At 39.2% G+C, this 51029-nt stretch overlaps 1 protein-coding gene across 2 annotated transcripts; it reads left to right on the top strand.

Annotated features, from left to right (window-relative positions):
* Positions 1 to 254: 254 nt before the first annotated feature.
* Positions 255 to 48208, top strand: ncoa3 (nuclear receptor coactivator 3). 2 transcript variants are annotated; one of them, XM_065241484.1, is made up of 23 exons: positions 255 to 405; positions 30439 to 30543; positions 30625 to 30785; positions 31502 to 31602; positions 31746 to 31920; positions 32761 to 32946; positions 33039 to 33125; positions 35021 to 35164; positions 35567 to 35714; positions 36136 to 36623; positions 37720 to 38735; positions 38883 to 39009; positions 39667 to 39825; positions 39988 to 40215; positions 40322 to 40436; positions 42814 to 42985; positions 43114 to 43476; positions 43569 to 43670; positions 43761 to 43826; positions 44158 to 44326; positions 44690 to 44870; positions 45384 to 45564; positions 46324 to 48208. In XM_065241484.1, exons 2-23 carry the CDS (start codon positions 30458 to 30460, stop codon positions 46333 to 46335), a joined length of 4467 nt encoding a protein of 1488 aa, XP_065097556.1. In that variant the 5' UTR covers positions 255 to 405; positions 30439 to 30457; the 3' UTR covers positions 46336 to 48208. The 2 variants fall into 2 exon arrangements, with proteins under 2 accessions (XP_065097556.1, XP_073667981.1); XM_073811880.1 differs by lacking the exon at positions 255 to 405 and adding an exon at positions 19789 to 19808.
* Positions 48209 to 51029: the final 2821 nt, after the last annotated feature.

Raw genomic sequence — 51029 nt, 5'->3', positions numbered from 1 at the left:
GGATCACAATACTAATCTATGTAAATACAGGCGTACGTCAGCCTAGTCATCAGGGATACGTGACGGTTATCTCTACGTGGTCCTTGGTTGAGCTAAAAATACATGCACTGTATTTTTTTCTACGATATTGCTACTACTGCCCATCTCCTACTGGATGTCTATTTTTCGATCTGCAGGGGTTCATGTACTTGTAGTTTATTTATTCTCTAGCTCTGTTTGGAATGCGCGGATCGCCCAGGTGAAAGAACTACGGTACCCACAATGCCTTGCGCTCACGGTTCAGGCTGGCTTCTTTAGGCTTTGGGAGTGTTTCCCATTTAAACAAACATAGCTAATGCTGAAGATGGCGGATGCGTAGAAGTGGCTTAAAGAAACTGGAGTGTTTCACTGGATACATTTACACCGGTAAGTGAACGGAATCGCCTCGTGCTGAAATACGGTCTTACGTGGAAACATTGAAGTAATTATTGTGTTCGTGAAACAATGTTACGTGCTGCCGGTTATTCAGAAGTGTTACAATATTCTCTACGGTGGGGATATTGCCACCTAGTTATTCTGCCTATGAGACAATAATCGTAGTAACACAGTGTCGCCACAGACAATATTGTTTTGCATGTTTGTTTACTCTGACGGGCTTTTATAACAAATATGGTTTCTTTACGTTTCCTCACTCGCATTTATTATGGGATTTTGCCGTTAAGCAAATACAATACAAGACTGCTTCCGTACAAAGTTAATAAACATTTGTGTAGATTTGCTTTGAACTTAACTTACCTGCCAGTCGAAAATGTTTTCTAACTGATTTCCGCCTTTACGTTTGAAAAAACAAAATAATATTTGTATTAGTTTTATATTGCACTTGTGTTTATTTACTCGATTAAAACATGCGACGTTCAGTGTTTTCGTAGTTGATCAGCAGCAACTTTGTTTACCAGTCTATGGTCAGTTACTAGAAAGCCTCACGTAATCGTAAGTTTTGGGCAAATATTACTCTTGCTAATACAAAGTTGATCATGTAGTGCACAGAAATCATAAGATCAGCCGCCAAAAGGGCACCGTACTAACTCATATCTGTCCCTTTATTCCATTTGAAGCTTAGTTATGCTAAAAAGTTTCTTGCACAGAAAGGTTAATTGAAAATGGACTGTATATGATGCTACGATTATGGCTCTGTCTTAAACCTTAACGAGATACGGCGGCATTAGTGCGCGTTTGGAACGAGCAGACTCTCGAAGTTGGAACGTCAGATTTGTTATCAGACTCATCAGACACTATTTTTAAACTCTCCCATTCTTTGCCGTAGCTATGCCAAATGAAATGACTGAGCTCGAGAAATTAAGTGCACTGCAGTGCTTCTGGAAAGTTTGAGGAAGTTTTTGCAGTATGCACATTAGTATGGTTTTTAAATCCAGTCTGAGTTGGAGAGTTTGTCTGCTGTTTGGCCAATGGCCACATCCCATCATTTTTTAAATATTCACTGCCCATTTATAGAAACTTCACAGAACCGAAGCAAAGTTTTTAACCAAATGCACGTACACACATATATAATGCACATATAAATGCATTGAGATGTATTTCCTTAAGTTATCTGTCATTATTTTGAAACTGGGGCACATGTTAATAATAAGAATGCTGTTTGTAAATAACAGTGTTGAAAGGAGATCCTGTTTAATTTGTTGCCTCTACAATGTAATAAGAAGCTGCTAATAATTGCAAGATTAAGTTTTAAATCTGTTTCCTAATCAGGCATTTGAATGATCGTCTTATTTTCAAGTACACTGAGATTTGATCATATAGGCAATATGCAAATGAAGATGTTTGCTATACCGACTTTATTTTTAAAGCATTCATGTTTGTTCTTGTTTATCAGCACCACCTTTGTTAGCGGTAGGTGTCGACAGACAATTGAATGCATCAGAATAGAGCACGTGTTTTGCACCCTTTCCGTCCCAACGCTACATATCGGTGCTTACACGCAATGGGAACCACGGATGCCCTGACTGCGTGTGGGAAAAGACCCTCTGAACTCTTCCTCACACTGGTCGCAGGCTGAGCCCCCCCCCCCCCCCTTCCCCCTTTATCTCTTCCTTTCTCCCCAGATCCCCCTCTCTCACACGCCAAGCGTCAGGCTGAATTAACTATGAATCAATCTTGTGTTGAACGCTTTGACTGCAGATGGGGTTAAGAATTAAAGGATGCATAGATTCTCTGTCCTCGTCCATTTGTTAGCTTGAGCTCTATAACTCATTAACTCGGGCGCTCTCAGGGGAAGGCACAAGATAAAAATGGTTGTTGCAAAACATTGTTTTTCTTTGATAGAGGTTTGCATGACTTCATATTAAAACAACATGCATTTTGCTTCATTTTGTGTCCATTGTCTTTTAAGAATATGTCTCTTTTTGTGTTTTTTTATCATCTCGATCGCAGGAGGTTGTGACTGGAGGCAGTGAAATGACTAATGTGTTTCTCGTCACCTTTCTGACACTTATCTGATGATTGTCTCAGCTCATTTTACATTTGTCAGACCACGTTTTCTGCAGATTATTTTAAAGAAGTTGAATCAATGCCATTCTCAGAGGGATCGTGTGAGAGTGAAAGAAGGGAAACAGTGTGGTCGTGAATGACGGTTATTTTCAGAAAAGGGAAAATGGTCCAGTTATATCGTGTATCTTGTGTGTTTGTTTCGAATGTAAGATTAATGGTGGGGGGTGGATTGTGTTGCTCTAAGGCAGTTGCGTTGACGGCCACGGCTTGAAACAAAAGCTTGATTGTTGCACTAATTGAAATGTGATACCTGTTCCTTGTGATGGCTTTTTGCTTGGAGTAGGTAAAGGTGTCAGCAGGCATTTTTTTTTAGCCGTGTAAACTTTGTTGACTCATACCTAGGTGACTCGTGTCGTGTGCAGAACGAGTCAAAAAAATGAAACGTTAATAACTGACAGGACGTTAATGATTTATTGTACTCGTTCATATTCTTAACCAAAACGTTTCATATTTGAGTTTCTTTTAGGAGTTTGCACTGTAATTTACTGCACTAATTTGTAGCCCTAAAACCCTGCTGTAACTTTCCATTCTGTTAACCGGAGAGACAGACAGAAAACTAATGTTAGTGCTCCTCGATGAAGTCCAAAGTGAGTAATAAATTTAATTCCCGTTGCCTCATTCACTATTCCATTCCTGTACACCTTTAGGCAGCTCGAATAGATGCCAGATGAACTGTGTTGCGTTGTTTATAAACCTACTTAGACAACATTTCCAGTTTTAATTTCTCTCGATATGTTTACTTGCTTTATAAACAACAAGTCTGTTGAACTTTCTCCCATTGGATCCGCTCATTAGACCGACATCCCCATCAAGAGCACCGCTGTTCGTCTTTAATAACTTAAAATTTTTTGTGCAAATGATTTGGAAACTTATGAGTCATAATTAAGACTGCGTGTCTTTGCATGGCATCCATGTGTGAGCTTTACTCTATGTTTTACAGCTCCCTTTAGTGTCCTATAGCACGAGTCGAATTTAAGAGGAATGTGTAAGTTGCATCCAGCTGTGGCTGCTTGTGTAAAGCTGTGTTGCCATGACGACACTCCTGCACGACTGGCTCAAGGTCGTTCGGGCGGTGACGACGAGCTGGATGTGCCTGCCGATGATGGTGTGTGCACGATATGCACACATATGCGGAAGGAAGCTCTCTGCTATACTGTGGCTTTGAAAGTGAAACTTGGAAATATCTGCATGCAGCGGGTTTAACAATTTGTGTGTCGATGCATAAAAAAATTACTCTTGGTGAAAGGGTTTGTTGAGAAACACTGTGTGTTTGTTTTCGGGGGTTTTCTATATTTACTCAAATCTGTTGCATTTTCCAGTCCAGTTACTAATGGTTAAAGTTGCTCCATGATGCATGGACGTTTTCCAGAACGCATGCAGGAAAAATTACAGGTATTGCTGTGAAAAGAGGAGGAAAGGGGATGAAATGTCTAACAAGAAAGAAAGACTGAAAAGTGTTTTTTCCCTCTTAAATTTTTTGGCTTTCTCACCCTCTGCTGAAGAATGCTCGTAAAACGGGTTCACCTGAATAAGCCCACGGGAGGGTAAGGCCCGGGTCTGGTCTTGTTACCATTGCAAAAAGTTAGCAAGACTTTGTGTGTTTGTGTTGTGTTTAGGACCCTGTTGTATAATAGTAGAGAAAAGTTTTAAGTCACGCGGTAAACGTTACCAGATGCGTTATATGGCAGTCAGGCCTAGAGGAGAGAGAGAACAGGGGGATAAGTAGATGGAAAGAGAGAAAGTCAACTTTGGATGAACTTCTCAACTGCTTAGCGGCCACCTTGTTTTCATTTTGCCATCATCCCCACCCCCCAATTTGACGAAAGGTTTGTGGAGTTACTCAAAAAAAACTCCACGCTTACAAAACCCCACTGTAGCAGAGGATTTATACTGCCACATATGAACTAAACAATTGTAGGATTAACTGTTGACTTCTTGAACCCCAGTCTCTTAAAAATAAAGGTGCTTCACGATAAAATAACCTTTTTGTTCAGATGGTTCTATTAAAAAACCTTTAACATCCAAAGAACCTTTCTGTTTTACATTAAATAAAGGTGCTTCAGATTATGAAATGGTAAGAAGCAAATGGTTCTTTAAAGAACCTTTGACGAACCAAAAACCTTCTACACTCTCAGAAAAAAGGTACAAAAGTTGTTTCTGGGGCTGTACCTTTTTTAAAAATTACACTTAAAAATTAAGCTGCATATTGGTACCTCAAGGTTCATATCTGTACCAAAATGGTACATATGGATACCATCCCAGTGACACCATTTGTACCTTTTTTCAAGGAGTGTATGGCGTTGCTGTGAAGAACCTTTAAAGCACTTTCATTTTTAAGTGTGCAGATGATAGCTCTTTGTGCAAGTTTAAGGTTATTTTGGGTCAAGTGGAAAAAAACATCTCATGTACATGAAAAGTTTACACTCTTAAAAATAAACGTTTCTAAAAGGTTCTATGGTTCCATAAAGAACCTTTAGCTTCCATAGTACCTTTCTGATTGACAAAAGGTCCTTTGTAATGGGAAAAGGTTCTACAGACTTAAAAAAATCAATGGTTCTTTCATAAAGCTTTGACTAAACTGTTCTGTGGAATTGTGGTCGACTAACATTAAGAAAGCAGTATTGCCAATATTAGGCAGATATAACATATACATGTGATTACAGTAAAAATAAAAAAATTGAGAAAATTTGTGAAATAAATTAAACATTTGTTATGCATAATATTTATAAATATAATTTTTTAAAAGTACTTTATAATTATAAATATTTATAAGATCTAGTTAATGTGGATCTGACAAATCTCTTAAATATCAAGGTGCTACAAAGGGTTCTTCACAGCGATGCCATCAAAAAACACTGGCTGTTTCTCAATATGCGTTCTTCAGCGATCTTGCGTCCTCGCTCTACGTCATCATTAACAGTCGAAGTTCAATTCCAATTCTCAAGAACACAAGTACAGAGGACGCATTAAAATACCCGGATGAGTTCTTGATATCGAGGATGCATCGAGTGCAGACTTGCGCGCTGATATCTGGAGAGGTCACGTGACCAGCAGGAAGATCGCACACATCTCAATTCTCACAAGTGCGTTCTGTGTTCTCGCGACGTTCTGAGTTCGTTCTTCCGAGGTCGCCTCGCAAGAGCAGTCTCCACGAGAACACAAGTCCGTTCTTTGCGTTCTTGGAATTGAGAAACAGCCACTGTTGGTGCTCCAAAGAAGCGATAGACCAATTTATTGTAGTGACCGATATTTGGATTTTGCAAAAATTTAATTCTTTCAAACGACCAGTAAATTTTTCTGATATTTACATTTGTTGTTTGTAATAAAAAGACACTCAGATGTAAAGCCAAAGTAAAAAAGACAGTAAAATGATCAATCATTATTCACATTTTAACATGACATTAGGTTGTGCTACACACAACAACACTCTGGTGTGCAGCAAAGTCCTATTCAAAGTACAGTACTATTCCCACCAAAATATTTGTTTCACAGTGCCTAGAAGAACCATTTTTGTCTGAATGGTTCCATAAAGAACCTTTAAAGGAATAGTTCACCCAAAAATTATAATTCTATCATCATTTAAGGGTTCATTATAGTTGTGCATAGGTCCTACGGCGTTGACGCGATAGCATAGGTATCGCGTCGGTTTTAATATATATACTTCAGCGTCGTTGACCGTGTCGACGTGCAAACACACATGCAGACCGCGCGTGTAACCACAGTAGCAGCGCGACCGTCAATGAAGAAGCAGCTTGGCCAGTTTAACCCACAAATGAAGGATAAACAGCAAGTTTGTGTATTTTTTGAGAAGGCCAGCAGTGATGGAAGTAAATAAACAGCGACTTATGTTGCAATTTGAATTAAATCAACTTGGCTCATCTTTGTTCTCAGCATTGCAAATGGAAATTACACAGTTTTTTTACCTGACGGGAGGGGTTCTAGCGGATCAATCACAGCGCTTGCAGTCCACATAGAACTGACGCGTTGTTAAAAATTTGGCGAGGTGCACTTACATAACCTACGGCGTAGGCCTTACGCACGACTATAACATGGGCTTTACTCATTCTCATATTGTTGTAAACTTAGGGCTGCACATTTTCAAGTTTTTCATTAACCGTTAACCGACACCCTTAGCGGTTAATACTCGGTTAACCATATTATGCGCGCCGTAACCCAGAGATACAGACACACGACAAAGGGGTAGTTAATTTTTAACACCTTTAATAACTGGTTGGACCACATTTAAAACGAAATTAATTTATAGAAATAAAACGCAGTGGTAAGGACAGAGCAGTTTAAGTATGTCACTGACTTTTGCGTTCGCGGTGATGGTAGGCTGGGCGAAGGTACTCGCAGGCTCCGCGGCCGCCTCTCTATGATGTCCGGGTGTTGGCTGGGTTTGTCGCGATAGTCCGTGAAACGGTGATTACCAGTGCTTCAGCCTCTTACCGGTTAGATCACTTGCCCACCCCGACACAGTCTTTCACCGTCGTTTTGATATTTTCTTGTAATTAAATCATCTAGTTTCGTTAGAGAGAGCAAACACTTACAACTGAATGTGTCTGATGCCTGAAGCGGAGCTGAACGCGCGTCACATCACAGAGCAGCCGCAGGTGTCAGATTTCATTTATTTCTGTCAGAGTTTGCGAGGCGAGCTGAATGACCAGACGATAGCAGAAGCCGCGTGCTTACTCGTTTTTGTTATAATGTACATATATGATGTTTAATATAAGCGAGATCGTTTGTTGTATTTTTTATCAAGAAAAATAATAAACTTATCATTTAAGCAGCGCTTTATGGAGGAGTAGCCGGTCGCACTGCTTGGAACTGGCGAGTTCTGCGAGAATTACCTGCCCACATTGACTCAAGCACTTAATTATACCAGCTGTTGCACTCGCATTGCACGCAAATTCATACGCCATTTAACGCAGCTTACGCAAGCGCTGCATTTAAACAGTTGCGTAATTCAAAAGTAAAAGTAAAATGCGCACGTCTGCATGCATTAACAGGTGGGAAAATTCTGTCACCTGATGCCACTTAACCGAGCAAAATGTTTCACTCGGTTAAACAATTTTTAACGGTTAATCGGTTAACCATGGACACCCCTAATGTATGAGTTTCTTTTTTCTTTCAAACACAAAAAAAGATATTATGATGATGAATAATAGCAGTCACAACAGTTAATGGTACCCATTGACTTCCATAGCAGGAAAAGCAAATACTGTCAATGGGTACTTTTAAATGTGTTGAAAGGTTCTTAAGATCATAAAAATTTAAGAAATAATTGGTTCTTTAAAGAACCTTTGACTGAAAAGTTCTTTGTGGAACCAAAAACGTGTCCTTCTATTGCATTGCATTGCACTGCAATGAAGACCTTTTAATCACCTTTATTTGTAAGAGTGCACACTTCAAAAAAAGAGAAATTTTAAAGATTAATCACACTGTTCCATATAAACCAAAGCATACAGTGGGAATTTTCAAGATCAAAACAATTCAATTTTATTTTTTATTTATTTTACGAAATGTGAGGAACAACAGAAAAAAATACTCAATTTAAATACTTCTGTGTTTATGGCTTTCAGATATTACATGCCTTTGTGTGTTTATTCCATTTTTCTATAAGATGAGTCGTGACAGGTTTGAGGTCAGCTGCTTTAGAAATCTAGGAGTATTGCTCATAAGTGCCAGAGTAGTTCAAGTTTTTATTATTATTATTGTTTTGGAGATTGACATCCCATGGTTGCTATATCCTTTATTGAATCCTTCATCAAAATTCCCCTTTTTGTGTGCAATATAAAAAGTGGTCCAATTTGAGGACAACATGAGGGCGAGTAACTGATTTTTGGACCGTTCTTTCATTCTAGAACCCCAAGCGAGATGTTTTGCATTGCGGCAAGAACAGTTTGGGTCAAATGCATTTTCCAGTAAATAGCGTTCAGTCTTTGATTTGTGCTACTGACAGATGCATGTGATTTTGTGCCTCTCCTCTTCCCCCTTGTATGTTCACTGTACCTTTTTATTTAGTGTTTAGTAACCCCACTTCACCCCCTGACCTGTCCTCTCAGCTCACTCTTTCACTTTGCACCGCTCGTCTTTTCTCACTGTAATATGTCTATATTGGCTTCAGATTTCTTTGTTCCGGAGGAGACTTGATAATCTTACTGTCTCCGCCTGATAATCTGGAGATGTCAAAGGGACAGAGCACAATAGGATTTCAGGGTTGCCGTGTTTTAAAGGTAGATTATGTGAAAGCGACGATGCCGCAGCATTGCAGTGGAGCAGATGCACCTTATGCATAAGCCTTGAAAAAAGATTGCACCAGGTGGGGGGGAAGTAACAGTCTGTCCCTTTAATCACATCATTTATGCTTTAATTAACCACTGTCATTTACAACCCCAAGCGTTGAGTCCTGTTGGACTGGTCACACACCTCATCAAAGAGCATAACCGTCCAACTAGACACTAAAATCATAACCAACTCTATGTCTCCAAACTATATAGTATGCAAAAAGAATAGTATGCATAGAAGAAATACTCAGATGGTCCACTGCTTCCTCCGGGATTTCTCAGTATGCATTGGATGGACGCTTTTCTATCCCATGAGAGCTGAGGGGCCACCAAATTCAACTTTGAGGCGGGCAGCTCGGTTCAAGTTTAAGTCCTAAAATGTATACCTGGTGTTAAGCAACACCTGAATACATTATTTTCACATCTGTTGTTAATAATTTGTCACAGAGGTGAATAAGGGTCACATGACAATAAAGCATGTATGCATACTAAAAATATATATATATATATTACATACTTCATCTAATACAATATGTACACAGAATGCAATTTCAGATTTTAGACTCCGTTTATTTGCTCATTTCTAAGGTAGACCTATATGGCTGAAATACATCATAATGTGTTAAGTATGCAAATGAGATGTTTACCCTTAAATGTGGGAGGGTCTTATGGCTTTTGGTTCAGAAAGCATTTCACACTGCTGGTTTGAATCCAAGACCTTGTGGTAAAACAGATTATATCCTGTGCCGTCTGCCTGCTTGTCGCCATGGCTTCACTCATGTTTGTGGCCTGTTGTCAAGGTGACGAGGCCGGCGGTGGGCGGGGACAGCTCTCATGTCTGTGAAAAAGATGATGGGCATCCTCTTGCCTGTAGGAGGTCCATCTATCCAGTGTGCTATTAATAGAGCTTGTGATTACATGAGCCTTTTGTCATTATTACATTTTAATTGAACTTGCCTGTGTGTGTATACTCGCACTACCAAGGTTATGCCATTGGGTCCCATCATAACAGTGTGCGAGCTATTTTGCACTCTTTGTGGTTTATACCAACAAAAATGAAACGCAACCATGACGTTATGAAAGCAGCGTAACAGTCCACTGTTGTTTTTGTTTTCAAGTGTTTGCTTCGAACACTTCAGACTTTGTCTTTCTCTACGTAGCTGTGTGGGTTGATCGAATGCCTTTAGCTTGAGTGTGCATTTCAAACTAGCTTTGTTATGCAGTGATGCTTTAGCTGTGCAATAGAAAATATTCAAATATATACAAAAGCCCTTTCAGATGAAAACACGCATGCACAATGCAAAATCGATTGAGTGTGTTGTCTTTTTTATTACATGAGCTTGAAATCATACTGACATGTATTCTTGAAGAGCCTCAGTTAGTAAGTCTGGCACACAAGTAAGAAAATGTACAAAAATCATACCCTTTTAAAGGGGACATAAACTTTTTCCATGTTTAAGTGCTTTAATTTGGTCCCCAGTGCTTGTATCAACCTAGAAAATGTGAAAAAGAGCAACCCACTAACTTAGTTTTGCTAAACCATTCTCTGCAAACATGTGAAAAAATAGCTCATTGAAAATTGGCTCCCCCTGTGATGTCAGAAGGGGATAATACCGCCCCTTAATCTGCACTTTCTGACCACGGCACTGCCATTTAGGGCAGAGATCAGCTCATTTGGATTTAAAAGGACACACCCAAAAATGCCACATTTTTGCTCACACCAACAATGTGGCAATTTCAACGTGCTATAATAAATATATACATACTCTGGGGACACAGATTTATTTGACATCTTAAAAAGGTCTTGTGAAATGTCTGCTTTAAAAGCACACTTTTGTACCTAAAGAGTGCATATTAGTACCTCAAATGTACATATTTGTACCTCAAAGGCCAAGGGCGTGGAAATCAAAGGGGCGTATGCGTCATGATGAAAATTAAAATATTTTTAATTAAAACACACAAATAAAGCTTAATTTTGAAGAAACTATGACAGAAAATGATTACATACTAGATTATTAATAAATTAAATGTTTTTACCTCTAATGGGAATTGGGAATAGCTGCGTGACGAAGTGAAACTAAAGGGTTAATAAACACAAACTAAAGCAGATGTTGTAGAACATCTGGCGAACGATGATAGATAGCGCAAAAATGGTAAAAACTGATTATTTCCCACTTTTAATTACATTATCTTAAAGGAGTTTAACTACTGTAGTATGTAAATAATACACATAAATAAAGTGAGCAAGAGCGCTCAACAATTATATCTAATCAACAGTCAGGCACTTGAATCAAATCAAATCAAATCAAAAGGTAAAATTTGAAATAGTAGGTTGAATTGACTGATAAAACCACGTTATTTTAACTTCATACTGCATTTTTTGTATTATACAGTGTAGGATCATTTTAGGATGCAGTCCAAGAGAAGGCTTAGTGTAGATCCATGCCTATCGTAAATCTTTCTTTTAAGGTTTTGTATGTTTTGATTTATGAATTGTAATAAATGTGATTTTTCTGAAACCCTACTTTTGCATTTTAAAGACAGTCTAAAATGTATCAGATGATTATCCACAGATTTATTGACATTTAGTATATTAACTTCTAAAACATACTTCATAAGAATGTGAACACTTCTGTTTCACAGAGTTATTTTTCATTTGCATTTATGCATTTGGTAGACACTTAAATTTTTTTTTTTGCATTTATTTGTCGATGAAATGCACCACATAACTTATCAACAGGTAATCTGTTCCTTTTTCTAATGCTCAAATCACTTGTTTAAAAGGTTGATGTATCATTTTATGCCCAAAGAAAGTGTCAGGATGTTCGCACAATGCACCCTGACAGTTTGACTCATCACCTGAGCTTGTCTCCAATCACCATCTAACCAAACAGTGTTCAGGATCAGTGCGTAGTGACCGTTCTCTCACTCAGCACCCGGTCAAACACCATCCGCAGTTGCAACCGAGCCTTGTTGACCTCAGAGCAGGTCAGAGGTTATCTGAAAGAAAAGAACAAGCCAACAAAAGCAACTAGCCTTTATCCCTGCTCATTTTGCTCTTTAGAGAGTGTCGAGAGCTAGATGCCACTTTGCAGATCTGCAGATCTCTAAATACGCTGGTACAGGAAGTTTTCAGGTTTATTTATAGGTTACGTTTTTTGTTTTGGTGTAATTCAGGTGAGGGAGGTCACTGCAGAATGTTTGTTTTGAACTATGATGCCTTACCTGCGACCTTTGTGAATGCGCATGTAATAGTGCCATTGACTTATGCTTTTTGAGGTAAGCTATATCTCAGGGTTTTGAGAGTGAAACATAAGATCATTGGTTTACTTCTCTATCGGCATTCAAAGTGAAAGAAAAAATGTCAACGATCAAATCTTGAAACTGTTACCATTTTACGGCATTCAAACCCTCGATTGTTTAAGTTCAGTTCGTTTTCATGAAATAACTTGACAGTCAGCCAACGGTTTTCTGCCAAAGCCACTAAAAGTGTTACCTTGAAATATTCACAGAGGCCTTTTGATCCCTCGCAGGCTTTATCGAACGTATTGGCAGTTTTAACTCGATTAGTTGATTTTTATCTGCAATATTGGAGCCACTTTGAAACGTTCTCCAGGCTTCAGTCTTTCTCACGTACTCCCTGGTTGCTCGGCCCGTTCGACCTCTCTGTTGTCTCAGTGCTCATAAGTCATTTAAACACGCTTTTAATAGTGTTAGCCTGCGTCGAGCTGACGTTTAGCCTGTGCCGGGGCAGCATGTGGTGAAGGAGAACCTTGACAACAGAAGAGGTCATAGACTGGGGTCAGCATGGGGCATTTAGCTCACTTTGCAATGAAAACTATATAATTTGATTTGTGAATGAGCATGATGAAGGAGAGAAAAGCAGATAACCAGCTGTTTAAGGGAAAGAAAAAAACACTGGTGAGGGCGAGCCAAACGCTACTAAAATTTATTGCACAAAGTTAAGTTTAAGTTTATCAGTATTAGCATGAACTGCAGAACATGACAATTCTGAATAGGAAATTGACACTTTTGTAAATGCATAAACAACAGCAAAAGTATGATTCAGAAAACACTTGTTTTAATGTTAGCCTTACTAACACAATAAAGTGATAAATGAGGTGACAGCAAAATACCATCAAATTTGATTGGAAGTATACAGTGCCTTGCAAAAGTATTCATACCCACTGAACATTTCCACATTTTTGTTACAACCACAAACAAAAAATGTATAAATAAAAGTATTTTAGTGGGATTTTATATAATAGGCCAACACAAAGTGGCAAATAATTGTGAAGTTGTAGGAAAATTGTGTCCAAATCTACAAAGAAATATCTGAAATGTGTGGCGTGCATTTGTATTCAACCCCTCTGATTCAATACCACCTTTTGCTGCAATTACATACATATAAAAAGCAAATGGTGGTAAAATATAAAAAATGTATACATTGCTTCTTTAGATGTGTTTTGACTGTCTGTATATGTCTCGTAGGGCTGCACGATATTAAATGGAAAATGTGATCACTTGTTTGATCATGAGCTGCACAATATAGTAATACTTTAGGTTTGTAAAAATTATATTAGAATACATTTAACAACAACTGACCTAAAATTTTGATTATACGTAAATGAAGTATTACAATCATTAAGTTATTGCATACCATTGCGATATAAACAGTTCTGCTATTCCTATTATTTCAATAAATCTCGCAGCCCTACAGTTTAGTTTCATCTTTAGTTGTTTTTTTCTTCAACTTTATGAATTCCCCAAGAAAGATACTTGTTCAAATCAATCATACCAATGACAATTTTCTCTTTGTCTCAAAAGACTTTATGTAAAGTACTTATATGTTAGCATTAACTCGTCCGAGTCACCCTGTCTTTAACGTTGTTTGAAAACTCCTGTTCTGCCAATTTCAAAACAAATCCAACTAGTGTGAAAGAATCCGAATAATAAAAGCGAGGATCAAGGGGGACACAGAGGTGAAACAGAGAAGCGGTCCTCTTGCAAGTGGAGTCCTTTTGTAGGGGTCAGAGTTCAGCTGCTGTGCTGCTATTGGCTGAGGAAAGGTGAAATTAAAACCACTGTAAACTTTTGACCCTGCCGGAGCTGCGCAGGAACGCCCAGAACCGGTTTGGAATGGAGCCTACGCTCTTCCTCTGTTTACTCGGAGAGAGGGAGAGAGAGGGTGGGAGGGAAGTGGGACGAGCGAGCAAGGGCGAGAGAGAGAGAAAGCGAAGGCTTGAAAAAGGAATCGACAGAGTCGCAGTCTGGAATGAATAAGTTTTTCAGCAGTCAACATGCGTTCAAGAAAAAATAAAAAATAAAAATGCAGTCTCGCTCTCTCTCTCGCTCACTCGTGCTCTCTCTCTCTCTCTCTCTCTCTCTCTCTCCCCCACTCCCCCTTCTTCTGAGTTCAAAAATCCATGGATGCTTTTCAGAGTAAAGCTGCGCTCTTTAAATGGGCTTTTTATGAGGAAAATGAGGCCCACCCTCTGCTTTTTCCATTTGCCCTCCGAGGTCTGTGTTTTTATGTGTGTAAAAGAGTCAATGCTACATTAGCTCACTGCCTAAAACTGAGGCTGGACAACCAAGCATGATACCCCAACAGCCCCTGTTCTTCTTTCTTTGCCATTTCTTTCCATCGCTTGCCGTCTTTTTCTTTCTTTACGTTGCTTTTTTTCCCCGTCAGGCTTCTGAAAGCCCTCTCTGTCATAGATTAATGAATGCATTTGCATAGTATGGACTTTTGTGTTCAAATACATTTTTTACCCCCATGCTTGCTTTCTCTCCCTCTCTGTACTGCGCTATGCGAGGGCGATTCTGCCAGCGTTTGTTGAGTTTTTCCTGAACTCTGCATTTTTTGTTGAACATTGTCTGTAGGAGTGAAGGTGCGAGTACCAATTTCTCAAAGGAGATTAAAGACCCTAATCTGTTGCTTGAGAATGTGTTTTGTAAATTTGTTAGTCTGGCACAGCAGGAGTGGCTTATTATCTGTAGGTTTGCTTTTAATGAAGCGTATAAACATGGGCAGAATGAAAGGGTACGGCTAGCTGGCTGTGAGGTCTGTATGACAGGTGTTTGGAAAAATATGAGGGCTTAATGACATCAGCCGAAAAGTAAACTTATTGCAGAGGCGGAGCTGTTGAATTTTTTTCCACAATAACATCACCACTATTGTGCACAATAATAACATAAACGTTTATTAAAGAGGACAGAATAACATTAAATGTACCTCTGTTTTACAGTGGGTAGAGGACTGTGTTAGCAGTGCAAAAGGTCATGGGTTCTAACCCAGAGAAAACGCATGCTGATTAAAAGAATGTGTTTTTATATATACTTAAAAATTAAGGTGCTTAAAGGGATAGTTCACCCCTCAATTTATCTGCTTATTTTTACATTTGCAATGTTTTTTGTTGTCTGCAAATTAAAAACCCGCTCACGTGGATTTTTGTGACTTCATCTGTGGCTCATTTTGGAGGTTGCGTCCACTGGAGGTCACAATTATGAGCCATTGCCGCCTTATTTAAGTTACCGATATAACTGGCAAACAAGCTAACAAAATACACTATTGGGTTAATCGGCAATGGGCAGGATCACACAGACCAAAACAAACAGACATTTTGGACCGGATTTTAAAAAGACAATAACTGGCCACAGCATTGTTTTATAGCTAATGTACATGGGCGCGGGAAGTGGGGGTGCTGCAGGTGCTGCAGCACCCCCTGGTGGCAAAGATTTAAAACTGCAATGACCATAAAATGATAGCTTATAAATATCTCTGATTGTTGTTTGTTACTGTTCCAAGACATTTTGTATGTCATGTTTGGGCTGTGTGATGAAGAGAGAATTATTAATTTAGTAATTTTAAAATTATTTAATTTATTTCAGTGTGTATTAGCCAATCAGATTTGTTTTGACTACGTGATTGCGATTCAGCCGATAGGCTACGTATAAGCATAACACACAAGCACGCACACTCACAGCCACATAGAACGAATTACTAGGCTATCTGTAGCCTATCAGCTTTGCAATGTCTCAGAAGAGAATTTTTGATTTTTTTTCAATCACACAGCCCAAAAGTCCCGAGGACTAGCGTTATTTCTCCAAATAACTCCTTATCCTGCATATCAGAAAAAGGTAATCTATTTAATGCACATGTAAATGTAACAGAACATTTAAAGTAAACATTTAAAGTAAAAAAGATTGAATTAAATTATTAAAACGACATGAAAGGAACTAAATTGTAAAGCCTCGATGTACAATAAGGAACCTGCGCATTTAAGAGTGGTGGGCATTTCAAAAATTAATGTAAATTATTCCCATGCATCGATTTTAATGTTAAACATCTATAAATCCAAATTAATACATGTGGAATATATTCCGACAATTTAGGATATGATGTTTGAATTTTAAAGTCGAAAAATATCTTATTTTTACACCGCCGTGCAGGAGGCATTGCAAACTGAAACAAAACTTAAGAAAAAAATATTACATTTACGTTTAAAAATATAATTAAATGAAACCCGTGAATTGAAAGGTCCACTAATCGCCTTAACTCGAGTGATGTCAATAAAGTTTCCATGTTAGAAATTAAAAACTTAAAAAAGCAAAGGAAAACAAAGCCGGCGTAGGCTACTGTCACGAGTGAGAATGTATAACTGGTTCCATACCTCCGACTTTCCTCCAAACTTGCTTAAAGTTAATTCTCCTGTTTTTCTTTTTTTCTTTACATCTTCAAACTCCGTGTTGCACTTAAGCTACATCATACAGAACAGCAGACCCGGTGCGTGATGGGTGCCAGAGGAGACTCCGCACATGACTCGCGTTGCATTTTGTAACTTTTACAAATCATTTTGTAATTTGTGTAACTTTTTGGACACATTTGTTACTTTGGCCTAAATATAGTCTATATATAATATTTCTGATTATATGGCATAGTTTTCTCCCCACCCAATGAGGATAATAAAGTAGTGATAAAAAAATATGCTTAATCAACGGTCCGGCCCGGCCAGAGAATGGTAGCAGAAAATAACGACCCTGGCTGCAGAGAATCTAACTACTATGTTGCAATAGGCTATATAGTTTGTATGCGCCGTCAGCTCAGCTGTACATTATGGATGGGAGGTGCGAGTGAGTTTTTAAAAGAAAAGTGGTCTGCAGAATAAAAAGCTTGTGAACAACTTTAGAATTCTATAACTCTATACACCCCCCCCCCCACCGCCGCATCCGCACCCCAGCACCCCCTACCGAAAATATCTTCCCGCGCCTCTGCTAATGTATATAAGCATTTCCCTTAATATCTACAAATATGTACAAATATATTAGTGCTTTATTTAGTACAGTCCAAACCTACATACAGCTCCTTTTAAACATTTTTTTATGGAACCATTTAGCAAAAAATGGTTCTGCCATGGCATCGGGTAGCACCTTTATTTTTTAAGAATGTACAATACATTTTATTTTGTGTTGCTAAGTATTAGGCTTAAGGGCGATTTATAGTTGTGCGTAGGTGCTATCCGTAGCCTGTGCGTAGCTCTGCGTAGCCTGACGCGCACCTCACAAAATTCCTAACAGCGCGTCGGCTCTACGCGGACCGCAAGCTCTGTGATTGGTCCACCAGAACCCCTCCCGTCAGGTAAAACAACTGCGTCATAGGTATTTCCGGTTGAGACGGTGAAAACAAAGATGAGCCAAGTTGAGGAGTGATTTAACTCAAACTGAAACATAAGTCGCTGTTTATTTACTTCCATCATTGCTGGTCTTCTCAAATTATACACAACAAGTTGCTATTTCTTCTTCGTTTGTGGGTTAACTTGCTTAGCTTTTTCTTCTGTGACGACTTCTGCTGCTACTGTGGTTACACGCGTGATTACTTCCAACCAGTGGTTTAAATATAGTAAAACAAGTATAAATGAAAACCGACGCGGAACCTACGCCGTCGCTGCTACGCCGTAGGACCTACGCACGACTATAAATCGCCCTTTAACGTTTCAGTTAGCAGCAGTTGGGTAGAATTACATTTTTGGAAACTGAAAGACACTGCTTGATGGTTTATAGGTTTATCACAATTGAACGTAGTTTAGGGCGTCATAACGATTAATCACGATTTATCCTTTGCAAAATAAAAGTTTTTGTTTACATCATGTATGTGTCTGAACTGTGTATAATAATTTTGTATGTATAAATACACACACATGTATATATTTAAGAAATATTTACTAGGGATGCACCGATAGGATTTGTTTGGGCCGATACCGATTTAAACAGACAACTTCTGGCCGATACCGATGCCGATACCGATATTAAACACTTGTATACAATACTATACAGTTGGTCTATTTGCTAGTTTATTTCTGCATCAAATTATTTTTACTGAACATGGATTTGATCTAATTAACATTCAACTGACCAACATAATAAGAGAGACACAAATTAAGCTATAACAAATATAATAAGACAGCATGACAACCTTCAAAGGTGGTTTTTGCTGTTCAGCATTTATTTTATTAACAACATTAACTCGTTTTTTTTTTTACATATAATGGATTTCTTTATGCAGTTAATTAATAGGCCGATACCGATTGTTTTTCTCGTGCTATTGCCGATATGCCGATGGTTTCAAATTCATCAAAAATCGGCCGATAAATATCGGCGGCCGATACATCGGTGCATCACTAATATTTACATATGTGTATATTAGGGCTGTGCTAAAATATTGATACAGCTAACTATCATGATACATTTTTTCCACGATAGTGTATCGATATTTCAATCTCTACTTTGTGGATATTAAAAAAAAATCTAATCCCTCTGAGTGCGTCAAACGACCTCCCCCGCCGCTGCTGTAGTTGTCGCTGTCCATTTGTCTGTCATATACGACCATTCGGCCAATGTCTCAGAAGTAAGCGGGAGTGAGAAAATGGCAGAAAATTTAAACACATTTGCAACCCAGCCAACGATGTCGTTTAGTAGACACGCACCTTACTGCTGATTGGCTACAAGTGAGTTTTGGTCGGCCTGACTCCTTTTTCCAAAGCGCTTTTCAGAAATCATGCACTTTATTAAAATTTATTGCAGTTTTATTCAAAATAATCATAATATAAAATTAAATCATGCAACACTTTTTTAAAACATGTGACCCTGTCTGTAAAAAATCCATGATAAGTCTTATAATCTAATTATGAGTTTATGAGCATTGATTCAATCGTTGATTACATTAATTTTATTGACTTAGTCAATATTAAAGAGATTAAAGTATTTTCCCAGAATGCTCTTTGCATTATCAAGGTTAAAGTTTGTGTAAAAAACAGTAAATTACGCAAAACATTTACTTTAGCTGGAATGGATTTTCACAGACTGGTCACATATGGTAGTGGTGTGGCCAGACACTTATACATCATATTACTGTGAAAAAATGTAAAGATATAAAAGCAGCAAGATTGTCACTCATTCAAATGAAAAGCAATTATAAAGAGTGCAATGAAAACACAAAAGCTAGAGAATAAAAGAAAATGTTTTTTATTTTTTATTTTAACTTGATGGTTTCATCACCTAGCTTGATTTTCCTAAGACATTAGATATCAGATATCTTTCCCACTTTTTTACTGCACCACGAGTGAACATTGTAAACGTAGAGTGTTTCTGCGAAAAGCTTTTGGATTTCTGCACATGTACACACATGCATGCCACTTGTCTGCGTGTCTGGGCTGTTCTCTATTGTTCTCTGTCTTTCTCGCCTTCTCTGGCCCTCCTCCTCCAATCACAGACACTCTCTGTCTCTTGTTTTTTAACTCTGGTCTGTTTTCTTTCTCCCCATTTCTCTTTTTTTGTTCTACCTCAGCTCATCTCATTCACTTGCTGTCTCGGCCCTCTCTGTGATAGCCGCTGCACGAACACACTCAGGACTGCTCTGTTCTGCAGCAGAAGTCCGGTGACTAGTGGAGGATGAGGTGGCATACGTCTAAATAGATTTTGGTGAAGCCACAGTGTGCATGTCATTGTCTGTTGCGTGTGTTTGTTATTTAGCGTTTCACTGAGATCAGATTTCAGACTCTGCCATAATGTGGTGGCTATTCTGGGTCTGAATGGCTCCTGCATTCTTCATCTCGTTCACTAAGCTTTATTCACTCTTCCTATTCCATTTTTTAAAGATAAAATTATGCATTGCATTTGCATGCATGATTTACATTTTGTTTGTATTTATGTACGTTACCAACGTGACTGCATACAAGTATGCGCTTCTCATCTCAATAAAACATGACTGGGCAGATTAATGTATGCAGTCATGTGTATTGAAACTGCTAAAGAAGCTCTGATTGGCTGTCGTAATTATTGAGGGTTAAATCCTTAAACCAGTGAAAGATTTAAGGAGTTAACCCTCAGTAATAGTAACAATGCAAGATCATGCTGTATGCATGCTCAGAGATAGAGCAAAAGGTCATAGGTTCGAACCAATGCTAATAAAAACATTTATACATTGTATTGCACTGCAAGTCGTTTCGGATAAAAGTGTTGGATAAATGTAAAAGTAAGTGCGAGTCATTTAAGCACACAGACTGAGTCCTGTGCTTAAATATATGAAATACACAGAGAGTCACAGAGAGATCTGAGTCCTCTTTCCAGTCCAGATTCAATGTGAATGTGAATTTATTTAATTCACTTTGGCGATGGCTTTTTGGAAGGGTTTACTTTTGATCTGTTTACACTTTTAAAATGAAGATTGAAAGCGCATTAGCAAAGTTAGTTTGCTTGAAAGATTGTAACGACAATCCAGTGTTATTTGCTGGCCAATGGCAATTGCATTGGTTATGCTTTGCGTTTCCTACTTTATAAGTGGCAGCTTGTTTAAAACGTGCAGCTACAGGTTTGTAAAATGTGCATAATGCAATTTTTATGAGGTATTGAAAAGAAGATAATAACATCATTAATGTTAATGCACAATTTATTAAATAACTTGATAGCCCCTTAATACAAACAGAGACCCGGCAATGATATAATAACACGTCTGTTTCTTTTCAATAATGTATTTCACCCCTTAACTCGGTGTGATGGTTTTGTATGGCCCATTGAATTTCACTGTTGATATGTATGGAGGGGCTCTGAGGTGCTTAAGTAGACCGTGTGTGTTGTATGTGTATGTGGTGACAGGAGGCTGCCCCATCAATAATGCATGTACTCTCTGTGTGGGGTCAAGGCACGATGGGATATTAAGACGTTACCCTACTGGTCGTCAGGGAAACAGGCTGAGGAGACAGGATCGGGGATTGGATAGGATGCTTGCTTGTGATTTCTCGTAGGATGCTTATAGCAGTGTATCTGTAGAATTTGTTAATGGCAACATCCACTTTTTCATACTTCAGTCTTGATTATTAAATTATTCTTACCTTCTGGATAATGTATAGGTATTCAAAAATGTGGTGGTGGATATATTTGGTTATTAAAACCCACTTTTGTAAAAGATCATAGAAATTGTTTTTAAAAGCACTATTGTTCAATAGCTTGCAATATTTTATTTTTAAATCAGTATGTTGGTGCATAATGACATGGTAAGGCAAGTTACTTGGTCCACGGGTGAATGACAGTGAAAACTGCAACCAGCAATGAACATTAGCCAATCATATCAGAGGTCATTTACATGTAGTCTCAAAGATACAGTATCAGAAACAACCCTTTTTCATTCAAAGGGTCAGAGAGGGGTGAAAATTCTCATATAACTTTGTTATGAATATTGATTTAAATCTAGAAAAGATGCACAATTACATTTTTTGGCTTTTTTACTTAATGGTGATTTGAAAAATGAGTTAAACCTATACCGTTCTTCATAAGATGAGGTGGTAGAGATGAGGGTATTTAGAAAGATAAAACAAATACACACACCGAAAGAGACAGATAGACAAATTAGCTTCTGAGAGAAGACAGACCAGTTGAACCCATGAGGTTGAATATGTAAATACGATTGCACAGAGCCAGCAGGCTTTTTCCAGGAAGAGGAAGTAGTGACGCAAAACCGTGCGTGTGTGGAAAAGCGCAAACAGGATGCCTCCTTTTGCTGCTTCCTGATTCGGGTATTCTCGATAACTTTTCCATTAAAATAATCATTATTCTCTGAAGGAATGGAAATGCATCTTCACTTAATGATGCCTCTCCAGTGCATTGTGGGAGAGGTTACTGCAAGAGCTCTGCTATAATGAGCACTGCTCTTATATATGTTTTTATCACATACAATGCATTTTTTTTATAAGGGGTTCAAAAGGTGAGCTGAGTGAGTTGCATCACTGTGCAACGGCATCCTAATATCCTTAAAAGAACAGTTTTACCCCAAATGAAAGTTTTGTCATTATTCACTCGCCCCTACGGTGTTGTTTAAAATGCTGTTATCGTTTTCTGGAAAGCATTAAAAAGATAATTTCTTAAGACGAATGAGTCTTTCATAAAGCAAGAAATATCAAAGAATATAAAAATGCACTGTAATAGCACCATGAATGCGGATGTGACTATAATGAGTGAATGTTTACTTTGTGGGAGTAAGAACCTGAAATTAAAGTTATTAAATGGCCTCAGAAGAAGATTTGAAATGTAATGCATGCTTTGCATAGACTACTTTAATGGTACTTTTTTTTTTTTTTACTTAAAAGCGTCTAGTTGCATCGGATTATTATGTTGTATGCAAAAAAAAAGCAATGTAGAGATTCTTTAGCCATTTTTTTCTATCGTAAATAATAATATCGCCTCGACTTTGCAATGTGCACACCTGCAATAGTCACATCATAAAACATACATAATATGCTATGTGCTTTTTTGTATGCCTTTGCCGGTATTACACTATATGAGAGAGGTTTCAAACAGCAGAGAGAAAGCACAGATTCAATAACATTTCACCTCAAAAAAGACATGGTGACAATTGATACGATTTCAAAGAAGGTTTTATTATTAACACGATCTGGTCGCTTGACAAGAGGTATGTAATACCACCACGCAACTATTTCCATCAATTTACCAGCTATACACAAGAAATGCGAGGCAGAATTTAATTCCTCTCAAAGCTTTTCAAGTCATCTAGTATTTCTCCTATCGCAGTATACATTACCCCCCCCAAATTTAATGCAGCCCTATAAAACATCACCCAAGTTTAGCATAACTTATGAGTCTGTAAATATTGACAGAACATTTGTGTGATATGTTTCTTGAACTAAAGTGTTAAAGTAACATACATGCAGACATTTCAGTCTGTATCCTCGATTTTGGCCTCAAGCTTCTACTTTCCACATTTTCCCCATCTGCTTAATTAAAGGCGTATGTGTAAAGCGCTCACTTTTAAGACTGAAGATCTCTTGCTGTTCGCTTAGCCTTTCACTCATTGCGTTCATCTGCTCACGTTCGCATTCACACACACATTCTCACTCCCTGATGCTCTCTTGAGCAGAATGTTGATGTGGTGTCTGGTTTTGTTGCAGGTGTAGGCAGGGTATCAATGAGGATGGAACTGTACTTGAAAATGGGATAGTTTACCCAAAACATTTCCTCACTAGTGTTGGGCGATATGCCCCATTGTGAGATTGTTTTATCGTCAGCCAGTCAGATCGCCGATACGCGGTAGTACCGGGGGCAGGGCAGTAGTTGTCTAATTTATTTATTTGTTAAATGTTTACTCATTTATGACAAGCCGCTAGATTGTAGGGCTGTTCCGAATACCATTTTTTGAGCTTCGAAGCTCTAGTAGAAATAAAATCGAATATTCGAAGCTTCGGAAGGAGGGGCTGAACATATTATTTCTCTTTAATAAAGGCAGGAATCTGTGTGTGTGTGTATGTGTGTGTCTGTCTATCCACAGTTTTATTATGTGGTGGATGTGTTGCTGCGAACTCAAGGGAGTGTAGTGCATTTTTTTCGTGCAATATGGACATGTGACACTTCTAGAATTAATAAACTTTAAAAATACTACAGAACAGCGCAAGCCGGAAGCGGCGTGCCTGTCATGCATCATGCGAGAACAGCATTAGTGAAACAAAGCACAAGACCAATACTTTTAATAAGGTAGCCTATTTTCTAACAACATTTGTCTAACAAACAAACATTCCCGTATCAGAAATTAGCAGCACAGTAATTACTGACAACGTAGGGTAGGCTATTTAAATAAAACAACGAAAATAAATGAACGAAGTTCAACAAACTGTAATAAAACGGTAGCATACTTTCAAAATCAAGTTTATTTATTATAACACTTACACCATCCAATATGTTTTTTTCATCAGAACAATAGTGAAGATATTTTGCAGAAACCCCAGTGCTCCGTCATGCAAGTCAACCGATCCGCACACTTTAAGAGCTAAAGCATATATATCCAATACAAAAGTAATCCCTCATATCTCCGTGTGACATATTGACGTCTTGTGAAGCAAATCAATCAGTTTTTGCAAGAAACTGAACGTTATTTACAACACTATTAGCGTGAATGCCAAAGCAGGAAGCGCGCTTTCCGTTCGAGGCGATCTCTTCTTCTACTGGTGGAGTTTGATGGCTGTTGGCTATGGATGTAGGTCTCTCTGCGCCACCTAGAGAGCGGGAGTGTGAAGCGCACTTCTTGCTTGGCAAAAGCTCTGCATTAACGCTGAAAAATATTTATATATATATATTCGAATCTCAAAACTGAAAATCGAATGTCAACCCACCGAACGAATATTCGAATATTCGAATTTTCTGGTCCAGCCCTACTAGATTGGTGGACAAAACTAGAAGCTGATTTACTCTAATGCTGCGTTTACACCAGCCATGGTAGAGGCGACAAAAACGCGATATTCCCATGTAGTTGGATGCTTGAACATTTGAGTTCCCTCGCTTCATTTGTGCGTAAAATTTTAGTATTTCGAGAAATTCACGTGGAAATTTGCGTCATGGGAGGGGCATCTGCAACTCCACTGAGACTCGGCTCGGTTCCTGTAATCACATCACTACTACAGCAAGGTCCCGATTGGTTAACGCGGCGCTGAAATTTGCCGCAGTTCAGTTTTTTCAACTCGCGCATTTCCATGCTCAATTTGCGTGGAACATGACATCCGTGCCTTCCACGTCGCGCTTACCGCATATACCCCGGTGCAGGATAATAATCCGTGTGTAATCGCGTCTTTGTAAATTGCCCGCCCTTGCCGCCTCTACCGCGACTGGTGTAAACGCAGCATACGGGCCACACTGTCATGAACGCAACCTTCTTAAAACTTATGCCATTATTCCAAGCACGTCAAATTTCCTGCGTGCCAGGGAGCAGGAACAACACTCTTGAAGGCCAATCACACCAAACGTGTTTTAAATGCATGGACACGCTTTTTTGGTCACTTTAAAAAAGAACAGTGTGGCTTAGCTTTTTATATTGCTAGGTAACTACTAGGGATGTGCGTTAATTTGCATGCAATATCATGCACATCTCGTCAGTAAAGCCGGTTTTCTCGATAAGTAGTAAATCGTCATCAGCTGCTATTCAGATGGTGCGGCATTTACTACACAAAGCCGTAGTTCACTGACAAGCTGGGCCATATTGCATACATATCGCAGGCGATAATTAATGCGAAATTGCCCCAATTGTCAGTGAACTACGGCTTTGTGTAGTAAATGCCGCTCCATCTAAAAGCAAGTGATAGCGATTTATTTCTAATCACGGAACTGGCTTCACTGACGAGATGCGCAATGATAATCACATGCGAATTATCGGGCATCCCTATATATTGAAGCGTCAGCGCTCTTCTGCTGTTAACTGTTATATTAGCAGAAACTTTAAAAAGAGGACGCTTGTTCTGACCTTGTTTGAGGATGATAGGTGCACAAACACGCAGGAGAAAGTAAGACATTGGAGTCCCGAAGACCAAGTAACTGTAAACCTCCGTCACCACAACGGAAGTCCTGCCTCTCCCCTCATTCGATTGGACAATGGAAAGACGTGAATGACGCCGTGTGCTTTTCCGCTCTCAGCGCTCCTTCAAAAGCGTGTGCTGCGGCCGGTGGCAAAAAACATAAGGCGTTCGGCTTGCATAACCGGCGCAAATAACGCTCACTGCCCATAAAAAAAATCAAAAAAGGCGCCTGCAACTGCCATAAACACGTTTGGTGTGATCGGCCTTTGCTGGTTTTAAACCCGTGCGCACCTAACAACCTCTCTAGTGCAAGGAAATGACAGAGCTGTGTATTACAAGCTTATGTGCGAAGAAGAGTGCGAGTCGTGCGCAAGTGCAGGTGCTAGAAGGAGCCCGTGCCACGCGCATTCAGGTCCGAGCAAGAGTCAACGAGGCCGGTTAATAGACATATCTTAATGCTGAATGGCCACAACTGTGTGTTTTGGTACTCGGTCTGACTCCATTTTCCAAAGTGTTTTTAAAAAATCATGCACTCCGCCTTTAATATGATGATAAAATAATAACGTTCGCCAACTATTATCATGAAAAGCCCGCTATCAACCAGATATCTGACTGTCCTCGATACACGTTAGTAACGTTTATCGGCACAAGCCTATTACTCACCCTTATGCCATCCCAGATGCATATCGATAAATTGGCGATAATGGTGAATCCCATTTGTTCTTGCATGTCTCATGATGACACATGCAAATAACATCTAGTCATGCAACATACCAAGAACCTATCACAGTGTTTCTCAACTCTGTTCCTGGAGGCCCACAGCTCTGCACATTTTGTATGTCTCTCTTATCTGCCGGCCTCAGTTCAGTTCATGGAGATCTCTGCTGTATTAGATTTGGCATTATCGATGTTCCACCATATATGGAATGGATTACCTTAATGATGGATATATTGCTTCGATGCAAAAGCTGCTAAATGCTGCCTCTATTTAAAATGAGTTGATTGCTCTTAAAATGATTGAATGCTCTCGGCACGCATGTTCATTAAAATACTTTCGCTTCAAATAGTTTAATCCAGGCCTCAGAGCATTCAGAAATACAAGTTTGTTATTTAACGTCACAGCAATTTTTCAGCAAAGTCTTCAAAGTGCACGGAAGAAGAATTGGATGATGAAGGCATGGTGCAGTTGTCAAAGTGCAAGAGTTTATTACCCGGTTAAAGGAGGAATATATCAGAATATTGACCGTTTTTGTGAGCCTTTTACCTTTATTCTGAAAGGATAGTGAAGAGTAAGACTTTATAAGTGGATATTTTTGCATTAAAGGAATATTCCATTTTCTTAAAAGAAAAATCTAGATAATTTACTCACCACAATGTCATCCAAAATGTTGATGTCTTTCTTTGTTCAGTCGAGATGAAATTATGTTTTTTGAGGAAAACATTGCAGGATTTTTCTCATTTTAATGGACTTTAATAGACACCAACAATTAACACTTAATTCAACACTTAACATTTTTTTTCAACGGAGTTTCAAAGGACTAAAAACGATCCCAAACGAGGCAAAAGGGTCTTATCTAGCAAAACGATTGTCATTTTTGACAAGAAAAATAACAAATATACACTTTTAAAGCACAACTTTTCGTTTAGGTCCGGTCCAGCGCGACCTAACGTAAATGCGTAGTGACGTAGGGTTACATATATAAAACTCACGTCTTTCACCACATTTGTAAACACTGGGGCGGAGTTTCGCGTTCGTCCTCTGTGACCTCTTGACGTGATGACGTATTGCGTCGGGTCACGCTAGCGCATGACGACCGGATTTAAACGAGAAGTTGTGCTTTAAAAGTGGATATTTGTTATTTTTATTGTCAAAAATGAAAATCGTTTTGCTAGATAAGACCCTTATGCCTCGTTTGGGATCGTTTTTAGTCCTTTGAAACTCCGTTGAAAAAACTGTTAAGTGTTGAGTTAAGTGTTAAGTGGTGATGTCCATTAAAGTCCATTTAAATGAGAAAAATCCTGCAATGTTTTCCTCAAAAAACATTATTTCTTCTCGACTGATCAAAGAAAGACATCAACATTTTGGATGACATGGTGGTGAGTAAATTATCTGGATTTTTCTTTTAAGAAAATTGAATATTCCTTTAAATGCGCAAAGGCCTCTTCCATGAGAGATTTTCGTAATCAGTGGCGAGTGGATTATATCTCACTTAAATCGTCTTTTGCGAACCACTAAAGAAAGTCATTTGGGTTTGAAACCACATGGCGGTGTATTCAATAAAAGATTAAACTCACCTTCAAGGACATGGTGTTTAATTTGAGTGGTGCCCTGTGCCCAACACAGTCACAAACTTAACCCTTCTGCCGTTCCACTCCACTGCTAAATGAAAGGAAAAAGAAGGGATTTAAGTGAACAAAGTGTGAACCGAGACTGCAAAGTGTTCTGGATCAGATTATTCTGTGCGTGTTGTAGATTTGTGACAGACTGCTGTACGTGTCAGCACAGGCAGTGCGCTGCGGCATAGGCACGGTTGTGTAATGTCTAACAGTCGAGTTTAGGAATGATGAGCTCATACCGAGTGTTTTGAGGGTGACGGAGGGCAAACCGTGTGTTTGTGTGTTCTCCTCGAGCAAAGGCTGCATGTGTGTGTTTCGGCGAGGGAAGGGGAAAAGACTGCGACCTGATGGCCGTGCTCTGAGATTTCCGCTGAACTCTGGGAGGGGTCAGGCACGGGGCAAGGTCAGGGCTCTAAAACAAACACACTCGAACACATGCACACATACAGCAGGCCGCAGTGATAAAGAATGATAACAGCAGGGAAAGACAGTAAGAATGAATGGAATGGACTGAAGAAGGAAGGATTGACGGACGTGTGTGCACGGTGACTCCAAAAAATGTGGACACCTAAGTTGCACTTTCAAACGTATCGCAACATTAAACTAAGTGGCATCTGCCGGCAAATTATGCTAGATGGTTTTCTCGGTACTAACCTTGCTTTTTTTAAGGATTTTTTTGCAGTTGCTGTTAACCATCTGGTCCCAAGGTCATTTTTAGTGTACGCATGAAGTCAGTTCACCTGAAGTTCACAGAGTCCTAGCCGGGTAACACAGGTGTATTTAATTACTTCAATGTGTTTCAGTTACATTCGATAACCAGAATGCGTGTAAATATTTTTTTATTCATTTTCAACAGATTATCTATCATTTTGACAAACTTAATATACATTGTTTGAAATTTACACATTTACAATTTGCACCGTCTGTTTTTAAAGGACATTTTAAATGGTAAATACTTTCTCCCATACCAGCTTACTGTGCTTTGTCCTGCTATCAAAACATTTCATTGTTTGTTTTAGCCTCCTGACACGACAGCATTGACTCAACCGATGGCGTCAGTTCAGAGCCGGACAGCCATTATTTTTGCGAGTCCATTTGGTGACACCAGTGGCACAGAAATTACACTTTTCTGTTAAAATAAATGCCACTTGGTTTTAGGGTTGTCACGGTTATAGAATTTGGCTGACGATTAATTGTCTAATAAATTGTGACGATTAATTGCCTATTTTATTGCTTTGAATTTTTTTCTTTATTTATGAAATAATTTTTACATATTGTTGTGATAATTTAAATTAAATCTTTTGCAAGGTTTACCTGCCAGTAAATATTAATACACATAACACACATTTAAAAGTAATCTGATTCAGTCTCGTTTATACAGGCACTGCAGCTCCCCCTTGTGTTTTTTAGAGAGATGTGCAATCATTGCGGTGATCTGAAATCATCAATGAGACAATTATTTAATCATTGTGACAGCCCTACTTGGTTTTACATATTTTTATTTATCTCATTCACATTAAAATATTTTTAGGTGAACCTTAAGTGTTTGTATTATTTTGGTGGCCACTGTAAATCTTCACGTTTAGTGGCCGATATATATTCATGCACGGGTGCTAATGACGGGGCTGTAATTTCCTAAAGTAAAAGAAATGACATTGACACTACCAGTAATAAAGAAAAAAACACACAACAGAGAGTACAGGCAGACGGAGAAGTAAAAAGTGTCACTACAGAAGAGGAAGTGTTGCGGTCGGTGAAATAGGCGGAGCAATGACGGTAAAAGTAGGAAGACGTGGTGCGAATGTGTGTCATAATGAAACATGCGGAGGAGAGACATTATGTCATATGTTTTTGACATATAGCGAGTTGAGGGGGGCGGAGACACTCTTAATAATCTGATTCTTCATATTTTGTGTCCGTAAGAAGATTTTTATTTCATTTTAAGTACCGTAATTGAGATGCATCAGCGTTTCTTTTTTTAATTAAATCATTTCTAGAATTAATTTATACATTCTCCTGCGTACGACTTCATGGATTGAGATAATTGACCCAGTCCTTGCTTCAGAAATACACACACACACCAACACACTAAGGGTTGATCCATTTCCCCCGGGGCCCTGTTTCACTCCATCATAATCAGTGTCTCTTCTCACACACACAAACACACATACACAAATACACACACATACAGCAGCACTGCTGAGGCCTGGAACATTCCGCGCATTCAGCTGTATGTGGGAACACTTAAAAATAAGCCTGAGACGCACACAACATACACTGGACCTATTTGAAAAGAGATGAACCCTTCAAGTGCATTGTGCTGAATGCCAGAGTCAGCTTTCTATTTTTATGGAGCACAAATGCCTTTGTTTCATCTTTAAGATACTGTTTGTGTACTTATGTGTGTTTGCATGTGTTTTTGTTAGGTGCTGATATGATTTAAACATGAGTGGGGTGGGTGAGAACTCACTTGAGCCCCTGTGCTCAGACCGGAAACGCAAACTCTCCACGTGTGACACTCCGGGGCAAGGGTAAGAAAACAAATATGTGATGCATGCCATGTCTAGCCCCATCCATGCCAGGTTTAAAATTGCTCTTTGTGTGTTTTACAGGTGTGATAAACGCAGGAGGGAACAGGAGAGCAAATACATCGAGGAACTCGCCGAACTGATTTCGGCCAACCTCAGCGACATCGACAGCTTCAATGTCAAACCAGACAAATGTGCCATCCTTAAAGAGACCGTACGCCAGATAAGACAGATCAAAGAGCAAGGTGCACGTCTGCTGAAACTCTGAAAATATTTACTAAACACACAGGGTGATGAAACAAACACATTTCATAAAACGCTGCCACCTGGTGGCAGGTGAAGCGTTGTAGTACTGCAGGGTTGGTTTCGCAACTCTGTGTAATTATGCAACACCTCTGCCATTTACTAGGTGTGAGAAAACACAATTTTTAGCAACTTCTTAATAGTACACAAACATGACCTTTCGTGTGGATGATAAACCCGGATCTTCCATCAACCAGGAGTCTGGGTTGTCTAGTAACAAACAAGGCGATTAACACAAGACAAAGGTTGCTTTTATATAAGAAGATCAGCATAGCAGCGTGCATGACACTCCTGTAACAAACACTTATGGACAATAATGTTAAATTTTGAATCAGGTTTGACCAAATTCAAGTGTCTTATGTATGTTTTTTCAACGATGCACTTGTTTATCTTCATAAAAGCATAATCACATATTTCATTCATAAGTGCAGTCTGAGAAATGCACTGGTAGCAATTTATTTGGGCAGTGCTTTGCCAAGTTCGAGTGCGAGACAGGCCTATACATGCCTTTTGTCATTTAAACTCTATAACCTGTAGTTCACACAGTGTTGTTATCCGTATTTGACATTCCATTGGATAAAACCTTCAATGATTAAAAGAAAAATATATTCACAACAGCAGGTGCTTTTTTTAAACACTATTCATGTTGACCATCCAGGTAAAAGCTCATGTGGGGATGATGACGTCCAGAAGGCGGATGTGTCGTCTACCGGTCAAGGGGTCATCGACAAGGACCATCTGGGCCCTCTGCTGCTGCAGGTTAGATTTGAGCCCTAAAAGGTCAAAAGTCATCAGTGGAGCGTATGCTGTCGCTCATGCTAGAATCTTTGTATTGATTTGTTAATGTGCAACGCAAATTTTTTCATGGTACTTTAATAATGTTTTACACGCCTCTCTTTCAGGCTCTGGATGGGTTTTTGTTTGTGGTGAGTCGTGAAGGCAGCATCGTCTTCGTGTCTGATAACGTAACTCAGTATCTGCAGTATAAACAGGAGGAGCTCATCAACACCAGCATCTATAACATACTGCATGAGGAGGATCGAGAAGAGCTACATAAAAACCTTCCCAAAAGCAATGGTAAGAGCTGCTCTTTTATGGCCCACCAAAGCATAAATATACGCATGTAGGCATATTATCACTTTTGTTAAGTTTTGGCGAGTGCCTTGCTGAAGATCTTCCTCTTTTAACAGTAAAATATTGCATTGTCTAGACCAGTGGTCTCCAACATGGTGATATGTTAAGATTTGAAACAATGTTAAACAATGTTATATAAGTAAAAAAATAAATAAAAATTAAAAAAACAATTAAAAGAAAAAAAAGTAGTGTAGAATAATATCATAAAAAATCTAGATGTTTTAAGCACACATGCTAAACTGTTCGCTTTAAATGCTTATATCTTCGGTATGCGAATGTTGATTTATACCAAAATGAATTTTTGCATAGTTGTGTTTGACAAATGAAAACGTATGTAACTGTTGTTCCCTGAGAAGGGAACGAGACGCTGCGTCGTCTTTGCCATACTTCCTGCGTCCCTGTAATGCCGTCTTTGCCAATATTTCAGATAGCGATATATTTCCTGGCTCCCGCGTCACCCTGTCTTTGTCGTTAAGCCTCACCATTGGTTGAATTTGAAATACACATTCATACGCACTTACCCCTGGAGGCGACCCCAAAGTGTCACCCCAGTGTATCTTAAACAATGTATCTTAAAAGGAAACACGATGTAACCTTGCATCTCACTTAAAATGTGTCCCCACATTTAGTCCTTGAATTTGAGGGTATTGGACCTGGAAAGTCCTTGAAAGTTCCTTGAATTTGAAGTTAACTAAGGTGTGGGAACCCTGCACATTGATAAAACACAAGTATTACTATTATATACCGCTGTGTAATGTATCTCATTTTTGTATGTTTGTTTAGGTCCCAACAGTGTGTCATGGGGTGGTGATGCCTCCCGTCAGAAGAGTCATACGTTTAACTGTCGTATGCTGGTGAAGTTTGGTCATGGAGGTCCCGGAGGAGAAGAGGGGGCCGGGGGGCCGCGCTATGAGACCATGCAGTGTTTTGCTCTCACGCAGCCTAAAGCTATGATGGAGGAAGGGGAAGGTAATGTATCTGATGTCGGAGTGTCACAAATTAGTACTTGGTACTCACGGTGGTGACTTCAGAGTTAATGAATGTTTTTAATTCTCTCCTAGACCTGCAGTCCTGCATGATTTGTGTAGCACGGAGAGTGACGGCTGTGGAGAGGACGGAGCGATTCAGCACTAGACACGAGCTATCAGGTAAAATCAATCGTGAAGACGTTCGGCTGAAATTTATTTCATGCCTGCGGAGCAAATGCTGCTTTGAAAGGAAATGGCAGTTTAATGTGAACACTGCGTGTTTGCTTGATTAAGATTAACTGGAAGTGATCAACTTTGGTGTGTGAATAGGCATGCATCATTTGTGCTGTGGACATCAGGGATAAGATGATGTTAGTGTGGTAAGGTTCAGGGCAGGTGTGCTTAAACTACATTGAAGAGCACCTATGGTCTGATTCATGTTTTTAAATTTCCTTTGGTGTGTATTAGTACATGTTAAAGATATGCAAAAGGTACAAACCCCAAAGTAAACAATGCACGAGTTTGTGTTTCCAACGTAAATCTCTTTTCTTGGACTACAACAAACACACGGATTGTAGGCAACAGTTTACTTCCAGGGATTGGTGATGTAGACAAGACCGACATTATCATAATTCCTCCCGCTTCGGACTCAGTGCCTGTAAGTTAACTTTTGTTAGCAATGCATTGCCACCGAATCTTTCAAACATGGTAAGGAGCATCACATTTCCGGCCTGATGTCAGAGGTATTCAGACCAATCAGGGACACAGCGCTTTTTAGATCAATGAGTTTTGTTCAAAATCAATGCATTTGAGGAAAGCAGTATATTTGGAGTGTAAAATAATCTAAGGTATGTGGAAAATGATGTGTTTTTTAAACCTTAAACCACGCAAACACATTGTATTATACCAAACACACAATATAACTTTGTTTTTAGCAATGAAATAGGTGCACTTTAAAATTGGGGGTTTTACTAGGGATTTGGGGACCCCAGGAGGTCGTTGAAGGTACTGCTTTAGATTTTAAAAAAAATCTTTCAAAACTTTATAACGTAATAGATAACGTTTATATGTAACATTTATATGTGATCCTGGACCACAAACCTAGTCATAAGGGTGCATTTTTCATCTGTAAGCTGAAGAAAACGTCTTTCCATTTCTGTATGGTTTGTACAGATGTGACAATATTTGGCCGAAAGGCAATCTGAGGGTACAAAAAATCTAACTATTAAAAAAATTGCCAAAGGAAGTCCTTAGCAACTGCACCCACTCACAAATAAAGTTTTGATACATTTACAGTAGGATTTAAAAAAATATATCTTTATATAATATGATCTTACTAAATATCCTAAAGATTTTTGGCACAAAAATCAAAATGTCTTGACCCATACAATGTATTTTTGGCTATTGCTACAAATATACCCATGCAACTTTGTGGTCCAGGGTCACATATAATATGTTATAATAATAAAAATAATAATAATAATAATGATAACAAAATAAGCAAGAAATGAAATTAATAATAAAAAAGTTTTTTGTCTTAAAGGTGTATTGTGTAACTTTTAGACAGAAATGCAATATGATAAACTTAACTATATTATCAGTGGTGTATAAAATCCTTACATAATGAACTGTATTGTTTTTATTACCTTAAAATGAGCTGTTCTTATCTCCATACACCTCGGGTCATGTTTTTACAGTAGCCCTAAAAAGGCAAACTGCTCTACAGAGCGCATTACGTCCCTACGTTGTCTCAGACGATGACATGTTTGTCAGTCATGTTGCAGCTACCGTAGCTTTTCATTGCGTTTCGTAATTGAGGTTGATTGCAATTTGCAACAAATGTACTTGCTGATTGTCACTTGGTGAAAGATAAAAATAGGTTGAAAAAATCCCGTAGACCAAAATTTAGCAAGTTACCACCCAAGCCATATTGTAAGCCCATTATATCAGAGAGTCTGGCATTTTGGGTCAGTAAGTAACCACTTAACAACCACACGAAACAGAACAGTAGTTCACTCACATTATCTTCAGAAAATGTATTTTATATTAACATGCATCTGTGCCTTTGATCACAGGTAAGCTGATCGAGATTGAGCAACAGAGTCTGTTGCACACCACCATGCGCCCTGGCTGGGAGGATTTAGTGCGCAGGTGTATGCAGATGTTCCTGCATCGCAGTGAGGGCCAACCCTGGTCTTACAAGAGACACTACCAGGAAGGTAGGTCAATTTATTTGCCGTCAATATTGCTTAGCATCTATATTCTAAGCTATATACACTTCAGATAGTTATACTCTATATGTACGTTAAGCCATTGAATTTTTAGAAAATAAAGGTGGTAATGTGGCACAATGCGAAGCCGATTGCTGCGGGTGTGCATTATTTTTTTTTTACGGCTTGTAATCAATTATTCTGCTTATACCATGGTTACCACAGACATTGCACTGGTGGTTATTTTAAGACATTCCAGGTCAGGCATGCATTTATCGAAAAATAATCCACACCCATAGAACTTTTCTCAACCAATCAGAATACAGCTTTTAACAGCCCTGTGTTATAAAAGGTTTTATTATAAATTGATTTTGTGTATGGCCTTTTCTAATTTATCTTTCCTCTCTTCAGCGTATATCCATGGTAGAGCAGAGACTCCTCTCTATCGCTTCTCTCTGTCAGACGGCACTCCAGTAACGGCACAAACACGAAGTGAGCTCTGCCGAAACCCAGTCACCAATGAACCGCTGACCTTCCTCTCCACTCATCTTCTTCAGAGGTCGGTTGCGCTGTGTCTAGACTCCTCCGATACACACAGTTTTCTTATTTTAAAGTGGATTTTTATTGCTTTTAGTCCATGTTTGTTGGGCATCCATTTGCTTAAGTACTCTTAAACTTTCACATCATTTATTTGAACAACATATAAAGGTTTTAAAAAATTTGCATTGTCTCTATTCCAGGAATACAGACTAAAAATATCGACGACCCATACTGTGGTCACTTGTTTTGCCCAATAAAATCTTAAGCACCTAGTCTCAAAGCTTTTCTTTGTGTTCGCTTTCCATTTGCAGTTTTTAAGTGCTTTGCCTCTGGGTACACTTTCATTTCTTGTTGTTGTTTTTTTTTGGAGTATTTACACGTTATTAGTTTACTCTAAATGGCTGCCTGTAACTTCATTTATCTCTCTCTCTTTCACACAGGGAGCAAAATGGATACCGGCCTAACCAGGGTGGTGTAATGCGATCGGTTATGGGAAATGCCAATCCTAATGCTCAGATGGGCATGTCTCCTGGTGGGCCTATGGGTATGGGTAATCCAAGGGGCTATGGCATGAATGAGCAAGCTCACATGGGACCCCGAGGTGGACCTATGTACGGCCCAGGCAACAGAATGAATCAGATGAACCCGATGCATCAGATGAACCAGATGAATTCAATGAATCAAATGAACATGAATCAGATGAACTGTATGAATCAGATGAGCTCTATGAATCAGATGAATTCCATGAATCAGATGGGACATCCTGGCATGAATCAACATCAGCAAGGACAGTTCCATGGTGGTGGTTATGGTATGGGCATGACAAGTCCTTCCCAGGGAAGCCCTGGAATGAATCCTGCTCAACAGAATCTCATGGGGTCTCCACGGATACGAGGGAGTCCCAAAATGGGTCCCTTTTCACCTGGTGGTGAGTGTTCATGTTTTAAATTTAATAGATTAAAATTAGCAACCATCTTGCAAAAGGCTCTTAGCTAGCAGTAAATAATGTCAACTCAGTTTAATAGATTTTATTAAAGATATTATAAAAGTCTATGCATGCAGATTCCATGTTGGTCTACAGGGTTCCCATGGGTCCTTGAATTCCTTGAAAGTTTGTGAATCTGAAAAAAATTTAAAGTCCCTGGGAAGTTTTTGAAAAAATACATACATAGATACAGGTCATTGAAAGTGCTATTTTATGCTAGAAGTTTTCTGGAGAAAAAAATCCATATTATTCCCTGTGTAGTGTAGGATAATATCATAAAAATTCTATACTTTTTAAGCACACGTGCTAAACAGTTCGCTTTAAATGCTTATATGTTCTGTATGCGAATGTTGATTCATACCAAAATGCTTTTTTGCATAGTTGTGTTTGACACATGAGAACGTCTCTGGTTACATATGTAACCCCCTGAGAAGGGAACGAGATGCTGCATCTCCCTTTCCATACTTCCTGCGTCCCTATAAAGCGTCTTTGGCAATATTTCAGATAGGGATATACTTCCTGACTCCCACGTCACCCTGTCTTTGTCTTTAAGCCTCACCATTGGTTGAGTTTGATATACACATTCAGACACACTTACCCCTGGAGGCTTCCCCAAAGTGTCACCGCAGTGACGCAGCGCGAGTTCCCTCGAAAAGGAACTGTAACAATGTATCTTAAAAGGTAACACGATGTAACCTTGCTCTCACTTGAAATGTGTCCCCACATTTACTCCTTGAATTTGAGGGTATTGGACCTGGAAAGTCCTCGAAAGGTCCTTGAATTTAAAGTTAACTAAGGTTTGGGAACCCTGATTTTATTCTAGATCAAGGATGGGCAACTTTGGTCCTGGAGGCCTAAGAGTTTCTAGTATGCCTAGTAAGACCTTAATTGGCTGCTTCAGGTGTGTTAAATTATGGTTGGAGCTTAACTCTGCAGGGCACTGACCCTCCAGGACCGAAGTTGCCCATCCCTGGTCTAGATGAAATATCTTGAGCCTTTAGATTTTGTGACGTATATATTCTTTCACTTTATGCCATAGGTATGCATTCTCCAATGGGCCCTGTCGGTATGGGAGGTACAGGTGGATCTTCTGGTCCAACAGTTGGCAGCACCTTTTCCAGCAGCTCACTGAACGCCCTTCAAGCCATTAGTGAAGGTGTAGGTTCCTCTCTACCATCAGCTCTCAGCTCACCTGCCCACAAATCCGACAGCTCTCCCAGCATCAACTCAACCCAGTCCAATCAGCAAGGCCAAACCGCCATCAGCAAACCTGGTTCTGGGGACTCCAAGAGCCCATCGAGTTCTCACAGCACTGGGGTAGACCAACAGCAGGCCTCTTCATCTGAGACCACTATGGATAAACCAGACAGTCAGTCCAGTAAGGAGGGATCTACGGGTGCGGAGGTCAACAGGAGAGTCTCTGACGGAAAGGGCCACAAGAAGTTACTTCAGTTGCTCACCTCCCCGACCGAAGACATTGGGCTTGGGGCTGGGACCGGTGGACCTGTCCCAGGTCGTGCCTCCACGCCGATGGGCCCCGATTCCAAGGAGACTGGAGGCGGCATTATGAGTCCTTCGTCGACGGGCGTGTCATCCTCATCCGGATCTTCATCTGGAAATAATGCAAATCAGCAAGGTTCAGGAGGAGTTTCCTCTACAGCTTGCCCCGCCGGAAACCACGGCCCTCAAACTGTACAGGATAAACACAAGATACTCCATAAGCTTCTCAAGAATGGAAACACGCCAGATGAGGTGGCTCGCATCACGGCTGAGGCCACCGGTAAGTCCAGTCTCGGTTCGGAGCACCCGGGCAATGAGACCAGGAATTTGGAACTCAAACAGGAGCAGCTCAGTCCGAAAGAAGGTAAAAAGCCTCAAGCGCTTCTTCACTACCTCCTCAACAAGGATGACTCCAAAGATCCCAATCCCGCAGAGGCCAAGCCAAAGTTGGAGGAGCTTGAGGGAAGAGGGATTATGGGAGGGCAAGGATCAGGCGTCACAACCTCGAACTCTAACAACCACGGGGCCAAAGTCAAGCTCGAACCACCAGATGAGGTATTGGGTTTATAGCTCTCAAGATCATTTGTGGAGATGTATTTGTCCGTAGGATTAAAATAATTACATTTGATGTATTGTTTTGTTTACATGATTCAAAATATCTGTCTTGTTCAATTGTTCAAAATCAGTCCTTTGTTTTTCCAGCTGGACAACTTGGAGAGTATTCTTGGAGGGCTGAGGAATTCTGGATCTGGAATGTTTGCTGATTCTGGAACTGGAGGGGCAGAGGGGGGCAATAAGCAGGGCAATGGTCCCAACAGCACTGCACACGGTGAGTCACTCACTACACTTCAAGAACAAGTAAGGAGGGTTCATTAAACTTAAAAGTGAAGTTCAACAAAAGTATTAGGAACGAGGGGCAACCTTCTGATCTCTCTGATGAAGCCAATATGGAAGTGACTTAAACTGCAATCCATCGACTGGCCGCTTGAGGCTGGCTCCAAAAGGGAGTCAATTCCCATAGACCTCCATGTTAAAATGCCGGACTTTACAGTAGAAAATAACATGTTTACAGCCTGGTACAAAAAAGTGGTCTGTATAGCTAATTTTCCCCCTCATGACAACTGTGAGGGGGTGAATTTGCATAATTAAGGGCGTGGCCGCTTGAGTGATGGTTGAACAGCCATTGCTGTCACTAGAATCAATCTAGTTGGGCATGGTTTGAGCAACCAGCCACCTCAGCTTCACCCATGTCTCGCCTCTTTACCCATTTTCGGTTATCTGCTAGTGATTCGCTGTGACACGCGGCCAAGATGGCGACGGCAGACACCGCCTACTTTAAGCTTCAAAAACGATCTTCACAAACCAATGGGTGACGTCAGGGACATTACGTCCATATTTTTTTTACAGTCTCTGGTTCGGAAACTATTTTAAGGATAACTGATGGGTATGATTTGTGTTTCTAAACATGTTTTGCATGTTGTTTCAGACCGGGACGTTGGTGGTATGGGCCCTGGCCAACGTGCGCCCTTCCAAAGGGCGGTGTCTGTAGACGGTAAACCCATGGGGGGGCCAGGCATGACGGGTAGAAGGAGCGCCCCCTCCTCTCTTGTCAAACTGGAGCATAATGAACACCAGATTGGCATGGGTTAGTGTCTATATGTATTTGGGGCCACTTTTACTTACTTGCCTTATGGAAAATAAGTTTGTCATTTTTACTTGAACATTACATCTATAAATTACACAATTTTACATTACACATCCATAATCTTCAGTACTTCTGTTAACATTCTCAACATATTGTTTCCAGGAGGTCCAAACAGGCCAATGGCTATGAATCGACCACCTATGGCGGGTGCTGGTGATTGGGGAATGCCTAGTTCCAGTGGCAGCCCTGGTTCTGTTGGTCACCCTGGCATGGGTCGCCCAGGAATGGGTGACCATAATCCTAAAAGCATGATGGGAGGACCCATGGTTAACCGATCGAATAGTGTTCCAGCAACCAGATCTATGTTACAGCAGCAGTTAATGGATATGGGTAGGTGTTCATTTTGCTAACAATGTAAAATAATTCAAAGCCACCAGTATGAGCAATTTGCAACAGATGGCTTAACATCAGATTGTGTGTGATGATGTTCTTGCAGGGCCTTATGATGTAGGAATGAATATGAATGCATTCAGAGGGCAAGGACCTCCACCACAGTCACCTTCGTGGCCAGACAACGGGATGGGAATGGAAGGAACACCGAATACAAACAGGTACGTTAATTTAATTTGTAATGGCACAGGGTTATATTGGATCTACTTTATTCAAATATGGCAAAATAACTAATTTCAAATGTTTAAAGCTGCTGAATGGAATGTGGGCCATGTTGCTTTGTTTTGCCAGCTGCTTATTCAAACCCCTGTTTCAATTACATTTTCCTTAAGGGACACTCCACTTTTTTGAAAATATGCTCATTTTCCAGCTCCCCTAGAGTTAAACATTTGATTTTTACCATTTTAGAATCCATTCAGCTGATCTCTGTGTCTGGCGCTAGCACTTTTAGCTTAGCATAGCTTAGCACAATCCATAGAATCTGATTAGACCATTAGCATCGCGCTCAAAAATAACCAAAGAGTTTCAATATTTTTTCTATTTAAAACTTGTCTCTTCCATAGTTACATTGTGTACTTAGACCGACGGAAAATTATAAGTTGCAATTTTCTAGGCAGATATGGCTAGGAACTATACTCTCATTCTGGCGTAATAATCAAGGACTCTGCTGCTGTAACATGGCTGCTGGAGGCGCAATGGTATTACGCAGCGCCCAAAAATAGTCCCATGCCATTGAAAGTTACTAAGGGGACTATTTTAGGCTGCTGCGTAATATAATTGCGCCTGCTGCAGCCATGTTACGGCAGCAAAGTCTTTGATTATTACACCAGAATGAGAGTATAGTTCCTAACATATCTGAAAATCACAACTTATAATTTTCCATCGGTCTTAGTACACAATGTAACTACAGAAGAGTCAAGTTTTAAATAGAAAAAATATTCAAACTCTTTGGTTTTTTTTTTTGGCGCAATGCTAATGGACTAATCAGATTCAATGGATGGTGCTAAGCTATGCTAAACATAGCTTAGCTTTCGCTTTTCCGCAAAGCAGCTTATCTTACTTTCGTTTCAGCCATCACTTTAGAGAATTGTCAATGACATGAGCGAATGCCAGATGTATTTTATATCGGGTTCTTTTGGTAACAATATTGATCATTTCTAATTTAGCACTGAGTAACCGTGATAAGCGGTTTGAATATAGGTTAGCTAGCGACAACTTTAGCAACAGAAAAATTATGCTTACTTAAATCTTTATTTTCATCATTTATATACCATTAACAACCTATTTAAAAACGGATGTTTATAATAGCTAGATCGATACAGCCGCGATCGAAGTTCAATATGCTGATGATATTCATCATTTTGCCCTTACCTTTCTGTATCCATCTTTAAACAGCAGCTCGTCCTACACACACATGTTGCAGTCATCAAGATGCTGTTGCAGTGTTCCTCAGATGTTATGTTCATTATGTAAATTTTATGTGTTTATATTAAAAATAATTTTTTTAAATGTTAGAAGAACTTGCATGAAGGCGAGGTCGTTACATTTACATTGCTATTAATGTTAATTGACATCTGACCCAGAACAAGTATGGTCATCTTTTTCTTGAAAAGAACAAGACCATTTTGATCTGCCACTGTTACTTACACAGAGATGTGAACCTTCTCTGTAGCCTATGGTGTGCACCTCTCCCAAAATGCAACAGCCCGTAAATGCTATGCAGACCGCAAGTGCTGATTGGTCTGCTAGAACCCCTCAGGTCAAAATAATCTGCATTGCATATCCTCGTATGCATTTCTGTAAAAACAATGATGGATCAGGACAGGTTGAGGAGCTATATTTTACAACTTAGGTTGCAACAAAGTAAACACTGCTAAAACTTCTCCTAAACGTGTACAATCCACTTCTTCAGCTTTTTTCCTCGGTACTGCCCATCTGCATGTGTAGTTGCACATTGACGCAAACAACGACACAGAAGTATGAATAAAAACTGAAATGTACCCTATGGCGTAGTAAAGGCTACAACTACAAAGCCAGCTTCATGCTGGCGAAAGTAACAATACGCTGCTTCGATTTAAAACATTGCCAATTAAATTGTATAACACTAAGATGTGTTTTCAGAGAATATGTGAGGTTTCATTTTTTTATGTCATTGTTTTAAAGCATACACCATGCTATGATTAAAGCCATACTTTGCTTAAAGGTGCACTGTGTAGATTTTTGCGGCATCTAGTGGTAAGGATGCGAATTGCAACAAACAATAGATCTTCTCAAAAATTTACACAATGCACCTTTAAAACTAAAATATATGTGCTTGTCATCCATTTTATGGTTTTTATCAGTAGTATATAATAGTTGTTATAGTCACGTGACATGGAGATTAAAGAAATAAAATCCTTGTTTTTTATGTTTATTTTTTTCATCTGCTTTCCTCCCATGAACCACTAAGGGTTCGCAAACCCCAGTTTGGGAAATCCTGATCTAGAGAATAAACGAAAAATCTACCCAGGTGTGTAACATTTTTTGTTTCTATTTCAGGCTACCCTTTAATAACTCTTTGGATGATCTTCTGGTTCCTCCATCCACCACTGAGGGTCAGAGTGATGAGCGAGCTCTGTTAGACCAGTTGGACTCTCTGCTCAACAACACTGATGTCATCGCTTTAGAGGAGATCGATCGAGCCCTTGGCATACCAGATCTTGTCAGCCAGGTAAACAACCACTGAATTCAATAAGACTTCTGTTTATGAAATATTGGGAAATGTCCCAATCCTGTGTTACGTCTGATTGAATAATTTTGATTTAAATAACATTGAAATACTTTATTTTTTTAATTCAGGGTCATAGTTCAGACCAGGCCCCTCCGACAGACCACTTCTCTGGTCCCTGCCCAGGCCCTGACTCCACTATGGGTATGGACCATAAAGGCATGTATGGGCAGGGCTACCCGGGTCCCCCTTCCATGGGGATGCAGGGCGGATACGGCCCTGGTCCAAACTCTGGCCCAGGACCCGGTCCCATGCAGGGGCAATCTGGACCGGGCTTTAACCCCATGATGGGTCAGGTGAACCAGCAGGGTGGCTTTCCTGGAATGGGTGGTATGGGTGCTATGCATCCTCGTGCTAGCATGATTAGACCTCGGATGATGAATCCCGCCAAGCCACTCAGATTACAGCTTCAGCAAAGATTACAAGGACAACAGGTAAGTAGCTTCATTCAATCGACAATGTCTGCCGATCCTTTTTTTTTTTCTTCGTTATTGCATAATAACTTTAAATGTTCCTTTCATTGCAGTTTCTGAATCAGAGCAGACAGGGAATGGCCATGAGACCAGATAACAACCCTGCAGGAAACCCTGCCATGAGACCGAACATGCAGCCGGGCATGGAAGGACAGGTATAACTTTTGATCTACCGTGGTGTGTTATCCATATATTTAAGTTTTTGATTTTTCATTATCTCATATCAACCTTTCTTAATCTTTCAGCCTGGGTTCCTGAATGCTCAAATGATAGCCCAGCAAAGACGACAAATGATGAATCTTCAATCAGAGGTGCTAATCCATTATTTATTTTTTAAACAAAACCATTGTTTAATCTGGTAGTTCCATCCTAAACTTTATTTATTGGTTAAGAGCCTTTCCGTTTTCTGATTGGCTGAGATGTTCAGTTTCTTTAAAGTTTTTCTTTTTTGTTTATTTGGTTTACACAAATGTGTCAACTGTAAAAAAAAATGAGCAGCTCATTTCAGTTTATTCTCAGAGAAGGGGAATGTCAACCACATCTCCGTATAATATGGTAGTTTAATCGGCGATAATTTGCTAATTCCTCTTATATAAAATAATATTTACTATTTTCAAACCTTGCCGTTTGCTTTTACTACAGATGAGACAAAGACAAAGGATGATGATGATGATGCAGCAGCAGCAGCAGCAACCCGGAGGCTTCAGTCCCCCTCCTAATGTTACCGCACCCACAGGAATGGACAACCCCATGGGAGGACCTCCAATGAACCAGTCAAGCCAGCAGGCCTTTAATTATGGAGGCAACTATGGTAGGATTTTTTTGTAATCACTTTGGGATCTCTACAGAAGTCATGTTTGTGCCACCAGTGTTTACCAAATGCTATTATAAAACTTCCCACCCGTCAGCCATTAGCCGTAAGATTCAGTACAAATCATAAACTGAACTCGTGCCATTGTTCGAGACTCTTTTGCTGTGGATGCTCAGACAAACAGCAGTGTTTTAATAGTCCCAAAGAGCCACAATTTTGAGTTTTGGAGAGTAACTAGCTTGCAATTCACCTTAAAGAGATGCACTCTTACATAACTTGCTTGAGGAAAATGACATACAGTCATTGACGTTTACACAATTGGCGAGTTCTTGTTAATATTGCTGTTTTATTTCTTTTTTTTAGGTATGGCTCAACAGGGAGACCCATCGTTTGTGGGAACAGGTAGCAGTCCTCCTAACAGCATGATATCTGGTCGTATGGGTGGACCCCAGAATCCCATGATGCAACAGCATCCTCAGAGCAATCCTATGTACCAATCAGCTGAGATGAAGGGCTGGGGACAGGGGCCTATGTCCATGAATAAGTAAGTGTTTGGTGTTATATTGTGTGGTACTGTCAGGCTTTTTCCTCTGCATTCACACTGCCACCGGCGAGACCGTCAAAGTGGCCGGAAGTCATTGCCCCGCATCTTGGACGGTGTGAGCGTCGAGGAGAGTTGAAATCAGCTCAACTTTATGGTAATGAGCTATGACGCAGTTCGGCGGCAACCAATCGGAAGGCAGAAACAGAAACCGAGTGCATTGGATTGGCAAAGCGTCCACTATTTTTTTTTCTATAGCTTCGTTGGCAGGGCATCCAGATATTTTTTGACGTTATCGCCGGTGGCAGTGTGAACGTACAGTTGCACTCATGATAAATATGGATATATATTTTTCTGCTCAGTTTTAAAATATTACATGGGCAAGAAGGTGTAAAAGCAATCTTTATCAAATAAATGTGTCATTTTTATAATGTATCCACTAATCACAAACAAATAAAAAAAGTTTATAACATAATCACAAGATTTTAAGTAACTCTGCTATTTAATATTTTCCAGTTCATACTCACAGCAGCAATATCCCCAGCAGGGGGCGCCTGGACAATACGGAGGCATGATGATGAACGGTTCAATGCAAGGTGGTGTTAATGGCAACGGTGCAGGACAGATGCCCCCAATGCAGGGCCAGATGGGCATGAACGGCATGGGTATGGGACGGATGCCGATGGGACCCGATCAGGTAAAGATTGTGTGTGATTCTGTTTAACTTAAAAAAATCTCAAAGCTGTTTAGTTACATATTGTTATAAAGTTAATAGCTGGGTTTCCATCACCATGATTTTATGTGCATTTTGAAGTATCGCATAAGAAACAAGTAATGGAAATGCCAAATTTTGAATAAATATCCCTTAAAGGTACACTTCATTTAAAAAAAAAAATAAGCTCATTTTCTAGCTCCCCTAAAGTTAAACATTTGATTTTTACCATTTTGGAATCCATTCAGATCATTTCCGGGTCTGGCGGTACCACTTGAAAATTAGTGTCCCTTTAATTTGCAAAAAGCTTGAGGTGGTTTTCGACTTATGCGAAAAAGAGTAAATACGAATACGTAAAAACTTATTTGCTGAATAAATTCTGACGTAGCGAACATTAACCCCACGTCAAGCTATTCTGCTGTCTTTACCATATATGGGGCTCGACGTTGTTGCATTGCCCTTGCTGCTAGTGCCTGCTTCAAAATGTATTTTATTTAATTACTGTTGTTTACTATGTTACAAATGCTACCATCATATGATTTAACAACTTAATGGAAGCACACCTAATTCGCATTTGTTTGTTTTTTGTGAGTTTTAAAAAGATTTTCTTCACGTTTCAATGAAAACCCAGCTAATTTTGTATTTCCTTATTTTAGTTACAATAAAATGCCATATCCCATTTGTTCATATTTGTGCTGTATGCTTTCAGTATTCCTTATCTGTGTGTTTAAAATGTTTTCACAGAAGTACTGCTGAGACAATGAGCCATCTCTGTGAAAAGGACAAATTTTAAGCAACTGTCCAATGAGAACCTCATGGAGGTTAAATCACTGGAAGTATCCAGTGGAACTCGACTTGGAGAGAGAACGAAAGGGAATGAGAGAGAAAGAGAGAGAGAGAGAGAGAGACTCGAGCCTTCTCTGTGGAGTTTTATCTGAATATACCCAGTAGCAAGTGCAGCAGACTCTCTCCTGTCCCTGACTGTACTGCAGTACACGACATAACCACCAGAGGGCACAGAGCAGAAATGGTTATGGTACAACTTGACTGTGGGGGAGCACTTTATTTTAAGGCTAGTATGGAAAAGGATAGTTGCAATATATTTCTTGCTTTTTCTAGCCTTACAGAGCGATTATGTGCATATTGTCTATTTTGAATTTGTTTCGGATTTTAAAGAAAACCCTGGAAATTGTAAGCACCATCATTTAAGCATATCAAAGCAATAATCCTCCTGTCAATACCACAGGCTCAACAAGTGGCGTGTCAACAAAAAGCAAATGGTACTGCAGTATTAGACAGATAGTTTTTTGTGTGTGTGTGTGTGTGTGTGTGTGTGAATAGGATTGGAATTGTAAATAGTGTATGCTACAAATGTATCATACATGCTTTTACTACATACTTCTTTTGCACAGAGTTTGGGCCTCTGTTAGGTCCATCTTATCTATATTTTAGGTCAACTGCTTTAGGTTTTACATCTATTTTAACTTTTGTCAAAGGGAGAAAATATTTTATTTTTATCTTATCCAGCACAGCTTCTTTTTCCTTTTCGTTTCGTTTCTTAAATGATGGCCGCCATTATGTTTGGATGGCACTTTTCTAAATGTTGTATTTGACATCGCAAATGTTATGCAGTGACGCTTCACGATTTTTATTTGACAGGAAAATATGGTGCAGGTTTTCAGATGATACGCAAATATTGTCTTGATGTTGCTCTTTAAGCTAGCTCTTACTTACTTAAGGAAAATAACTCACTTTCTCACTGTATTGTACTGTTGGGTCTTCAGAAATCTACCTTTAAGAAACATGCACAATCCAAAGATATTTTTCAGTCTTTTTTTTTTGTTTCAAGAATATTATCCATTTATATGTTTTTGCGCAAAAGCGCAGAGTAAAAGGTACATATCATATGAACATATTACTACATATTATGATTTTGTACTATATACTGTATACATACAAAACCAAGTATACCTGTTTATTTTTTAAGGCCAGTTAATATTTTAGCAGTATTGTCTGTGCTTATGGAGGTTTTCTCTTATCATGCGGATTATTCCCTCATCAGTTTAAGTTTTGTAATACGGTTATGAATTATCTACAGAACTGCCAAGATGAATTTAAAGAGATCTGTAACTTTTAAAAAGTTTCTTAAACCACTTTTAAAGAGTCCCTTGGATGTACTTTTTCAAAGTAAGCTCTGTAGCCACACCCTACTGGTTACTATGTTCATTTTAGCACACAAGAATCCATTCTGAACAGAAAGTCTCATTCATCCTATCTATATATTGCAGTAATCTTCGCTTTTTTTGTGAGTCAAGTCTTTACCATCAGTGACTTAAAATGTTGATTCCCAGTTAAGGGAAAGTCATTGGAATGAAATGCAATGGAGATCTATTAAGTCGAAGTCTTTCAGGAAAGAGACACCATCATTTTTGTTCATTTCTCTAGATTGCTGTAGATTGTGACAAAGTATATTTTGAAATTATAAATCTGGAAAATTGTGGGCTGTTAGATTGTGGTTAACTGAGGGGTGTGAACATGAAAGATTTTACAGGATGTAAATTACAATACACTTAATTATTTTGCTTGATGTTGATATTGTTGTAAATAAAAGTTCTATTTAAACGTGGAATGCGTGTGAACTAAAGTCTTTTCTGCATAATATTCTTGCTATATAGTATTCAAGATTTGATGCATGCACACTAACAGTTGATATCACAGATGATAACTCATGTAAAAGGGTGCAGTTTAGTAATTCTGCACTGAATTAATAAATTAAATAGTTGATGCTTCATTCAATGAATATATTAAACTGTATAGTAGGCAAGAAATAATAATTGAAAAAAATATTACATTTAAGAGAGTTGTATTTGATGTGTTTTATTAATAACACCACAAACTCACGTCTAGGCCAGTGGTTCTCAAACTTTTTCGGCGTGCGACAAAGCATTCTAAAACTTATAATTTGAATTAAACAAAACACATTTAATTATACAATGCCGTGCTGTTTGTAATGCCCTATGAAATCAGTTTTATTTTTTCCCAAATTCCATTTTATTTATTCTTAAATTCTGTGTTTTCATTTTTCTGGATTCTGGTTTTAATGGTTAAATTAAAGGTGCCGTGTGTAATTTTTAAAAGGATCTCTTGACAAAAATGCAAAATAATATACAAAACTATATTATCAGGGGTGTATAAAGACCTTTTTATAATAAACCATTATGTTTTTATTACCTTAGAATGACACGTTTTTAACTACATACAAGTCGCCATTTTGTGCTGCTATTTCTACAGAAGCCCTTAATGGATAAACCTTTAAACGAAGTTGTCTCCGTTGATGACATGTTTTTCCTGTGGCGGCTACCATAGTTTCTCTATGCGTTTCAAAAGCGAGGGGTGAGCAGTTGACTGAACCGTTGGTTGCAATTCGCAACCTCACCACTAGATGCGGCTAAAATTTACACACTGCACCTTTAAATTTTTTGTTATCAAAAAGTATATCTTATCAACTGAAAACATTAAAATACATATTAGTAGCCTTATTTTTCTGAGGTGTAATTACACAGAATTTGCGATTAATTAAAGTATTTTTTTAAATGTCTATAACTGGCCCCCCCTTGCGGAATCTCAACAATGGGTACAGTTACAGGTGCAATCAAAATGATTGAACCCCCTGCAAGACGTTTTGTTTTCGGAGGACAACATTTTATAAAAACAGTTAGAGAGGCATCTGTAAACTATATAGAAAACTTATTAATGCACATTTGAGTCATTCTGGGAATGTAAAGTTGGTGAAAAATGTACACTCATGTACAAAAGTATTCAACCCCTAAGAGTGAAAGTTCCTCTCTTGAAAAAGCTTCCAGATGATGACTGATGTTTTTGGGGTTTCATGTCACCACTGTTTTCGTGAAATTCCACTAAATCGTTTCAATGAGATTTAAAACTGAAGACTTTCCAGGCCACACAAGAACACACGATGATTGATCCCTGAACCAAACTTAAGTAGATTTGGATGTACTTGGGGTTGGCTGTGCTGCAGGAAAGTCCATTGATCATCAGCTTCAGCACCGAAGGCATCACCATCCTTGCCAAAATGGCTTGATACTTCAAAGAATTTATGAAGTCAAGATTTCCACTTTCTGCAATAGCAACGCACCCCCATAACAAACTGGACAACCTTCATGTTTTATAATAGAGGGTATGAACGTGACGTCACCTTCGTCGAAAGGGACTGCGAGTTACGCTCACTGAGTGGCAAAAAGTCTGAGGGAACGTGAAAACGCGCCTTAAATGGGAAAAATAGTTGATCGACAAAAAAATCAACAAAGATTCAACAAAAATAGGAGCGGTCTTTTTTCAGACTGCAAAAAAAACACTCGAAGGAGAAATAAATCAGTAGCAGTAGCCATATTAGGTATGTAAAATTTTGGCATAAAAAAATCCTATAAAAAATACACAAATGAATACTCTAATTCTGTGTAACTGCTAGTGATGTAAGAAATGAAACTTTTCGAAGCTTTGAATCAATTGAACCAATTGCTTCGTAAATCGATTAAGTTTTTCGAAGCGTTCGAAACACCATACACGCTGGCGACACCTGCTGGTTAAATTTAGTGTAAAAGCAGCAAGATCTGTCCAATCATTTTTACACTTTTTACAAAATAATAGCAAGATTGTTCTAAAAATATGTTTATAGGCCAACTAAATTCAATTTAAGCTGATAATAGTAGTCAGTTTTACTGGCGTTTTCGCAGCAGCTTTGCATTTTTTCTCAGCAAACATACGGCTGATTCATGGGTCCAAATAGTTGTTCAAATTACTTTATAAAACATTCTTCCAGAAATCCACAGGCCTATCAAAATGAATTTTAGCATGTTCAATCAATCCTTATGTTCTTCTTGTCCAAGGGGGGCATTTGTCAACATCAAGTGTTTTTGTTCAACAATACAGGTTTTCTTGTAAAACAAAGGATAAACTCAATAATAAGGCAGCCAGCATTGTCTCAATATGAATTTTTAATTAAGTTTTGTTATAGAGGTTTTAACACAATGTTGTACCATACCGTACAAATAAGGGGCTTAAAACACAGTGTTAAATATGGGTTGAATTTTTATGACATAGTTGCATAAACTTTTGCTACACACTTAAATATGTATACTTTCCCATCACTGATTTTAGTGTAAAGTGTGCAACTGGGACGCTGCATTACTGTAGGTTCACACCAGCCGCGGAAGAGGCGGCAAAAACGCGTGAACGGCGTCCAGTTTGCCGCTTGAACATTTTGAGTTTACTCGCTTAATCCGCGCGTGAACGCCGCGCGTGAACTTCTAGTCATTCGAGAAATTCACGCGGAAATCCGCGTCATGGGAGGGGCTTCTGCGACTCCGCGGAGACTACACCACTCCGCTCGCTTCCTGTAATCACGTCACTACTACAGCAAGCTCCTGATT

The sequence above is a fragment of the Paramisgurnus dabryanus genome, chromosome 14 (genome assembly GCF_030506205.2).
Source record: "Paramisgurnus dabryanus chromosome 14, PD_genome_1.1, whole genome shotgun sequence".
Lineage (NCBI taxonomy): Eukaryota > Metazoa > Chordata > Actinopteri > Cypriniformes > Cobitidae > Paramisgurnus > Paramisgurnus dabryanus.
The sequence above is the reverse complement of the archived record's forward strand: the minus strand, read 5'-3'. Positions and strand labels throughout refer to the sequence as shown.

Bases quoted from the DNA above. Each gene is read 5' to 3' on its own strand.
- ncoa3 (XM_065241484.1), top strand. From the start codon at position 30,458: ATGAGTGGGGTGGGTGAGAACTCACTTGAGCCCCTGTGCTCAGACCGG. The intron at 33,126-35,020 runs GTAAAATCAATC...CTTTGATCACAG, and splicing joins CACTAGACACGAGCTATCAG to GTAAGCTGATCGAGATTGAG. The intron at 36,624-37,719 runs GTGAGTGTTCAT...TTTATGCCATAG, and splicing joins GGGTCCCTTTTCACCTGGTG to GTATGCATTCTCCAATGGGC.